Source organism: Mytilus trossulus, chromosome 6, assembly GCF_036588685.1.
Source record: "Mytilus trossulus isolate FHL-02 chromosome 6, PNRI_Mtr1.1.1.hap1, whole genome shotgun sequence".
NCBI classification, from domain to species: domain Eukaryota; kingdom Metazoa; phylum Mollusca; class Bivalvia; order Mytilida; family Mytilidae; genus Mytilus; species Mytilus trossulus.
In genome coordinates this window covers 8,951,732-9,023,820 of record NC_086378.1, presented here as the reverse complement: position 1 = coordinate 9,023,820, position 72,089 = coordinate 8,951,732, and the positions used below count along the sequence as shown (strand labels likewise).

Here is a 72,089-nt window from a genome sequence, read left to right as displayed (position 1 = left end):
CTTTTTGACACGTTTTGTGGAGCTTTTAGAAGGTCTATTCCATCTTGGTGAAACCTTGGAAGAGGTTGGCGAAGAGTTGTCAAAACACTCGAGAGGTTTTCGTGTTCTATATATGGCTACGAAATTAAAAATATCGATAAATAAAGATCAGAATATTTTGAAATACAAAAGATGCAATGTTAAAGCACATTAAACAAGCAAACTTTCAGACGAAGATTTGGAAATCTGCTCTTAAACACAACACTGGTCTGTTGCCAAACAACTATGGTTGGATTGTTTAGAGCGCTTTAATCAGTATCAATTTTCTAGACCAACCACCAGCGTTAGATGCTTTGGTAATTCTGATGTGCTGTTCATGTAAAGCTGGTTGAGCCAGAAAAGATGTTCATGTGTTCAACAATGTTTATCCTGAACAGATAGCTGTATGTTAATGTTCGAAAGCTTGTAGATATAAGCATTATCAAATCGTTGATATTGCTAATGATGACGACAAAGATAATGGAAAAGATGATAATGATATTTCGGTAGATGCAGGTGACTAAACTGATGATGATTCTATGGATTGACCTTATGTCTGACCTTAAAATGTGGTGATGCGGTTGTTAAATTAAAAAAAAAATTGAAATCTAGAAACCCTGACAGTTTTGTGTGTTTTAATATGTGAGTTATTTCATGAATGCGATGCATAAATTTGTGACAGAATCGTGCATTTCTGATTGCCTATGTTTGTGTTTGTCGTTGATTCTATGTTTTTGTTTCTTACCTTTAAATTGTTTTCAACAGGCTTTATATACTTTATGCTATATGTTTCAATGAGAACAAATATACAATTTAATCAAGAAAATTAGTACGTATGCTTCTTTTCATTCAAAATCATGACTTTTGGAAATTGACTCTCTCCCTTTTTTTCTTGGTCCTCTACGATTTAAAAATTAATCAAAAATTAGCCTGCGTTTTAATAAGATATGATGTGTTCCATTTAATAAAAAGTATAGTACTGAATACTTGGTAATTTTTACATTTTTCTGTAATAATGTGCAAAACAAAACTTTTGATAAACCCTGAAATAAGTCCCCTTTTAACCCCTTTTGGACACTTTTTCAAAAGTCTAACACCTCTTAAAATATTCTTCAGATATTACTCTTTAAATTTATACAAAAAAATTGCGGTACCCTGGGGTGTAACACAGAACTGAATTTTTGCCCTACCAGCTGATGGACTAATCCTGCATATAAAACTTTAACAACTCAGTCTACGAATGTTCTACTTCCTGTATTGCTAAATAGCGTTTTAACAAGTTAAATCATGTTGGATACCATAAACTGTATTTGGCAACACTTTTATGAATTTTGGTCCTCAAAGCTCTTCAACTTCGTACTTTATTTGTCCTTTTTAACTTTTTTGGATTCGAGCGTCACTGATGAGTCTTTTGTAGACGAAACGCGCGTCTGACGTATATACAAATTTAAGTCCTGGTATCTATGATGAGCATATTTATAATGCTTTTCAATAAAAATGGCCTAAATACTGTAAGACCCCCTTCCAATTAAATGAACATTATTATGTTGCATAAACAAAAATATCCTAGTGTTAATATGATATACATGCACAAATTTGAACTAACGCCCTCATAGATGTATCTTTAAAATAACCCAATGAGAAGTATTCGTGATAAATCTAATGAATTGCATAACTGTAAGAAATTATATCAGAATATTATCACCAATGTTTTGGTAGAGTCAAAAAATCAAATTTGATTAACATTTAAAATTTACAACAGTAAGCAAAAATTTAATACAATTCTAAAATTTCACGAACAATTTTGGCGCATTAGCCTCACACAATTTCGAAGGCTGAAAGTTTTTCCGTTGCGCTACACATTTTGATAATATTTCAGTAAAAGTGCGTTTTTGAGATAAATGCTGTTTCCTTTTCGAATGCTATTACTGAATTATGGAATATTTATTGCCAGCCAATATGCTGGTTTACTCCGTAATAACGACATACCAACTGTCGATCTGACGGGTAATACACAACATTTTCAATAAACAATTGCAAAGGTTTTTGTGAAGAATTATGAAAATTAAGCACTTCCGTGTTGACATGAATTATCACTGATATGGTCATAATTATAAATTAACTGTCAACAAAACTTTTTAAAATGCTAAGGATTTTATAACTCAGGAATAGATAATTTGAGCGTTGAGTCTTTTGTAGACGAGACGCACGTCTTGCGCAAAACCGAAATTCAATCCCGGTATTTATGATAAGTTTATTCACAAGCTAACTCTATTTTTCATATGAAACATCTTTGCAATATCAAAAATCAATTTCATGAAGTTTAAACTAAATATTTGTTAAAATGAAGGAAAATAAGGGTTTTTTTTTTCATATAATTTCATTAGTTATGCTGCGTATTTATGTTGTCCAGAAAAATCAACTATTGAATAAATTATTAAATCAGGACGACAGACATTCCGTTAGTAAACACAAACATTAACTTATATATTTCGTAAGACAGGAGTTCGAGATAGAACTAACTGAATTTAAAATTGCTTAACTTTTTATTTATTCTTTTTTTCTTGTGATATTTTTTAATTATTATAATGCATATTTAATTTCAGGTCCAGTTTGATATCTCCTGTACTAATAAAATAATAAAAATCCCTTAGAAAACCAATCAATAGATCCTGCATATAAAACTTTAACAACTCAATCTACGGATATTCTACTTCCTGTATTGCTAAATAGCGTTTTTATATCAAGTTAAATCCAGTTGGATACCATATAACCTGCATTTGGCAAAACTTTTAGGAATTCTGGTCCTCAAAGCTCTTCAACTTCGTACTTTATTTGTAACTTTTTTGGATTCGAGCGTCACTGATGAGTCTTTTGTAGACGAAACGCGTCTGGCGTATATACAAATTGTAGTCCTGGTATCTATGATGAGTTTATTTATAATGCTTCTCAATAACAATTGCCAAAAACGCTGTAAGACCCCCTTCCAATCAAATGAACATTATTATGTTGCATAAGCAAAACTATCACAGTGTAAACATGATATACGTGCACAAATTTGGACAAACAACCCCATAGATGTATCTTAAAATTACTCCCGATGAGAAGTTTTTGTGATATATCTAATGAATTGCATAACGGTAAAAGATGATTGGTTTTAGATGTTGTAAGTATAAGAAGATGTGATATGAATGCCAATGGATAAACTCTCCATCTAAGTTACAACTTGTAAAAGAAAATTTGTAAACATAGAATTTGATTAATTATGTTAATCGTAGTAATGATGATATGTTATCATGTCAACACGTTAATCTGTCGTAAGCAATATCTTCTTTCAAACATTGATATAAATATCAAGCTTACAAATATGTGATAATAAAAGAAGATGTGAAGCGTATAGTAAAAGCGTCAATATAAAGATAACACAAAGTGAAAATCCCCGATTTATTTTTAAACTTGCGGACAAACCGAAAGGAACAATTTTGGACGTCGTGTTTTAAATTTCATGGACAAAGGTAAGGATGCCTATATGTAATTTATCAAACGTATTTTCTGATATCACAAACATACAAAAGAAAGAAAGAAAGAAACGATGAACGAACGAACAAATAAATAAATAAATGATAAATTTACCCATTTGAACTTTTTATACTTATCCTTATATCATCCGATTATGTTTAATATCATGCATGTGTAAATACTATTTGCGTCGATTGGGATGTACATATTCATATATTAGAAATGTGTACAAATACTGACGTAATTTGAAGAAACGTTACAAAAGATATTTGTTCGAATTATTCTTGATTTTATTAACATAATATTGTATTGCTTCATAATATAAAAAAGTGAAAATATACACCAAAGCTAATTAAAGTCAAATCTACCGCTTCTCCTCCTATCTTCTCTCAAAAAAAGATTTTTTTTACGATTCACAATAATAATAATGATAATGACAATAATGATAATGATAATGATATTATGAAATAAAATTATGACAATGATAATATGTACATAGTTAGTGCAAGTAAATTATATGCTTCTTGTACCCGGAAGGTAAAATGATATGAACCTGTACAAATATTGATTGTAATCAAATGCAAACACACGAAATGAAATAAAATTAGCCTGGCAAAAACTGAAATAGAACAAACAGTTCGTATATCAATTAAGTAAAAAATGCACTTGAACCGTTACAAGTGAACTTATATAATACACCGTGTGCACCGTTAGGTTTTCCAGTTTTAGCATTTATAAAGTCTAGTGATTTGACAGCTTTAATTAACAAAACAAAAAGACATCTAGAACGCTTTAAAGACAACGCGTTATTTTGAAAACATCCTCTACTTTCAATATGTAAATAATAGTTAAATCAGGATTTGTCATTATATTGTGAATGGAAATAAAAAAAAAAAGAATGCGACAAATGTTTATACACATACATCAAAGATTTGATCATTAGTGTATTATCAATATTTTAAATACATCGAAAGCTAAACATAAGAAAACATAATAGACCATTTACTTCATTATGATTATAAAATAATATTGCAAAAACCGACATCAGTGACCAAATCTTGATAAAAATGACAAATGGGACAGGGTTAACCATTTAAATGTATGATATCATTTACATTTTCGTTACAGTATGACATTGCTGTTTCCATTTAAACGTTTTCATCATAAACATATAAAATATTCACTTGATTATTTAAATGGATGGTTTAATATCTAGGTAACTCCCCGAAAGTCTCCATTTCTGAATTGTGTTTATTGATTTTTTTATGGACAATTAAATAGATTAATATTTGAGAAGAAACGCGTTATCTACAAGTGTAACCTATGATCATGTCATCTGCATCATAATGATAAAACAAAAGAAGAAGCCAGAATTATTGATTCCATACAAAATTTATATGTATTGAGGTCATTTTTGCTATTTACAGTTTCTAACTATGTTTATTCTTTTTAATAAATATGAATGTATCACCTTGCAACAACAAAATTGCATTTTGATATACTCTAATTAAGGCAAAAGTTGTACACCGGTGTTTAAAAGTCATAAATCGATTAAGAAAACAAATCCGGGTTGCAAACCGAAACATTCCAACAATTTTAATTAAGAAATTACATCTACAACAGGCCGTTTAACGTGGAAATATGTCAAAAATGTCTAAAAAGGATTTTTCTTGAGCAATCACTTTTGTAAGGATTCACCGAGAGGTTTCAGGTATGTTGTCAGTCTTTTGAACATCGTTTAATGCTGATCATAGTCACTGTTATCTGTTACTACTTCTCGATAACAGTTATAGAGATATTACCACAAATACGATATTAAGTCTAAAATCACTAATGAACATTCATCTTACGATTTTAATCATGTCACAATTTTGTAGTTTTATATTGCTGGTGATATATGCTGATTGCAGATTTTACCGATCTATTAAAGATATATTGTGAACATGTTATAGGAAAATTTCATAAATTAGTCAAACGTTGTCTATTTAGAGTTTGTTTTTGACAGTGTATTCACATTACTATAAGACGTGTCACGGTAATTATCTATCCCAAATTCTTGTATTTGGTTTTGATGTTTTATTTCTTATTCTCAAAGGATTTTGTTTAATGCTTAGTCCGTTTCTGTGAGTGTTAAATTTTAATGTTATTTCGTTGTTCTCCTCTTATATTTAATGCGTTTCCATCAGTTTTAGTTTGTTACCCCGATTTTGTTTTTTGTCCATTGATTTATAAGTTTTGAACATCGGTATACTACTGCCTTTATTTATAGAGCAGTTAGTATATACTTTTAGGATACTACAGATACAGTTAAGTCTGCCTCATATCTCTTCTCGCCAAGATATTTTTGGGTGTATTTAGGAATTCTATCGTAACCTTCAACCAACTTTAACTTTCTAAGCTTTACTCAGTTTCATTTCGTTTTGATGAAGGCAAAGTCGTCACTTTCTTTAATTCACTTTTCATATTAAGTTGTCGTAGCCTTGTTGTATATTTGAATGACTTGACAAAGAAACTGAAAATAAATCGCATTAAGAATTTTATTTATCACAAACTAATCTGTTACCCATTACGAACCTCAACTCACCTTCCGACTTACAAATTTAAATGTACAAAATCATGTCAATTTGGTTGACGGTTCAGTGATCATTTTTTATTTTAATGTGTTGATTAGCAGATCAAATGGTTTGATTATACAGGATTAATAAGGTATAGTTACTACTAGCATCGGGAATTAAAACACAGTGTCATATAAGGAAGTGACAAATTTCGGAAAAGACAAGTTTCTTTTACTTAGATTGCGATATAAAACGTTGGTACCGGAATATTTTGTTATATGTCCCTTGTTACTCAATGCAAGTAAGTGCACCGTAATCTGTTTTCCAAATACTTGGTTTCAAATTTGTAGTTGAAATGTGGTATTTCTTTGCAGAATACATATATAAAATATCCACAGAAATTCAATATTTGATTTAATGTTTAATTTGACACAAATGCTGATGATATTTTCATTTTTAAACTTTAGATATTGACTATTGACTAAATCAATTAAAGATTTTTAATCTTAAAAACTTTATGGCGGAATACTTGGCATTGCCCTGTTACGACGGCACTATCGTGAAATGTTCAAACAACGAGTCGTGTCTTCATGCAGTGACTGTGAGAAAAGAGCTGGAAACGTTTGGTTTAACAACTACTAATTATGAAATTAACCCAAGACAACCTGGTTATTCTGTAGCCTTATTGAGTATTGTTAAAGATTCAAAGTTTGTTTTGGTGTTTTACTGTACTCATCTGAAATCATCTCTGGAGAGAATACTCAAGAAAGATCTTATATCATTCCATAGTAAAGTTATCATTATAGCAAAGTCAACAGATCGTCTCAGAAAATTGACAGATTTTACGCGTTTTACAGTGTTTGAAAGCAACAAAATAATACAACATATTCAACAAATAGTAGATATGACAGATCAAGATAGGTACCCTTCTATAGACCAGCTGGTAGACTATCCCTTACTTCCAAAAAGACAGAAAAAGCCGTATACTGAACAGACAAATGTCAAACAACTAGACACAGCACCTACTCAAGATAACTTCGAATTTACAACCAATATTGTACCTAGTGGCTTTATACATGCAGAAACATTTGATACTAGCGATACAGGAAACAGAGGAACACACGTGCTACGCTCATCATGTATACCTAAAGGTTTTTATTTATATACTCATATAGTTTTAGTAATGAATAACAACATCTTGCGGAAGACATCAATGAGACACATACCAAACAATTCACTTCCTAATCAAATAAATATAGGAACGTGTGGTCTGAGTGCCAATAAGACAACTTTTGTCACAATTTGTAAAAGTAAACTGTTATAGGTCACAATACGTTCTTTAAAACGAAGCATTGGCTAACACCGAACAGCAAGCTATAATGACAAGAATAAAACTATTCAAACTGGAAAATCAAAATTTCAATCATAATAAAAAAAAAATTACAAACGAAAAACAATAAAATACATACAAAAATACAAAGTTCACATCATCTCTTAATAAAAATTTAGTGTTCTAATAAAAAGTTTTGTCAATTTTGATTTAACAAGACATTATTGTGTAGTTTATGATATATACTGTATATTTTTCCATATATTTGTCTCCAGTCTCTGACCTCTAAAACAAGTATTTGAAGTAATTCAGTGATCCACTATTTTAAAGGACCATTACCTTTTCGTATTTAATTCGAAGCAGTCTTTCTAATTATTTATATCCCATTTAGAAATAGCCTTGGTTTTAGCTTTGACTTGTATTCATTTCATGCCGTAAGTGTTCGAAGTTAATCTGAAAGTTGTATAAATTTTTTAATAAAGTTAGTTTCTAATTTGCTTTGACATAAAAATCGTCTGAAAACATGACATGACTGTTAGCTCATTTGAGACATTTAAGATGACGCGTTTTCCTTCATCAATTAAAAAAATAAGTAATCCTTGACAAAAAGGAAAAAGAAAACAAACACCACAAAATAAAAAATAATGAACTGGTTCTTTGTGGTTTAGTTTCAGTTGTGTCATCAGTAAATGAAATTAAACGTCGCTTCAATGGTGCAACAGAAGACGGAAGAGAAGACCTTTCCAAACAAATTATGTCCAGCACTATCAAAGATTTAATTAAAAACGGCGATTTTCTTGGGATGATAAATCTTTTAGATATTGATGATCGAAGGATTCAGACGAGTGTTTTCAGTGCAATTGATACATACCAGTTACAAACTAGTTTATACAGTAGATGTATCAGAGGTACTGATATGTTGAAGGGAGCAAAACATTTATTTGAGTTATGTAGAAAATGGTCTGCAAATCAATTTGCTATGGTTAGTTTATTACCATTAACCTTAGATACAACTGCTGTTTTGTATCTGTCATCCTGTGTTAGTGGTTTAGCACAGTCAAACTTGGGCCCAGCAATACAGATATTTACAGAAAATTCATTACCTCTCGTGAATAAAATTATTTCAGACAGTACTCTCTCAGCAGGTTCAAGTCACTGTCAATATATGCTACTTTCTCTCCGAAAAATGATGGATAATCTGAAATGTATAGGCACGAATCCAAGCCCACTACAAATGGGGAACTTTAGAGATGCTCTAATGAATGAAAGCAACCGTGATGAACTGAAAACTAAATTCGCTAAATCAATGACATACTTGGAACAGTACTCCTTACTTATGGTTGTCATTAATCAGGTAATATTTGTATAGTTACTATCTGAAAATATTGTAGCAATCTTCAACTAATTTAGTTTCATTAGTTTCATAAATCAAGACTAAAAATTGTCGAATTATATTTTGAAACTTAACAAATGTAACATACTCTAAATGAAGACATTTTTAAGACAGGTGAGGGTGGACTACTTGTTAAATTTACGGGTTGAATTCGTAAAAGCTTTTTTGTTTAGAGATAATTTTTTAAAACTGTTAAAATTTACCAAAAATGAATTTTACACGAACAAATTCCAGTTTCAACATTGACATTTATGTTTTTTTCAAAACATTTTACCTCAAAATATCATGTCTTTTTCGGATCAAAAACAACATAACAGATTTAAATCGATTTACTAGTGACAAATATAGTGTTCATATATTTAAAAGTTAATTAGATTACAAACATACTTTGTTTTAGATTATGTTGAAGTCTGAGTTGCAGATTGTTGCTTTCTTGTCTGATTTGGCATTAATTTTGGTTGACAAAGTGTCTAAGAAATCTATGCAGACTATTTATCCTCAGTTGTTGCTGATGACCAAAGGTGTTGTACAACGCTTATGTAAAGGTAAACAAAATAATCCTTACACTATAGGTATTAGATATATACAGATACAGATATTTACAGACCACAAGTAAAACCAATAACATGACAATAGTCCAGAACACCTAGTTTCCAAAAAAAAAACCTACATAGTTTACTTATCTAATCTTAAATCCAATATTGAATGAGAGATTATAAATTTAAAAATTAACTGTTGTTTTTTTTTTGGAAGGGGGGATATTCTTAGATGTCTAGAAAGATGTTTGAAATTTTCAGACACATTTGATATTCATCTTTATATTGTCTTAAAGACAACATTGTCTCAATATAATGATGAAAAATGTTCTCTTAAAATTCATGCAATTTATATCCTTTGTGATTACAACAAAATTCAAGTATCATTGCACCAATCTCTCAAATTTTCAAAATGATTACGATTGAAGAAAATAGAGAAATACTGGTAGGCGTTTCACTTGTTATGTAAAATGAAAATAATGACATGTGATATGATTCCTAATTAGTCAACTATTTGAAAGATTCGGCTAGATGAATAACGATTTTTTTAAGGTTTATGATGCCTAACTCTGATTATTATCATATTGATAAAAAAACATGTATAATTTTAATGAAACGCTATAATTTATACTTTTATTCGAATAATATAAGAATTAAAACATTCGAGTATCATATTTTTACAATTTAAGTAGTGTTCTACTATTTTGTTTTTTAATTATTCATGGACGCAGTTCCCCAGTCAAGGTAAATATAATTTGTAAATCCATTTGTTATAGGCATGCATGCTTTTCGTGTTATCATAAAGGAGAAGTATATGATGCATGTATATTGTTATTATTTTTATGATCAGTTTGTTGAATTTATTGATACTATGTTGGTCTGAATATATTGCTATTCGTTTCATAAACAGTTTGAAGCCTTTGGATGGTAAGACGAAACCACGAGTGAAATAACTTAACTATATAAAACTTCTTAACAACTAAATAATGCACATCCATGTATATTTTGTTTTTATCCTATTTTATCTTATCACTTATCGTAGATATAACGAAAACAGGTATCAAATCATGTAGTATGTGCATGAAAAAAAGGAAATGGGAACTTTTGGTGTGCTTTATAGTTTTTAGCTGAACAACACTGAAAACAAGTAATGCTTTATTTATTTGTTGTTCGTGTTTCGCATGAACCTTTCAGTTAAAAGATAAAATGCTTATGTTGTTATCTTAACCTTAAAGTATAGTGTGTTCTATTAAAAAGATTTTGATACTGAAGTAACATTTTTTACATTTTTTGTCTTTTGTCTTTGGAATAAAATTACACACAAAATGCCTTAGTTGCAGGTAGCTTATTTAATCTAGATGATTACATTTCTGTTTGCCACTATTGTATTCCAATCAGTTAAATGGTAACCGTCGATTGGTCAATGACGCTATGTACACTGATTCACCTGGGGTCAACTTGCATAATTCACTCATTAAAAAAGAATTTGGAATTGTTGTATAGGCGTTGCCTTTAGTTAGATAAAAAAAGAGAGAGACTACATTTCTTCTGTTTGCCACTACTGCATTTACGAATTAGTGATGTTGAGTTTTGTTAAGTATCAGTAATCACTGTAGAGTTTTAATTCATAAAGTTTTAAATTGTTTGAACAAAACAGTTTTTGGCATATATGTATTTGATAAAAAAGTTTGGAAGAAGATGTGAAAATATGCTACAAATTAGGACTAAATAATATAATTTTATAAATCAATTTATTCATATATTAAGGTTCACATTTGCCAAGAACAACGGCCGAATATCAGATGAAGTTGTGTAGGATTTCAAATTTATTCATCGATAACACAAAGATCAGTCAAATGGACAGACTTCATATTCTTAATATCACTGAACCACTACTCTTCAAAGAATCAAAAGACATTGTGCAGAACATTGTATATCTATATTCAAAGAATAAGCACTTGTCCAAAGATATCAGAGAAAAGGTCAGCAAACATATTGTCCACCAGTTATCGGTAATAAACTTCAAAATAGACGGAGTTATCCATCAGTCAGCCAATGTGGGATTAGAACCGTCATGGGTAAAGTTTGCAGGGACAGTATCTGAAGAAAAAAATGTTGTTCTGCATGCTCTGATTCCTACACTTCATTGTATAAGTGAAGGTAGCATGAAAGACTACAAATATAAAGCAAACAAGGGTGAAACCAGAAAACATTTGAATACTCTTGATATTCTTAGACATCTACAAGATGAAAAGATTCATCATAATTTGATTCAACTAATTGCGTTTCAATGTAGACCTCTACCAATATTCTATATAACAGATCAGTCAATAGATTATGACTTAAACGCACATCTTTTAGATGCAAGAAAAGTATTCAGATGGATTTCCTACAGAGAATTAACAACTATGGTAGCAGATGCTGTAAATGCTGTAGGATATCTCCACAACAAGGATGTTATTCATCGGAATGTGACAACATTTGCCTTTAGCTTAAGGAAAAATAATGTTGTTTTGCATGATTTCAGCGTGTCAAAGGTTTTGGGAAATAATACTGGATTTATATCAGGTAATTTCTATATTATTTTTAATTTATTGATTTTCCCTAACAACAGTAGGCAAGTTTTTCAGTTATTGTTTTGCTTTACAAAAATGAAGAACAAAACTAATTGAACAAATTTTAAGGGATAATAGTATCTGTTATTTTATCTCAAATCTCCCAAAGTTTGACATTCACAGAATCAGAGATCTTATCGTTCCTAATTCTCCCAACAAAGGATTATTCCGGAACAGTGTGGCGTGAGATGTAATCACATCTGGTACTTCGATGCAAAGACATATTTATATATAGGAAGATGTTGTGTGAGTGCCAATGAGACAACTCTCCATCCAAATAACAATTTATAAAAGTTATCCGTTAAAGGTCAATGTACGGCCTTCAACACGGAGCCTTGGCTCACACCGAACAACAAGCTAGCTATAAAGGGCCCCACAATTAGTATAGTTTATGAAATTGCAGAGAAAAAAGTGAACGCATATATCAAAATATTTAAAATTTGTTCTTTACAAGAAACACTAGTTGATCTGTCATAATGATTTCAAATGCCATGCTACTTGGTCTAAATGCGGTAAGAACCCGGGGTCTATTGTTTTAAAAAGAATCCACGACAATTTTGACGTACATAAAAGTATAACTACATATACAAGAACTTTCCTTTGTGTATGCAGATTTAGAAAACACTGACATACCTGTTCTATGGTCAGCTCCCGAGAGTATTTTAGAGGACCACTATGATACTAAAACGGACACATGGATGATCGGACAGTTTATTTATGAAGTGTTCACCCATGGTTGCCATCCTTACACTGAAGTGTACGGAACTCCAACTGAACAGCTGTTAGAATATGTGAGTATCTTTAAAAACAATATTTCTTTAAGTTTCATTCTTTTTTTTTAATTTTAATTGATCAGTGTGATTAATATATTTCTCGTCACTAGAGAAAACTATGTTTTCGGCGAATAATTCAATTATGACGTCAACTTTTCTTAAATTCTTCTGCATTTCATTTTGTGACATAATTAAAATAGGGGGGCAATGTCTTAATACGTTCACACAGAGAACACAACTTTTTGAAAGTCTATTAACAATTTTAATAATTTTCATTCTTACATATTTATTTTAATTGATAAAAATATTTATTTAAATAATTGAGAGGAATCTCGAGAATTGTTCCCAACTAACTCAAAGCAGAATTTAACGAAGTAAATATAAGTAGCAAGACAAAAACTAATTTCTAATTTGAGGTCTTTCTCCTTCTCTCCCAGGTAGTACTTGCCTTAGTTTACATAGCAATAACTACTAGTAGTAAATTAAATGTTCTTCAACTTCGAATTAAATTTGTTCTTTTAACTCATTTGATTCCAGCATCTCTGTTGGGTCTTATGTGAAAAAAGTCAAGGCCTACTGTCTTTAATGGCTTTTTACTGTATTTATTCCAGATTGTTTTTCAAGATTTAAAGCCCCAGAAATGGCCATGCATCCCAAAAGATATACATGCTATCATAATAGGATGTTGTATGACGAACCCTGAGGACCGTATAGATATACATAGGATTGGAAAATTACTTAACAGTATACTAATTTCTCTAAACGGAGGTAATATACAACATTATTAAAATATTTGTTAACAATTATATTATTTGCCATTCAGTACCTTCAAAACAAACCAAAAAAGAAAATCGTCATCTTAATCTGCATTTTATGTGTATACGTCTAAAAATAGAGCAAAAGTACTTGATTCAGGAACATTTCTGGAGATGTTGTTTTTAGTCGTCCATCAACTCGAATGTGGCACAGCTTCAAGTTAAAAACGTTGTTGGTTATCAACGCTTTTCAACTTTGTGACATTTCATTTCATTTCATTTGTTAATGTATGATTAGAGCGCCACTGATAAGTCTTAAGTAGACTTTTATCAATCGTAAATCTGGTATCTTTGATTAGTTCTTACCCAATACGTTTAATCCGTGAACGCACGATTTATTTGAAAGTTTTAATTCAGAGTACACTTGGATAAGAATTTTCTGTCTTTTTTGTCTCATTGATTTGAAAAAGCTGTTTTATTTTGTTGTTGTGTTTCGATTTGATGAGCTTAGCCAGTTAATACTAACTTTCAAATTTGTTTTATGCTCGATTTACACTACTGTTGCATGTTAGACAGAGGATTGAGCTCTCGAAAACATGTAATATCGGGGCCCCTCATAGATTATTACACTGTATGGGGTTTGTTCGTTATTGAAGGCCAATTACTTGACCTATAGCTGCTTATATATATGTCAGTTGGTCTCTTACGAACAGTTTGTTTATTGGTTATCATACATCTTTTTGTTTGTAAATTAAGCATTTTGATAAAACGTTTATAATCGAATTAATTCTTTAAATTTGTTTTTGTATTTCTTTAGGACGACGTAATCTGGTATCGCATATATTTGAAGAAGACAAAAAATACCCTGAATTAGATCTTCAGCATGATGTACCTGAAAGGGTATGAATCCTAGTTAACTACACTTACCTTATCTCTCAAATGTCAATTAATTTGAGATTATTTCAATAAGTTTTAAATTAGTATCTGATTATCAATGAAGGAATGATTTTTTTCAGTAAACGTAGTTCCATATTACATTCATAATATATCGAGTATCATTTCTTTTTCAGATTTCAAAATAAAAGATTTATCTATTTTCTCTAAAAATACTTGTGAAATAAAAATAGTTCTGAAAATATTGATACATTGAACATTCATTGAATTTTATTTCAAAAGCTTTTTTTAAAGATAAGAATATGTTTTACCCAATATATGCTCTGTTTGTTTAAAGCCAGAGAAGTCTGAAAATATATTCTATATAAATTTAAAGATGAAAATTTTGCTCATAAAAATCTTTCAATTTTGTTTTTAGGGACTGCCTTCCTTATTCAAACAGCTTAAACAGAATAACACACAGGACAGACGTATGCATCTTCTTATATTTTAATTTGATGCAATAATGTACATAACACAGTGTGCGGTAAATAACAACGGTGACCTTATATATAGCTCCATTAATATAAGAAATTGTGGTTTGAATGTCAATAACACAGCTTTCCATCCAAATCACAACATGTAACAAGTAATCAATTATATATTAATGGACGACCTTCACCACGGAGCCCTTATTCACCCCGCACAACAAGCTATAAAAGGCACACACATCACTGGTGTAAAGCAATTTAAACAATAAAACTAACTGTTTAAAATAAAGAAAACACAAAACAAGCAAACAATTAGTTGTTTATGTTTGGGTCACTTTGGTCTTTTGTGGATAGTTGTCTCATTGGCAATCATACAATCACATATCCTTTTTTATATTGAATACCAAAATTGCATTTCATTAATTTAAAGTTTAAAACACATTCCATGTGTATTGAAGATTGAAGATCATGTAATGAACGACTTTTGTACTTTTTAATTTTTCTTTTAAAGGATTATATATGTTGATACAATGTACATGATAATAAGAACGTCGATGGCTTTTGCTCTTGATTTTTTTGTTGACTTTCAGATGTTATAAGGAAATCATATTACAACTTAAGAAAATCACAAAGACGCATGATCAACACTTTTCAAATTACACAAGCCGATATAAAGTCACCAGACCAACCTATCACGCAGGCAAAGGTAAAATTAATACAAAATGTAGAAATATGTATGCACACCTGGCCTTCTTCTGATGAAAACAATCGTTTTCTGTCTTTTAATTAACAAAATATAACAGGTAATACTCATTACATTATTTTTTGTCAAACTGCAACAACGTAAAGGAGTAAGTTCTGTAAGGGCATTATTTGGTCCCGCTGAGAAAATTGAATGGTACAAGATTGAATATATAAAGACATGTGAGAAAGTAAAATAGAATAATATGTGTCAAAGTTTCATTCTAAAGAGTTGTGTTTTACATTCAAATTGGGTCAAACTAAGAGATTTTGACGAAATTCTACAAGATTAGACGGATTTCGACCAAATTATTAAAGGACAGGAAACATAGAGCACAGGTGTTAAAAAACTTAACATTCAACTTAAAAATGTAAAATGTTATAACAAACACTGTGTTCAAAGATCTTTTTTCTCGACGTATGCGCTCTTTGTTTCCTGTCCAATTTGCAATGCAAAATTTGAATTTTTCATAAATTTTCCATGGTAATGAAAATGGGTAATGTTTGTGACGCCTTCAGTAAAAAACGCAGGACCGTTAATTTTCAACACAAAGGCTAATTTCCTATCCAGTCAATGTATGAGCTATGATTCATTGTGATATTGGTCAATAACTTCTAATTTGAAATTCAAAGTAAAAAAAGAGGGCCTTATCATACCTGTTCCTTTAAATATAACACAAAATTTCATTAGTTTTCAAGAACGATACAGATATTTTTTTCTTTAATCCTTGTCAGTTGGCGTCTACACTTTCTCTTGAAATGCAATTTACTTTATCAAATACAATTGTTTTATTTGAAGAAAAAGTATTTGTAGTTAATAAACGTTTACTTCATTACAATTAATGAAATAAAAAAAACACATTTACACATTTTTTTGCTTTATACCATTTTTTTGAAAATAGAAATAAAAGGAATTTATTCTTATGAGAGAAGATGGTGCTTTAAATTACAAATACTAGTTCAATTTTGATTTTATTATTCAATTTTTATCAACATTTTCCCCCCTTTATCAGCACAATTTTATTGCCGTTTGTGAACCGGTGACTGTCGATTTTATCCAGTCTTTACCTCATCTCGACAAACAGACGTGTACAGTGGTACTACAAATGTTAGATTCTCCAAGTAGAGAGGAAAGACGAAATATACATGGGAATTATCAATACTTACTGGTAAGTATCTTTCCACCAACTGAAACGAAACAATGTCTTGAAAGATTTGAGAAATCTAGAAAATAGGAATTGTTGTATTAAAGTTTTTGTGTCAGACATAAACAACGCACTATTCAAAGAAAAGCGAAAGATTAAAGCTCATCATTATTAAAATCCGAAAAAATCTATGGCATAAACACATGTGCTATTTTGTAATCGGAAATATAATGGAAAATCGCACGGTCTAAAAAGTAAAATCACAAAAATACTGAACTCAGAGGAAAATCAATTCGGAAAGTCCATAATCACATGGCAAAATCAAATAACAAAACGCATCAAAACCGAATAGAAAAGAACTGTCATATTCCTGACTTGGTACAGGCATTTTCAAATGTAGAAAATGGTGGATTAAACCACCGTAGCTGTGAATTTTAGCAATAAAGATCGTTTTTGTTTTTGAATGAATGGTTTATATTATTTACTAATGGAAATAATTTTACTATCATTATATGTCAAAGACTTTATGATGGTTTCTGATGTTCAAAGTCTACGAGTTTAGTAATGTATTGGCAATATTTCGATTATAGAAATACAAGCTTCATAAAAGTACAAATCTGTTAGAACTAGCGTTCAAACGTTTTTATGGTGCTCCTGAAGAACATGGATATGGATACCTGAAGATAGTACACAATCTAGTCAAGTTCATTGGTGAGATGCATAAGCGTAACTGGATACTCAGAGATCTGTGTGCTGATAATATCTTCGTATTGGATACAAATCAGGAGGTAATTTGGTTTAAAAAAACTAAAATGTAACAGTTGTTTTCTTTATTAAGGTAATGACCGTTTTTAATCAACAAGACCAAAAACTGACTATAGGTTGCACTTTGGAAATGTAGCTGGTTCATAAACTGTCCATCTTTTAGGGAGATATATAAGGTTCCTAGATATTTTGTTTCTTTACGCAGCGGTTACTATATATGATCTCTATGTTTCATAGATACATAAGGAATGTTACCAGTAAAAAATTCACATCGTAGCGGCGAAACTTTAATTCTGAGGAAAACCCAAAGTCAGGGAGAGGTAGATCAGAACTGATATAGATATAAGAAGATGTGGTGTGAGTGCCAATGAGACAACTCTCCATCCAAATAACAATTTAAAAAGTAAACCATTATAGGTTAAAGTACGGCCTTCAACACGGAGCATTGGCTCACATCGAACAACAAGCTATAAAGGGCCCAAACATTACTAGTGTAAAACCATTCAAACGGGAAAACCAACGGTCTAATCTATATAAACAAAACGAGAAACGAGAAACACGTATATATTACATAAACAAACGACAACTACTGTACATCAGATTCCTGACTTAGGACAGGTGCAAACATTTGCAGCGGGATTAAACGTTTTAATGGATCCAAACCTTCTCCCATTTCTGAAACAATAGCATAACATCACAACATAGAAAAACATACGATAAAATATCAATTGGCAGACTTAACTCAATCAAAAAACGTATGATTCCAAATATATGTTTAAATTTTTAGAAGTTCGAAGCTTATAAATTTTGAAAATATGCCACACAGTCCTATGTTTTGACCTCTAAATAAAGAAAGTTGTGCATATTAACTTTCCATTCTAGGATTAAAAAAATACAAAACTCCATAGTGTCTCAGTTTGAGCAATAACTGGAGAAATGGAAAATTGCATTGTATATATTTATAGAACTGAAACATTAAAATATAACCATGCTCTGCATTTTTCATCTTAATAGAATGTGATTCGATCTTTTTCAGTAAATGAAACAAACATGCAATCAATGGGAATTTCCTATGATAATGCATATATTTGTATGCAATTGTCATACGGGTAATAAGTTTAGCTAGCTATCAGGCCAGGTGTTATCCTCCACTTTCTACATAAGTGAATGCCTGTGCCAAATCAGAAACATTGCAGTTGTCTTCGTCCCTTCGTTTGAGATGTTTTCGCTTTTCATTTTGTCATTTCATCGGAGACTTTACGTTTTGAATTTTTAGTTATTTTGGGATTTTACTTTTTTCTTATATCAATTTAATTACAAATACAGATAACTATGCCACGACTTGGTCGAATGTTGTGGTTTGATTCAAATGGCGTCTTGGATGATTGTATCATTGATGAAGTCAAAGTGGACAGGAGACGCTGGTAAGAACGTTATATTGTATATTTTTAATTCATGTTTGCTCTGAAACCTAAACGCCCAGTTGCAGTCTTATTTTATGCCTTTTTTTTACAATTTCTAAGTAATGAAATTTACATTCTGATAGAGAAACACTTCTTTAAAATTATACATGAAAGATTTTAATTCTTAAATTTTGACAGATGCAAAATGATAACAAGTCTAAATTCATATATTTGTTTTGATTGGAAATAGTGAGTGAAACCATTATCTAAGATATCATAGAATCCTTTTAAAATTCGTTTTAAAATAGGTTACCAATTGAGGTTATTCAAAATGGTCAATACTCAAAGGAAGGTGATATCTATATGCTGGCAATGGTAATATATGAACTTTACATGGCGCTTGATGTTCATCACCACGACACAATGGATAGTGAGTTAGCATGTGCACCGTTTGCAAAAGTTTCCATTTCTGAGGTAGATACTATGTACATTTGTTGATGATGGGTTTTAAATCGGTGCATAAAAAATAATGTAAAATCTATGTATATAATGAATTGGAGGGGATATGCATGTCACAGACAAACGTAGTAGAATTTGACTATACTTTTAGGGAGTCCTTTTCTCATTAATTTTGACCTCTCAACCTGTTAAGGTATTTTTATACCCTTGGCTTGCACATATATGATTTCGAGCATAGACATTACATACATGATATATAGAGTAGATATATGAAGATGTGGTATGAGTGCTAATGACACAATTCACAATCCAAAGAACAATTTATAAAAGAAAACCATTATTGGTCAAGGTACGACCTTCAACACGGAGCCTTGGCTCACACCGAACAGCAATCTAGAATGGTCTCACAAAATAAGTAATATAAAACCATTTAAACGGGAAAACCAACGGTCAAATCTATATGAAAACCAGAAACGAGAATCACGTTTGAATTACATAAACAAACTACAACTACTGTTCACCAGATTCTTGACTTAGAACAGATGCAAATATTTGCATCGGGATTAAGCGTTTTAATTGTATCAAACCTTCTCCCTTTTCTGAAACAATAGTATAACATCACAACATAGAAAAACACACGATAAAATATCAATTGATAGCTTAACTCAATAAAAAAAACGCAAGTTAACACACAATGAACGATATCTGAAGCAAATTTATAGTTAATAAAAATTATATGTACTTCATGTACAAATACCGTACTGAAAGATCTTACAACATATGTCGGACATATACCATTTTGAAATTAAGTTATTGAAAGTAGGTTTACACTTTTTTTTCGAATCATTACCATATTTAGTTTCTTCAGTAAATTATGTTAAAAAAGGACGAACTATTTGTGCCAAAAATGGTGTTAGTGTGCTGATATATACAAGTAACCTTAGGACAAGAAATTGTACGAATAACAAACAAAAGTGAAACTTTGAGTTTCGATATAAATATCATTTCCTCGTCACATATGGTGATGAAGACTACAATACAATCGGTAATACAAAGTTTATTTCCTAAACTACCATCCCTTTTCTTCCCTCTGTATTTTGTAGTTACTGAAGACGCTTTACAGTGGAGAAGTCCCGATGCAGCCAGACGTTTGTCCTGATTGGTTGTATGACATTATGAAGCTTTGTTGGAATAGAGACAGAACACGCAGACCAACTACTGATCATATTCTAAAAGAAATTAGTAGAAACATGGAGATTAGGAGAAACATGGAGTAAGTCATGGTCGTTTATACAATTTGAAATATTATTGTTTGACAAATACAATTATGCATGGATACAAAAAATAAAAAAAAACAATTATGCACGAATACAAAAAATAAAAAAATAGATCATTAAAATTCTTGTTTTGAGCTGTTAAAAGTTATTGCTCTGTTGTCATTGAAAGCAATGGTAAGGCTAATTGATTTTGTTTCTTCTGCCATCTGAAATGTGTTTTTTTTTATTTTGAGTATTTTGAAAAAGAGTTTTGAAACAAGCATGTGATACCGTTCCGTGATTACGGTTTGACAATTGACCCTATGTATCAAAGCTATTGTTCTCCTCGTTTACTCCTTTCAAATTTAACATTTTTAAATTGTCTCTCGACAAGTGGATACATGTAAATGTAGTTAATACAGTTATGAGTTAAAATGAAAGTCCGGAATCCTAACCCATTCCAATCAAACATTATTTATGTAATACAAATTTTAAACATGAACTTAATCAACATATTACAAAATTTTATGATCTAAATTATGAAACCATTTCCAAGTGTTCATGGCAATATTCTATATCTGATATTAATAAAATAGTGCAGAAATGTAGTTTTACATTGTTTCTGTTCCACTCTTGTCACAACGTGATAAAAGCTTTTAGATAAACATTTCATATGAATATATTTTAAACATTAAACATACTTACTAGTATATTACATTAATATTTCATGTTCACAATTTCAGGTCGTCAAGACAAGAGGTGGAAAACCAATCCGACCAAGAAATGTACGCTGTGGTAGAGGATTATGAACCTTTAAATGTCACTTACAGTATCGATAGTGATAACTATGACAGCCTTGGCAATGGAAGGGTCGAAAATTGTAATCCTCCAATGAGATCAAAAAGTTCTTGTCCGTTAATTACAATTCCAAAATGTGGACAAAATAACCCTTTTGGTGTATGTAGACCACTACCCTATAGTCCCGAATCTAGTACAAGTTCTCTAACTCATCAATCAACCAAAGACAATTTACAGTTTTCATGTGTCAATAGCGACACAGAATCAGAATGGAGTGCGTTTAAACATCATAATTTGCAAAATCATCATCAAGCATCAGAATATTCTATAAGTTCATCCTCCAGCAATGGTTTTAGACGCGTAAATAGCATTTCATCAGAAAGTCAAAATGGCTACATGAACGAATATCAATTTACGGATGCAAAATCAAAAACTACAGATCAAACGACCAAAGGTGTTCTATTTCATGCGAATAACACCTCGAAAAATGAAGCTTCGGCCAGTAACATTAATGGGGATGATGTTGCTTTCAAAGAAGATGCCAAACCCATCAATGAAGGCTTGAATCAAGTATTTAAGGAAGATCGTTTAAACGGTAGCGATTCGTCTGAAGCAAGTAGTAGTTATTTCCGTACTGATGTACCTAGCCAGTCACCAATAAAAGCACCTCTAGTGAACTCACAAAAAACAGAAGCTTGTAAACTTATAAATTTCACTTCCAAACAATCTCCAACACCATGTGAAATAAGGCCAACAGACAAGCAAGGCATTGAACAGAGTTCGTCTTTTTCTTGCATAAGCAGTCATTTAATGACATTAGCAAAGTCCAATGAAGAAAATACTTATCATAAATCAAAATCCCAACGGGGCAAAGCAGGAGACGACGATACATTGAGCGATTTTTCAAGAGAAAGTAGCACGTACTTTTATGTACACACTCCAACAGTTAATGCTGTTGATGAAGGCACCGCAAGTGAGTCATATGAAGATTTCGAATATGCTACAAATGGAGAATTATTTAAACCACCTGCAGACGACGATTATTTGACTGTTGTGTATGCACAAATATAGGCTGTTTACAGACGCAAACTGTACTGTTTGTTAATGTGCTTTGCGTAAAAATAACATTTTTCAGTGATACAATGAGATATGGAAAGTAATTAACCATACATCGGTGTACTGGATATATATTCAACAATACAACTTATCGGCCGAGAACAAATTCAATGTTTTTCCAAATGTACTTTCATTTAAAAAATAGAGATATTGAAAAAGAAAATATCTTTGTAACATATGCATAATATGTAATTATTACAACTTTATGACTTTTTTGGTTGGAATTTATTCTTTTCCCACAATAGCCCTAATAGTAAAATGCTGAAGATAGAATGCAAATATATATAGTATCCATTATAATAGTGCATTTGAGACATATGAACACAGGGAAATACATTATTGTATATTCCAGTTATTATAAGCTCGATTAATATCTAAAGATGGTGTTCCTAATGCATTCACACGGTACCATACATGTAGCTTTTCTGCGATTGCTTGTTTTGGCTGCTTGCAGTGATATCGACTCGGACAATTCCGATGCGTCTACGGTGTTTTTAAGAAACTCTAGATCTCCAAAATTGTAAAATGAATATCACAGATCAAATTAAATAAAGGCAGTGGCTATTTCATGCCTCTTAAATGCCATTTTACCGGTCTTATAATTAAGATTAAAATAGAAGTATAGAAATATAGAAATATAGAAATAAAGAATAGAAATAAAAAAAAGAAACATACACTTTTAATATTTTACTTATCAAAACTGTCTTCAAAAATATAATGATCATTAAAAAAATATCATGATCTTTGCTGGTGATGTCACCTACTTTAAACAATAAAATTCCTTTTACAATATGTTCATTTGATTTTGACATCTTCTTATAATTCATTATTGTACTTACAAATAGTAAGTAATATTAACTGTGTGAAATTGTTTTTTTCTATTATATAATAAAATGACATTTAGTGACGTAACAACCAGAAGGGTCACACCTAATGAAGAGTTTAAAAGTATAAGTATACGTGTTGATTACCCCGACCATACGCGTACGATCCGACCATACGCGTATGGTCGGACCATATGAGCATATACCCATATGGTCATGACCATACGCGTATGGTCCAGATACTCATATGATCCGGAACACATATACATCACCTTCACAATGATTAATTGTACAATAAATCTGTACATATATATGAGAGTTATACATAAAATTGCACGATTTTATATCATCATGAACAGGTGGTTAAGTGGTTGGTTCTTAACTTAATGAAAGTAGCCACGGATTTTCTTCATTACGGTAACGTACTGATTATATTTGTATTTGTCTTTTTCTCTATCGTACCTTTATTGTTTGCCAAGAGATTTTCAAACAAAAAATAGATTTACATCTATGTTTTTGTAACGCCACTAATTCATGTATCTTTTTAAGGTCATGGTCAAAAGACAAAATCTCAAAACAAGCAATTTTGGCGGTCAACTCAGTTTTGAGACTGATTCAACCCTAATGCATCTATGCAAAAAAGAAATCAGGAATACAGATAATGATGTCTGACAGATATCTGTCTAATAAATATATGAAGAATGTTATTTGCGAGATATTTTGTTTTGATTTTCGAATTTAAGGGGGAAAAGTCCCCTCATCAAATATTATCTTGTCTTTTCTTTTTCTTGCCATTTATGAAATTGAAAGACAATTCTGATTATTTGTTGTTATTTGTCACTTGCAGTAAAAAAAAACCATAGGAAAATGAATTTAAAAACGAATGACGTTTTCTTTCTAAATATTTAAAACGTTTCCCTCTGTTCATTTCAAAACGTACTATTTGCATATAATTAGTCATCTAATCTTTATAAAATCGCAATACATGATATTAGAACAATGGTATTTTTTTTCCTTCTTACGATCTATATTTTTTTCTAGCAACAATTTATATCAAAAACTTTATAAATCGAATCGATTCGTTTTTGCGCTGCATTGATGTACACGCGAAAAAATAAACTTTCACTAATAGGAAGTTTACCATAAATCTATTACAAAAAGATTATCCAGATGATACATGTATGTTTTGACATTGTTTCCTAGACTTTGTTCAATTTAATCATTTAAAAGATTTAATCATTCAGCATTAAATCAATTTAATAAATTGAGAGTATCGTCTGCTAAACTTGAGTTGACTTTTTTTTTTAATTAAGCGTCTCTTGTTAACCTACATTTTTCATAAGCGGTTTTCCCGCTTTTTATTTGAAAAAAAACCTCCTTGTTTGCATAAAAATAGATTAATTTTATAATTCAAAGTTACATACACATTATATATTGAAGCCACAGTTACCCGAGTTAGTTATCATCACTAATTGTGTTCTTGCATGTAGTTTTAGGCTGACATTTGCGACCACATGGTATCATAGCTTTTCTGCATTTGCACGTCCTAGTAGTGCATGATCCTTTGCAATTACACCGTTTGCTAGAAAATGAAAGCTAACCTTCTTAGCAGCTACACGCAGAGATACCGAGGTCTTGGACCACTCTGATGTGTCTACGGTGTTATTCAGAAGTTGTAGATCACCATTATTATACTAAGATTGCAATATACAATATTCACAGGACAATTTAAATATACTTTGGTCTTTGCCGGTGACGTGATCTACTTTAAACAATAAGTAAGCCACCAGACGCCCTATCAACTACCAGTATACGCACAGTTATAAAACAGTCTTTAACGACCTGTCCATTTAATTTTGACATCTTCTTATTGTACTTGTGGTGTATTGAACAGAGACTTTATAATTTTTATCCTTTCAACCTTTTAATCAGTTAGTAAAACAGTTGACAGTAACAGTTCATTCAGAATTATTTGGAAGTTACCTTAACAAGTCGACACATTGTCATTCACTTGTAATAATAAATCGGTAATGACCACAGGACTAGTATAAAATGTGTTTACTATAGTATTGACCACTGAGTACAATACTATATGAAACTGGTTATTTTTATTAAGTTAATATTGTAATTGATTATTCAAATGACCTTAAATAGCGTCTTCTCAATGACATGACAACAGGAAGGATCAAACCTGATTGAAAGTAAAGTCTTCACAGTGAACGTGTTAATTACCCTGACCATATGCGTATCATCCAAATACTCATATGGTCCGGAACATAATCATAATCAAGGCTAGAAAATAGTCGTATGTCACCATAACTCTGATAACCTATATTAGTAATGACCTCAATCAAAACTTATTTTCAAAGGATGCAACGCAACTATTTAATAAATAATTCATGGAAGCCATAGATTGTTGGAAATTTACACATGGCATTGGCCGTGATATTCGAATTTTATCCTGAGCGTTAACGATGGATAAACTTAACGAATATCACGGCTCAATACTGAAGCGAGGGTGGGTACGCTGTGCGTGTGGCTGTTCTTTTTTAAATCCTGTAAGATAAGGCTCAAATATCTTTATAAATATGTAGCATGTGTAGGTTATTTCGTTGACTTGCTGAAATGAGCAAATATTCACATAATGCAATAGAATAATAAACAAAACAAAACCTACCTCAAAAATCATTTTTAATACAATATCATACGAATTCAGATGGTTCACGTAACAAAAATCTTTTAACTTTAGCGGTTTCAATTGTATAACGTCATGTTTTGTAATGACTTAAATGCGCCAAAAAGATTAATAGACTTTCGCGGAATTTTATTTTAATTTTATTTTGTTGATTTCCCCGAGCTCTTGTGCATTACTTCTTTTAATTATGCATACGAATAAGAATAAATCTTATTTTGTCTTTTTTTAAATAGCACTTTTTTAAACAATAAAATCGGCAAAGGGTCTGCAAATAGATTCTAATACATGTCGATTTATATGGGAAGTATATTGTAACAGCCATTATTATGTATATCTCTAAGTCTGAGTCTGCGTCAAGTATATTTTATCGAGAATTTTATCACAGTGTTGTTTACAAAGCTATAGAGGTACGTCATATTAGAATCTTCAACAAAATACTAAAGTGCAGTTAGTTGTCAACAAAAAAGAATCAAAACAACTTGAAGTAGTCCGATGTCAAATGCATAAGGTAAAATAGATTAAAAAATAATCCAAGAAAATTTACTTTAAAAAAAATCTGTCAGATGGTCTTCATATGCGCTTAGCTATAACTCTAATTATTTTTTTTGGGAATCGTGTTAAAAATTAATAAAAGAAAAAGATTTGATCAACGGGAAGGTTGATGTATTAGACAATTAATCCGTTCTCTTTGTGCTAAATGTTGATCTAGAAACTAGAATTATCTTTATTAAATAAATCAAAATAAGTTACATATTTATTGGCCGATCTAAACATTCATAACCTATAGTACAATATATATAAATATGAAAAAATTGACACGTTCTCGTATTAATCATTTGAATCATTAACACCAAACTTATCATCATGGAAAAAAGACGTAAAATATTTATTTATATATGTAGTATACTATTGCTAGTAAGTATGAGTATAAAGTTTAGATTAATTGTTGATTTATATTTATACTATAAGTGTGGAAATTTAATTACAACATAATTTTCATATCTGAATTAAGAAAATACAGGATCTATTAATTTCATTAGCGTTTTTGCACATGAAACTTCAAAAACTATTAATTTAAGAGTATGCCTCAAGAACCCACAACATACTTATTTTATTGAAAGGGTAGTAATAAGCCAAGTCTAGTTAAAATGGCAACAGTCAAATTTGTCTAATATTCATATATGCTCCTGAGCTGTTCTCACAACCAAATGCAAGCAACATAAGAAGTGATTATTGTTTCAATTACTGCTATGTTTTAATCATGAGTAAGTGATACAGTTAGGTTTGAGAATTAAAACATTATACGTTTTATAAAACCAACTAAGCATTTTCACAGTTCGACATTCGTTACAATACAAAGCTGCTTGATGGAAGTTTGATGAACTCAAGTGCTACTTTAAAACGTTTATGCTTCAAGTTTGGGTTATCAAAACATGCTATACGTTTATATGAACCAATAAAAGAGTAAAAACGACATAGGCATCCAATCGTTTTCATTAGAATGGTGGGGCCCCAAGTAAATCGATCAACACTGTGACGGAGCATCGATAAAAAATAATTAAGTTTCATGTGGACCCAGTGGCTAAAATGGCCGTTTTTTTTTACCTCAAAATTTTCTCTGAGTACAGACAAATCTTGGCATCTGTAAAAATTTTAAGGCATAGAATGCCCTAGATAAACAAATTTCAAATATGTCTTATGTTTTAGAAAAATATAAACTTACCAGGATTTTGCCATGCATTTTTTTTCATTCCTCCAGAAGGTGCCAAAATTAACTAAGTTGGGAAATAGGTTTGATAACTTCCACACAGGTAATAATTGAAATGATCAGTATCAATTGACATGGCCAATAGATGGACAATAGTTACCTGACAATAATCGGTGATTTAAATTGTGTACCTGAGTGGACCATATTTGTTAATGTTATCATCTTCTGCAGGGACGAAAATAAGTGCACGGCAAAATCTAGTTAAGTAATAAATTTAATAAATCATACAATGCATTTGAACTATATTTATCTAGGGCATGTTATGTCTTAAAACTTTTTCCAGATGCACAGGTTTGTCTGTACTCAGAGTAATTAAATTTTTAATGTAAAAAACGGCCATTATCGCCAATGGGTCCACATGAACCTAAATAAACATAAAAAACATCGTTACTATCAGAATTTGTATATGTACCTTTTCTGATATATAGTCTTACCTGTCTGAAAGTTTGAAAGTCATTGTATAATAAGAAACCCAAACATATATTCATTTTCATTTTAATTGACTGTACACTCGCTTTGCAGTACTGTTAAATCATTTGGAGCCCTCCTGTACAATCACTCGGAGCTTTCCTTAGCCAAATTCATTAAATACACTACATATGCGTTTCATTGGCTGTTTTTTGTCTGTCCTATTAAACATAATTTATGGTATTTGAAATAACATTGATAACATTTTTGAAGGTGTCTATATCAGAGAAAATCAACATTCGAAAAATAAGTATACAAGTCAAAATAAAATGACAGTACAAATGTAAAGAAATCGCTAAAAGAAAAATAGTGTTCGTTCAAAAATGAATAACATAAAAGATGACTAGGTGCTCCAGAAGGGTAATCATATTTTGAAGTTGACTTTATTTATCAATTCCAATAGTTTAGAAAAAAAATATACGTATTCTAACAATACAACACAGAATTATAATCTTGATAAAGGCATTCTAATGCGGAATGGAGGTAGCTATTAGCTGAACAAAGAAGCTACACGTATATTTCAATAAACATGATATCAAAATAAGATGTGGTATAATTTCCAATAAGAAAGCAAAACGAGTCAAAAGCTCAAACATGAAAAGACAACAACTATCATATTCCTGACTTGGTGCAGGCATTTTTTTTTTTTTAATAATTATTCAGTTTATTGCACTATTGGTTGTAAACAAATACCCTTAAAGGTACAAATATCCCAAATAGGTTTATCCCTGGGTGTGAATTATTAAATGAACCAGGGGATCCAAAAGATAAACTTATTACAAGTTTCAAATTTGGTTAATAAAATATTACAATCTATATAGTTTTCAAAATCTGCATAGTAACAAATCCGGAAAACAAACGTTCTCTCTGTTTACGTTTTTCTACTCATTCCAATTGTATACCACGTGGTATAGATGGTTATTGTGTATTTTTTCTTATGTAGAAAATAATGGATTAAACCTAGCTTTGCTACTGGTAATACACAGCTCTCTTTATAATAATAAAAAAAACAATGATAAGGGTTTAATACTAAATAGCTGTCATTTCGAAAATCGTTACAGAACATAGAGAAACAACTCATGCAAGTCATATGTCGCATTGGGTTGCAGTATAGTTTTATTGAACATTTTTAATTATGACATAAATTGCATTGAATGTGAAATCTGTTCATGAATGTTACAGAATTAAGAGAGCAGTAAGCATTTCCTACTTGATTGTCGTAATTATCCATATGACCAAAACGTAAACACTGAAAAAACCCTATTATGTTCAATTAAAAAATCAATTCGTTTTTTTGCCTATAATGAATTCCTCTTTATCTACGATTTGGAACCCATATTATTATGACATTTCTTAACAATTTAAAAAAAGACAGTCATTTCCTTTTTCTCGTTTAACAGGGAGATTGATATAAGAGAAACTTTATTCTGAATCCACACTTTTTTTTATTAACATTTATTGACATATACGTGTAATTTCTGTGATGAAAATTCTTTGTTGCATTATTAGTATACATATATATTTGTTTTAATCGGTTGGATTTAACAAATAAATTCAATTTCAAAATATAATTATGCTTTCGGAACACCTAGACTAAGTCATCTTTTCTGTTATTTATTTTTGTACGAGCACTATTTTGTTTTTAGCGATTTCTTCACATTCGTACTGTCCTATTATTTGGCCTTGTATACTTACTGCTCTAGTATTGATTTTCTCTCTGATATAGACATTTTCAAAACATTATAAAACCGAACAGTTCCGTTATCACACTGTGATTTTGTTGGAACTTTCACCGAGGATTAAAAACCGTATTAAGACCGTATTAAAACGGACAAATCTTTAATATAGGGTTATCTATTCAAATAAGTAATTGATGACTTCCTATTATGTTAACATGCATGCGCATGATGACTAAAATTAATAAAATAAAACTAATTCTAGTAATGTAATAAGGATTCAATGATGACAGAACCTATTTTGATTCGTTTTTAGTTGATAGGAGTTGTAACAGTAATCGGTGGGATTGTTCTTATTGCTGGATTCGACCAAATGAACGAGAAAATTAAACCATCATTCGATAAAGCTAAAGACAACATACGAAAAATGATTAAAGGTTTGTAGTAACAATTATTCACGATGTCAACAATATTTTTTTTCGAGTTTTACCTTTAACATAAATCCGAATCAAATAATATCACGAAAGAGAGGCGTCATTAATTTGGAAGTGAACTCATATGCTACAAATTGATAACTTATTGGTCAATTAGTGGCACCTTTCGTAAAAATTATAGCTTGATTGCTTACATAGTAGTTCTAATATCAGATAGCCTGATGTAAATATCAAAGCAGATTATATTCAAATGTGTATGCCCCACCTACGATAGTAGAGGGGCATTGTGTTTTCTGGTCTGTGCGTCCGTTCGTCAATTCGTCCTTTCGTCCGTTCGTTCGTTCGTCCGCCCGTTCGTCCGTGTGTCCCGCTTCAGGTTAAAGTTTTTGATCAAGGTAGTTTTTTATGAAGTTGAAGTCCAATCAACTCCAAATTTAGTACACATGTTCTCTATGATTTGATCTTTCTAAATGTAATGCCAAATTAGAGTTTTTATCCCGATGTCACGGTTCACTGAACATAGAAAATGATTGTGCGAGTGGGGCATTCGTGTACTGGGGACACATTTTTGTTTACTTTGTTTCAAAATGCTGATTAAAATAACACAACTAGTGTAGATTTCAATTATGTATGTATACAAGTATAGGTGAACTGCCAAATGAAAAAGGACCGGCAGCAGGGAAACTTTTGCATTCAATTCATGTGTAATTATTATTTTTTTCTCACTTTTTTAATAAGTGTCATCGATATAAAAAGAAGATTATATGAAGATTAAAATATGTGACAATATGATAAAGTTTGATTTTTGTATATTTACGAAATAAAATTGATTGAACAGGCAATGTCGCTGTTTTTCGTTTGATGCTAAATTAATTGAACTACTAAATATTTTCAAAAGCTCACGTTCAAGCTGTCAGATTTGAATACAACTTCAATTCTTTTTATTCATCCACAGGATAAAAAATATTGTCTTAAAGATACTTGTTTTTATTTCATATTGTCACGTATCTAGTATACACAATCAATAAAAGACATAGGAATGTATTACATCTATCTTAGATTTATTGATATGCATTTAATATTTATTTTTCATTGGGGGTTTTCATTTAAAAGCATTGTAAACGAGAGCGTAATTTCTGATAGATATGATTGAAGGTTTAAAGGTACACGATTTATTTGTTTAACAGTTTGATTTAGAAGAAATACCGGCATGAAGAGTTGTATCATTGGCACTAATACCACATCTTCCTATATCTATTGATAGAAGATGCAATTGATAATCTAATTACTAACATAATTATATAATAATAGTCTTCTACTTGTTATAAAATTCATCAAATACCAAAATAACAAACCTGATCTTGAACTATATCCAACTTTTAGAAATTTACCTGTGACGCCAATTTTGTGGCGTCGATCCAGTCTGGTAAAAGACAATGATTGTTTCTGTTGTTCTGTTCAATGTGCTGTCCTAGGTGGTTTAACGTAGCTATAGGAAGATGTGGTGTGAGTGCCAATGAGACAACTCTCCATCCAAATAACAATTTAAAAATTAAACCATTATAGGTTAAAGTACGGCCTTCAACACGGAGCCTTGGCTCACACCGAACAACAAGCTATAAAGGGCCCCAAAATTACTAGTGTAAAACCATTCAAACGGGAAAACCAACGGTCTAATCTGTGTTCATTTTTATTCTGTGGTTAGTCAGCACGTAGGTGTTGACATGAATATCAATTATATGGTCATTTGTATAAATTTACTGTTTGCAAAAGTATGAAATGTTCTAAGTACTAAGGTTTTTATTTATCCAAGGCAAAAAAACCCGTAGTCATATTTTTGGAATTGTGAATCATCTATGCTCTTCAAATTTGATCTTCTTTGGCTTTCGTGTATTTTAATATGAGAGTCACTGATGGGTCTTATGTAGACGAAACGTGCGTCTGGCGTATTAAATTACAAGATTGGTACCTCTGATAACTTTTTACATACCGAAATGTGCTATTGTGTTGTTTATTTGTGTATTTCTCTGTCCTGCATGTTCTTTCATTTAACTGTACTGTAGTTCTGTCATTTAATGTCGTCATTTTAGTGTTATAGTTAACATTGACATCAACGCACGAGGCTTGGCTAGCCACAAAAACCAGGTTCAACCCATCATGTTTTCTTAAAATGTCCTATACCAAGTCAGAAATTCTATATTTTAAATGGACATAAGCTATGATTAAGATAAAATGTTAAGTATTCTTTAGAACAAAAGCGGAATTTAAATAGTAACAAGCATACAGTTTGTTTGAATTGAATTAAAATCGATGATATATTATTTCCTTCTAAGACAATAATTCGACCCCTTTTGGTTAATTTTTAAGCAACCTTTAATCTAACCGCAAGTTTGATATAACATGAGAAACATATTCCACCATTGAAGGAAAGAAAAAAATGTTCAATATTAAAAAAGTTGGAATAAAATATACAAGAACAACAATTTGGTTGATAAACTTGCCAAACGCAAGATGTATTGTTACAGGTACAATAAAAACATTAATGTAAACTATAATATGCAATCAATATGTCCTTAGAAATTATTCGGACTAAAGTATATACTGAAAAAAAACCAAATTGAATTAAAAACCAATTGTTCAGGGAATTGCAGGTCTTTCCATCAAAACATGAAAGTTGTAAAATTAAGTTTAAAATGTCATTTCAATCGTCAAATCATAGCTTATTATAGCTGATTTCAAAAATATATGGTTTCTATACAATATTTTTTAAATAAGGGAAATAATTTGTTACTTCCGGTTTGAAAAATGTTACTTCCGATAATATTAAAATATTAATTTGACACTGATTCCAATAATATCTGGTTCTATATATTTTTAAACTAATAAGTACACAAATTGCTACTTCCGGTTAACTCAATGTCACTTCCGGTTTTTTTTTAAGGTTAAATGGTTTGATACCTATTGCCAAAAGTATAATGGCTTTTTCATGTATACATATGAGGTAAAAGCTAAGGTCAAAATCTAGAACGTCAAATTAAGTTATGACCTTGAGATCAATTTCAAGGTCACAAACCCAGGACCTCAAATCAAAAGACTATAGGTCTTAATTATATTTTGTTATATTTGGTTAATGAGTTATATCACCATACGTGTATTTTTAAATACAAAAGGGGAGAAAACTCCCTTTTCATTCAACGTACCCTTGCGATAAAAATGCACTTGTAACGACATGTCGCAACTAACAAGTAAGTAAAAATAATTTGTTGATATCTTATACAGTTTTTGGAAATAAGTGAAAATAAGCCAAATTCAAAATTCGAATATGACCTTGACCTTTGACCTGACCAAATTTTCATATTTTTGGACCAAGGACCTCAAATCAAAAGATCCTAGGTCTCTATCACTTATGGTTTATAAGATAGAAATGCATATCACTTATATCAAATGCATAAGGGGGAATAACTCTCATATGGAGCGTTTATATTGCTTCTGTCAAAATAAGACAAATCAATTGAAGGATATAACGAGAAATTTTATAAAATAAATTTGTCGTAATCTTTTACGATTGCGAAGGAGAAGTGGACACAAGGAAAACAGTGTTTGGGGAGATAACTCCTCCAAAGAAAAGTATTCGGTTACGCAGGGAAAATTTGAAAAGCGCATAATCATATACCAAATATCTAAGCGACATATTGCGAAACAAGTTTTTATCGCAAGATCAAAATTAGGTGGAAAAAAAAAAATTGTTCAGAGAACAATTGAAGGTCTTTCCACCAAAACAATGTATTTTAATATGAAAGGTGTAAAATTAAGTTTAAAATGGCATTTCAATCGTCAAATGATAGCTTATTGTACGTTGATTCAAAAAATGTATGGTTCTATACAATATTCTTTAAATAAGGGAGATAATTTATTACTTCCGGTTTGAAAAATGCTATTCCCGATAATATTTGACTATATACTTGACACTGATTCCAAAAATATCTTATTCTATATACTTTTATATGAATAAAGTACAATTAATAGCTACTTCCGGTTTACACAAGGTCACTTCCTGTTGTTTTTTTAAGGTTAAATGGTTTGATACCGTTTGCCAAAAGTCTCATGGCTTTATCATGTATATGTTACAGTAAATAGGTGAAATTCGGAATTACACGTAATAACTAAACATTTCAGTAAATACCTGTAATTACTAGCCAATTTAGTAATTACATGTATTTACTAGTTGTTTCAGTAATTACTGGTAATCACTGATTTTTTTTGTCATTTTTACAGCTATTTACTAACTTGATGTTTTTGTTTTAAAATTAAAAACATAATACAAGATACCAAATAAGAAAGTAAAGTGATAGTGATTTTAAGGGAGCTTACGTAAGGATGTAGGAATAAAGGCACATCAAAAGTGCATACTCTTTAATGTTTTTGAATTGAAACTGGAAAACGGGTGTTTTATAGGTTTTAAAACTCTGTAAATATATACATGCAAGACAATGATATCTATCCAAAATTGATTTTTTTTGTAAATAACTTATAAATGGACTAGTTTTTTCCCCAGATTACATACACTCTGCAGTTAAAGTTTTTAAAACATTAGGTTTTATAAACCATCCTGAATTTTTACCCAATTTTGACAGAAACTTCTTACAGTACTAGTCAAAAGATAATATCTCATGGACAATTTTAAGATTAATAGCAAAAGTAGCCTATTTGTTCTGCAAAAACCTTACAACTTGAATAGCTCAATACATCGACAACCCATCTCCAGCTAGAGGTTGAATTGAAGGTCACATGAATACATATTCAATGAGGTCCAAATATTCACTTGCAAGTGCACAACTCGTTACCCTTGTTTCTCAGCTAATTTAGCAAAATGGAATCAAATTGGCTGCTAACAGTGAATTATGATTTCACTATATCATTTTTATTAATGATTTAACAACAACAAAAATAAATCTTTTTTTATATCTCGAAGCTAATGCACATAACAGTTCATTCTAGTTCTTAACCTACATAACGTTATCTTTTCTTTATAAGGTACAAAAATGTAGTAAGTCTAAATATTCTTCAAATTCAAAGTTTTCTTTTTAGAAATTTAAAACATACTGCTTTGGGAGAATTTTTCATTTCTGATTTCCATGTCTGCTGAAATTGGTCAAAAATTGTTAATGCTCAACTTGAACCATTTTGGATTTAAACTAAACATGCTAAAGTTACTCTGATTTAACCAAATATTTTAAAGTCAATAATTATTTATTCAAGATATTTTTAATACAAATCAACCATTCAATACAAAGTTTAAGAGTACTAACTGATCTTCTAGTTAGTATTACATAACTTTTGGTGATCTGAACATAATACAACATTGTTTTAGCAGTCAGTAAATAGGTGTAAAAATAAATTTTAAAATAAGTAATTACTGGTAATAACTGGACTGTTTCAGGAATTACTTGTATTTACTAAGTGCATCGGGGATTACCTGTAATTCCTAAATTTTAGTAAATACATGTAATTCCTAATTTCACCTATTTACTGTAACATATAAGGTAAAAGCAAAGGTCAAAATCTAGAACGTCAAATTAAGCTATGACCTTGAGATCAATTTCAAGGTCATACACCAAAAACCTCAAATCAGAAGGCCAAAGGTCTTAATTATGTTTGGTTAATAAGTTATATTACCATACACGTATTTTTAAATACCAAAGTGGAGAAAACTGCCTTTGACGTTCAACGTACCCTTGGGATCAAAATTTATGGGTTACGACATCTAACAATTTAGTAAAAAATAATTTGTTGATATCTTATACGGTTTTTGGGAATAAGTGAAAATAAGCCAAATTCAAAAAGTAGAATATGACCTTGACGTTTGACCTTGAACTAATTTTTTTTTTTTTTAAACCAAGGACCTCAAATCAAAAGATCTTAGGTCTCTACCACTTATGGTTTACCAGTTTAAAATGTATATCACTTATATCATATGCATAAGAAGAAATAACTCTTATATGAAGCGTTTATATTGCGCTTGTCAAAATTGGACAAATCATGCGAAGGTTATAATGAGCAATTTTATAAAATAAATTTGTCGTAATCTTTTACGGTTGCGAAGGAGTAGTGCACACAAGGAAAACAGTGTGTCGGGAGATAACTCCTACAAAGAAAAGTACTCGGTTATGCAGGGTAAATTTCAAAACCGCATAAACTGTTCGAGATCACATGCCATATATCTAAGCGACATATTGCGAAACAAATGTTTATCGCAAGAACAAAATTAGGCGGAAGAAAATAAAAAATAATCAGGAGAAAAACAATAGGTCTTTCCACAGAAAAGTGGAAAGACCTAATAATAAAAAAAAAACAATAGGTCTTTCCACAGAAAAGTGGAAAGACCTAAAAACATGATGAACAGGTATCCATCTCATTACCCCTTTTGATAAGTTTATGCAATTACTCGGGCTATGACTAAGAACTTACACAATTACTTGTGATATTTCATATGTGGGCACTTTATCAACTTAATGATTGATTTTAAAAAATCCTGGCAAAGTAGAATCCATCAATACCTTAAAAGTTATATACCTTTCATTATAAAAAGATTAATTGTATTTCATTATTTATGTTAGTATCACTTTTGTCAGTGACGTCATATAACTTTTGTGAGTGATCTAAAAAAAAAAAGACAACACTGAAAGGAATATATTATGAATATTGTTAAAACAAAACTAACGCACTGACTAAGCCGATTGAATTTAGAATATATGAATTTAGGTTTTTTTTAGAAGTGCAAAAGCTGAAATTGTCTATCAAGAATTAGTTAGAAATCCTTAGAGAAACGAAAAAATAACGATTGCAAATGTTGTTTTTTTTCTACTTCAAAATAGTAACGCATTCTCACATTGTTGTATGTTTGTCACTCCTACTTTAAATTAAACCACAAAATTCCTTTCAAAATGGAAAACATAAATGCATTATTTTGAAATTCCGTATGTTGCCACTCACTTTATTTGTGTCATCTACAATAGACAATGAAAATCATCGAACATTTCAAATTAGTTTCAATAGACTCATCATCAGTATTCAAGTCAGAATTGAAAAAAACAAATTCTGATTTACTCTTGCATTATGTGTATGTCAAACAGAATAAGATATTATAGTAACTCAACTTATAATTTTCTGCGTCTTACTGGAAGCAATAACTAATGGATGGCTATCACTATATCAGATTCAAAATGTCGGAATGGGTCAATTATTGGTGATATACGGCATTTCATGTTTAACTGTCACGTTTATTTTGAAGGGAAAAAATGAGCTACCATGTAACAAAATATCGTTATCATCATCTTTGTTTGTGTCTGATTCATTTTGTTTTTACCAATTTAAATATGATTAAACTAAGATTTCATAGATATTCAAAAGAATCTGTGGCGCATAGGAGTCCATAAAATTCCCAAAAAACCCACAATAAAGCCCGGTTAAAAACAAATGTTAGGTGAGATTCTAGCCTACATTATGTCAGAAAGATTCTTCGTGATCTGCCTTAGGAATCCAGAGAAACGCAGGAGATAAAAAGGCCAAACATTAGGACGAGTACATGGTAGTCGGAGGGAAAAAATATTTGTTTTCAGGTTATCACATTTCATCTTAGAAATTATTAATTTTTATACCAGTAAAGCTGTTTAAATTCTTTTTACGAATAGAACTTCCAATTGCATTATCATGAACTATTAATATAATTTTTCTTACCAGTTATCAACGTTTTCCCAGGTGTAGAAATCATGCACCCGCCAAATGTAACACATGCAGACCCTCTTATGGATATTGATTTTAAAGAATTCGTTTACGCATGCGGAATTTTTCTTCTCACGGTTGGTGCTGTAATTCTCGCCATTTCAATACTTGGATTTGCAGCGACGTATCAGAAGTCGAGACGTTTAACAATGACGGTACGTATACTTGATGCAAAGAAGGAGATATGATCAGAGCATTGTTAATTGAGAAAGTAAACGGGGAATAAGTAAAAGAGATAACAACCCAACCAAAGAAGCAGAAAAAAGCCCAAGGGCACCGACATAACAATTTAAATCTGCATCCGTGGGCTTCACCTGATCCCTTAACAAAAATGTATATTTATTCATCGCAATAGATGCCTGTTTAAACAAAAGAATGAACCAAAATTGGTCAAAATCTGGTGGTTCCTAAATGCGGACGGGCGCAAATAAGATTACATGTGATGTCAAAATGATGCCAATAAACATGCCACGATTGACGCATTTGTATTTTGAACAATTATTTCATCCTTCCGATTTTTATAAAGCTGGTATATTTATAATACCTTTTATTACATTATTTTCAATGAGTTACATTGATTTTTCAAGGAAATCAAAAAAAAACTTGTAAAGTTAACGTGGTTGATATCGATATTTCACCCATTGACGGCATACTGCAATTTGCGTTGTCAAGACGTCGATTACGACGGCTCTAAACAAATTGTGAATGCGTAGACAAAGATATAGTTCTATACTTTAATTTCATAAAAAATGTCATTTATCAATGAAATAAAAAGAATAATTAATCAAAGAATTCAAAAATCGAAAAATACACAACTCGGAATCGATCAACACTACGCGCATTTGTTAATTGATGTGTTATTCGGTCACTCGTTGAATATTTTTCCCTTTCAATATTCTACGAGTTATTCTATTTATTCTATCTTTAAATTATATTACGGAGCATACACGGTGGTCGTACCTTCTTTCTGAAAATTATCTACTGATTTATCAAAATCCTGGAACTTGTCCTTGTGCTTGTGTTAATTGTGTGATATTTTTATATCTAATAATCAATGTACCAAAAGTAAAATCTTTTAACTTTTTTTTTATCAGTCTCGGTGTTCATAAAAATGTTTTATAATCCATCATTTGACCTATTCATACATGATAGTTATTGAGCTATACAACATATGTCTATTCCTGCTTCATAGTTGTTTACACATTAGTATTTATTCTCTTATACAACAAGATTCACCGTGATATCATAACAGTATTAACCGATATAGCGCTTGATGTGATGATATTATCCCATAAGTAAAATGGAGAATGAAAATGGGGAATATGTCAAAGAGTCAACAACCCGACCAAAGAGCAAATAACAGTCAAAGGCCACCATTGAGACTTAGACGCAGTGAGAAATTCCCGCACTCGGAGATGGGCCTCAGTTGGCAAAATAAAAATATTTACTAGTTCAGTGAAATTGGACGTCATACCAAAACCCAATACAAAGAAATAAACTAAAAAACATACAAAAAGCTGACTTGAAAAAAACGAGGCGTGTTTAAACATGTTTTGTGAGATCTCCCCCTTCCCCATACCTCTAGCCAATGTATAAAAAAAACACAACAATGTTTACTCTAATAAGAAAGATGTAGTACATTCGAGAAAAAAAGAGGAAAAACTATATAAAAAAAAGGAACTTCTGAATCCAGGAAAGATTTTTCTCAGGTCTTTTTAAATGCACCATACACCCAGTTGTTAACACGAACAGGAAAACATTATACGTGTAGTAAAAGTATGCAAATTCACCGTTAAAATGTATAGTTTAAAGTAAAGAAAACTGAAAATACAAAAATAAAATAAAAAACAAAACAAAAAAAAACAAAAAAACAAAACAAAAAACATCAGCTGTTGTAAATACGATATTATGTAAACAATAGTATTTACAACATTTCTTCTAGCTTACAGGTCATGTGTATGGTTTTGTTTTAAGTGCCTTTAATATTAAAGAAATGTAAAAAAAATCACTTTTTTATGATTAGAAAAAAATCCACAGCGGTCAATATTATAGATGGAAAAATCAGTTGCATTAGTTGCCTACAATATTCACCTCGACCGTGAGCATATTTGCATCATTCGTGTTAAAACTGAGAAACTGAAAATCGTGAAAACATTTTTGAGATGATGGTGTATAAACATTCCAGACTTGAAAGTATTTTACCGGCACCAAAATGTTCACTGTATGATATTATCATATTTTATTTACAGTATGTGGTTGCTCTATGTATACTCATTCTAATACAGATTACAGCAGTTGTTTTATACTCAGCTGATCGAACCATCGTATGTACCTTTGATAGGTTTTTTCATAGTAGCTATTGGTTTGTAATTTTTTTTTTTTTTTTTTTTATCATTATATGAAAAATACGCCGTACGGTAGCTGTTTTTTTGAACATTGATCACATAAATAACCACTAATACATTTATCTATTATGAACTTTCGAAAAGGCCAATACGTTATATATGGATCTATTTAGATTATACTGACCGTAGACGAGGACGAGGACGTATTGATTGATTTAAAGTCTTTAACTTACACCACTGGGTCGATGCCACTGCTGGTAGACGTTTTGTCCCGAGGGTATCACTAGCTCAGTAGTCAACACTTCGGTGTTGACATGAATATCAATAATGTGGTCAATAAATTTCCTGTTTACAAAACTTTTGAATTTTTTGAAAAAAAATAAGGATTTTCTTATCCCAGGAATAGAATACCTTAGCCATATTTGGAATTTTGGATCCTCAATGCTCTTCAACTTTGTACTTGTTTGGCTTTATAAATATTTTGACATGAGCGTCACTAATGAGTCTTATGTAGACGAAACGCGCGTCTGGCGTACTAAAATATAATGCTGGTACTTTTGATAACTATTTACGTTTGTAAAATATGTATTAGGAAAATGACGTTCAATGTTTTTCTGTGTATTTTTAAATTGTAATTTTCCAACTACTTTTAAATTGTATTTTGCAAGTAATTAAACATGCGACTGAACATATCCTTATTTAACAACTTCATAGCATGTTGCATTATCAGTCTTGTTTTATTATTGTCTGCATTTAACATAATAACTTGAAATATCCTGATAAACTTTTCTTTTCGGATTCGGCACTTCCTCCGTGGTTGTTATTTATGACGTCATGGCGTTATACATTTAAATTTAGCAAGATTTATTTTATATTTATATACATACCAATAGAAACATAACAATATAAGTAAAAATAAAAAGAAGGCGTCAGATACGTAAAGTAAAATCACAAAAATACTGAACTCCGAAGAAAATTCAAAACGGAAAGTCCCTAATCAAATGGCAAAATCAAATGATAAAACACATCAAACTAATATACAACAACTGTCATATTCCTAACTTGGTACAGGCATTTTGAAATGTAGAAAATGGTCGATTAAACCTTGTTTTATATCTCTAAACCTCTCACTTGTACGACATTAGCATCAATTTCCATCATATAAATAAAATAACCTTTGAAACAGGTGATCGCAATATCAAATGAAAACAGTAAAATTGAGAACGGAAATGGGGAATGTGTCAAAGCGACAACAACCCGACCATAGAGCAGACAACAGCCGAAGGCCACCAATGGGTCTTCAATATAGCGAGAAATTTCCGCACCCTGAGGCGTCCTTCAGCTGGCCACTTAAAAAATGTATATACTAGTACAGTGAAAATGGACGTCATACTAAACTCCAAATTATACAAAAGAAACTAAAATTTGAAATCATGCAAGACTTACAAAGGTCAGAGGCTCCTGACTTGGGACAGGCGCAACTTGCGGCGGAGTTAAACATGTTTATGAGGTATCACCCCCCCCCCTAATACCTCTAGCATATGTAGAAAAGTAAACGCATAACAATACGCACATTAAAATTCAGTTCAAGAGAAGTCCGAGTCCGATGTGAGAAGATGTAACAAAAGAAAATAAATAAAATGACAATAATACATAGATAACAACAAACTACTAGCAGTTAACTGACATGCCAGCTCCAGACCTCAAGTAAACTGATTGAAAGATTAGAAGGCTACACCATATGTAATATAATCATATAAAATTGCAAAATTAGATTGAAAATTACAGTGTCATCTAATCAAATAGTTCTGATTAAGTACAATTTATCATTTTTATTTTACGATAAACAATTAAAACGATTTGATACGCCCTTATAGTACTTCAATTTTTTGCCGTTTTCGGCAACATTTGAATGATAACCTAACAAATCATACAATTTATATTTTATCAATTATCTTTTCATTTCCTTTCATCTATATTCAATGGTCTAGAAACTTACTTTACTTTCAGGCAAACAAACTTATATATCTGCACTTCTTTAAAAGTTTAGATGAATCTTATCGAGGATTTCAGTACCAAGATTCCGTAGGATGGAACCTTGTCATGCAACAGGTAAAAATGAAACAAAACTGTACAGTTATGTCGGAAAGATCTCAATATTGATGTGATGTTAATTAATTAAATTATCACTATGTTAAACACCTGTATGTTTCATAATAGATCAACCTTTTATTGTAATAATATGATAAAATTAGTCAAATTAAGCATAATATACAATGACAAATTTTGCAGCTGTAGTTAAGACTTCTTTTGTTCCACCCTGTTATTCCTTGCTTTAATTATCTTTCATTCGTTTCAATTTGTAGAATCAATGTAAATCATTGTCATGCGATAAAAAAATTAAAATTACCTACCTTAAGTTTTTAATATCACTGCATGGAGAGATGTAAGGTTCATATCTTATCACGAGAGCATTTAAAACTAGTCATATGAAATGCAATGCAATTAAGTCTTTCTTAAAAAAAAGTAACAGTTTTATTCATTCACTAAACACCGAAAGTAATTTCATCGATACATTCAAATTGCAAATAATACATATCTATAATACTAAAATTACGAGGTCCAATTTGTCAGCCGTCATCACGTAAAAACGACGAATCACAGAATTCAACTTTATATATAACTAATATAGTACAAAGGTGTAAATTAAAAATTACACCACTCCAGGCCCTTTTGTTTTCCACGTAATTAATATTGCCAATAATTAAGAAATTCCGGGTCGAGTCCGATACCGATACCAATAGTATATTCACCTGTTACCTATTACCTTATCTGTACGTTCCGCATCTGCCAGGCGCACCACCAAACGGTGTATTCAGGATAAATATGCTATATACACTTCAGTTTGTTAGAGGGCATGACGTAAAACAGCGAATCAAAGAATTCAACTTTATAGGACAATGCTGTTGATTAAAAAATCCTCCATTCCAGGACTTTTTGTTTTCCAAATAATTAATATTACCAATAATTGATAAGTTCCAGTTCTACGGGTTCAAACAGAAAGATTTGAAAGCAGGGAAAAAACTGTGTATCTTATAATCGGCATGACTTTATCAGATGACAATACTAATACTAAAATAAGGCTTGCGCATAATTATATACTTTAATTCAGTCACGGACCCGTAATATCAAGGGTATGTTCTAGTAGAAATATAAATTTATAAAGTATAACAAAAGTATGGAGCTCAAAGGCAAATTCAAAAAGGAGAAGTCCATACAAACACTAACAATAAACGGAGCAATTGAAAGCATCTACCGTATTCCTGATTATTAAGGCATTGTACGACAGAAAATTGTTCGTTACATCCAGGTTAACATCCTTCTTGATTATAGGTAAACACTTTTGAAAGTTGTTTGTCATTCAGTCTTTCGTACGTGACTAAAAATTGTTTGAAATGATGAAATCAGTTTTTCAAATATAAACACAGCAGAAAAAATCAAATATTTGTGATGATTTAAATGAACATTGATATATAGTGATCAGAATTGCATAGTACGACTGAAAAATTACGATTTTTTGCCGTTCCAGTTCAACTGTTGTGGCTTATATGGATACACAGATTTTGAGTTGTCGCATTCTTTTGATGAGAGATGGGGTGAGCCACTCCACACTATGATGCAGCCGTCTCCGATAAATTTTTCTGTTGCCTGCTGCAATTCAATCGAAATTCACCCAAGAGGTTTTCAAGGACCTTGTAGAGCAAAGGATTATATTCATAAGAGGGTCAGTATGTTATGAGAATATTCATGCTGACATTAAAGTGTTAACTTACATTAAAGGTTACCATTCTTATTAAATTGAACTACATGTCATCGTGCTTTTTTTATTCATACAAGTTTGTGCTATAATTTCCTTATCGTTTACAGCGTTTTATATTATTTCTAATGATTCGTTATAACATGTAATAATACGTCAATGGAAAAGATCGCCAATTATGCAAAATGTTGGGTGTTTGTTTATTGATATTAGGGCGTACATTGCCGTTTGACCAAGCACGACTATTTAAAACTTGTCATAAACAAAAGTTCCTAAACAATTGTACAATATACATGGTAAAACAAATGTATATGCATATGACTCAAAAAAGAAATACTACAACCAATTTACATGAAAGGCATTTTTTCTTCAATGTTAAATCCTTTCAGTTGAATTACAATTTTGTTTGGCACAACTACATTGACAGTTTAAAGGGAAAATGTGTACGTCTTTCATATAAAAAGCACGAAGAATTTATAAACTCAATCTCTTTCTATAAACGTCCTATACCTGAAATGTGCAACAGTAGTTCTTTTTGAAGTATACAATGAAAGATATTTAACAAAATTCAAGTTAACAAGAAACATTTGCCAAATTTAAAATCTATTTCGAATAATTACATTTTAAACTACAAAGACATAGTTAAATTAATTGTAAAAAGAAACATCGTTAATGCGGAGAACTCAAAGAAAGGATTGAATAATTTCAATTTCTACTTAATCAAAGGCATATTTTATACAGGAAGATACTGTCATTTTGATAGGCAACAGGAACCTTCATAACTATGAAAACTATATATCATTATTTAAAAATGCATTCTTAAAAGAGGGCCGAAGATAGTAGAGGGAGAGTCAAACTCATGAGTTGAAAATAAACTGACAACGCCATTGCTAAACAATTAAAAAAAACAGACACAATAGTACACAAGCCACAACATAGAACACTAAAGACTAAGCATCACGAACCCCTCCAAAATCCGGGGGGACCTTGTGTGCTCTGGAAGGGTAAGCAGGCCCTTGTGCCTTGGACTAACCGTCTTAATCAGACCTGCAATTATATAGTATCAATACCAATCCCAACGTATCAGGCAACACAATTGTAATTTGTATTATCGATTATTATTTCATCAAAAATCAACTTGGAAGTATGAACAGTCTTTATGACATCTTATACGTTCAGGTATTTCGCATCCAATGTTTTATGGTAATATTTTTTACAAAGCACAAAGATGTCAGTATTTACCTCAAAATCTTACAAAACCATTAAACATACTTATTAAGAAGGGATATAGTTACGATACTGTTGTCAGGTCGTTAAAGATTGCATATTTTGGCTTTAAGATTGATTCAATTATAGGGTCTTTGCATCGGAACTAAACACATTTATTTTTTTATAAAACAGTTGTTGGCATGACACGGGTTATGTTCTTCTCATATATTTTATGATTGTCTGATACTAAACACCTTACGAGAGAAATTGTGCTTGATATTCAAATGATGAAGACATAATCTTTCAATTAGTTTAATTGAGATCTTGAGCTGGCATGTCAGTTAACTGCTAGTAGTCTGTTGTTATTTATGTATTATTGTCATTTTATTTATTTTCTTTTGTTACATCTTCTGACATCGGACTCGGACTTCTCTTGAACTGAAATTTCATATTGTTATTCGTTTACTTTTCTACATTGGCTAGAGGTATTAGGGGGAGGGTTGAGATCTAATAAACATGTTAAACCCCGTCCCAAGTCAGGAGCCTCTGACCTTTGTTAGTATTGCATGATTTTTAATTTTAGTTTCTTATGTATAATTCGGAGTTTAGTATGACGTCCATTATCACTGTACTAGTATACATATTTTAGGGCCCAACTGAAGGACACCTACGGGTGCGGGAATTTTCGCTTTATTGAAGACCCATTGATGGTCTTCGGCTGTTGTCCGCTCTATGGTTGAGTTTTGGTCGCTTTGACACATTCCCCATTTCATTTCTCAAATTTTTTTTCTATTTTTAAAGGCATATGCCGTTACATTCTTGTGTCATTTTGTGTTCGTGTCTCCCAAAGCAGAAGTTGACTGTGAAGTGTTTTGTTGATGACTTTTTGTTTTCGTTGTTTCTCTTTTGGCCTTTCTATATGGTAGAAATCAAAGTAGCCATTATTTATATCCTGTATCAATTTACCATAAATTTGAGACTTATTCGATAATTTCATGTCGAAAAATCTTGAGTAATTTGGTGCCAATTAGAATTTGGCAATAGGAATCTGGTGTCGAAACACTTGAATGATTCGTAAGTTGATGATATTTGCTTAATGACAAATGGATACGACTCTATATCCCAAAAGACCAATCAATGCTAGATACTATTTTCAGCACCAGTATTTCTACCAAATAGAATACGTCCGAGTGATCTCACTTTTTAAAGATATCTCTATCATCGGGGTATTTGATATCTGAAATGTTGTTTTTTTTTCCGCAAAAGGTAGATATAATTTGAATCAACCGTTTATTATGTATCCTTATCAACTAATAGACATACAAATTTAAAATCTGTGTTTGGTAATCATTTTCAAATATAGATTTAGTTCCTTGTGTATCGCTATAATATAAAATTTATAATTTCAAATTGGCATCAGTTCAAATTTACCTCCTGGTACCTTAATAACTATTTACACAACGGGGTCGATGACACTGCTGGTTGAAGTTTCGACCCGGAGGTTATCACCAGCCCAGTAGTCAACACTTCAGGGTTGACATGAATATCAATAATGTGGTCATTTTTATAAATTTCCTGTTTACAAAACTTTCGAAAAACTAAGGATTTTCTTATCCCAGGCATATATTACCTTAGCCTTATTTGGCACAACGTTTTTAAGACTTTGAATTTGAATACTGATTATTTGCTGTATATAACTATTTATATTATAGGGTTGCATAGAAGCATTTTGGGAAAAGGCAGACAAATACAAATCTCTTGTTTTAGCTCTTTTGACAATCTCCTGTCTGATCCAGGTAATTGTGTATATGTCAACGGTATCAAATTTTTTTTTCATATTTATATGAAATGTTTATATATTCCTGGTTTTTGTCAATCATATGTGTTTTTCGTTTAAATAGTTCGAACTATATGTCTGGCAAGGCAAAAGTTGTTAAGAAGAATTTCCGTCAAAAAAATAATTTTAAATATTCCTTTAACGGTTACAGTCACATTTATGTAAAATGTCCAAAAATGACTCGGATTTAACAAATGTAAAGATAATGGATACGATTGGCTAAGATGACCAAGAACAAAACCCAGAGATACAAGGGTAAGCAGACTCTGATCCACAATCGGCATCAGTCGTGTTGCTCCTGACAAGAACACATTCAGCGAAGGCTTTAGGGTGGTGTCACACTCAAGTATAGAAGTACAGAATTAAGGTTATGACAATTGGATCATATTCGTAGTCGTGTGTGACATAAATATTCTATAAAACAAAACCCAAATCATTATAATGTTCGTACAATTTTCTGAGACTTGACTTAAGCTTCCTTCCCTAGATACAAAGAAGATGTGGTATCAATACTGATATGAAAACACTCCACAAGAGACCAAATGGTTCAGAAAGTAACAAATATAAGTCACTGTTCGGTTTGTTTAATCAAAATACAAAAAAAAAAAGTGGCAAGAAACGTATACCTTCTAACAACAAAACAACCCTCTGCAAAGATATGTGAGATCGCAGTTACGGACAGCGAGGTCAAAGTCAATTTGCATTTTTGGAAAATTCAGCAGATTCAAAATTAAAGGGGAGTGTGTAATTTTAAAAAAAGTTAGTTAACATTCTGCAACATGTTTATATACATTTGTACCTGCTGTGAATCAGGCAATTGATCATCTGGTATCTGCCGTTACATAAAAAGAAATTTCGTCATTTAATGAATTTGATTTGATACCCTATGTGTGATTGTTGTCATTTAGAAGTAAGTGTTTTTGAAGACAAATTGATTGAAATATTGTAAAGATATATGTTTGTTGTTAAAGACTGCAAGATGCTTTTATTCTTTCAGCTTTTTCAGATTCTAGTAATTTGTTACAGCAGAAAAGTCGAATCAAACAAAGTAAACAAGATAAAGGCAGAAACAAGTGATTAAAATGGAAAAAAAAAATAACCATGTATACCTTGAAAAATAAATAAAATAAAAACAAGTTCAAATTGACATTGAAATTTAGAAAAAAAAGGCAATCTAGTGGTAAACGATAACTTATGGAACAAATAGTTATCAAAGGTACCAGGATTATAATTTATTACGCCAGACGCGCGTTTCGTCTACATAAGAATCATCAGTGACGCTCATATCAAAATATTTATAAAGCCAAACAAGTCCATAGTTGAAGAGCATTGAGGATCCAAATTTCCAAAATGTTATGCCAAATAAGGCTAAGGTAATATATGCCTGGGATAAGAAAATCCTAAGTTTTTTGAAAAATTCAAAATTTTGTAAACAGAAAAGGTACCAGGATTATAATTTAAACATTGAACTTTAATAAATATGAGAGTAAGGAATATGACAGTTGTTTTCCATTCATTTGAAGTGTTTTATCATATTATTTTGCCATTCGATAAGGGATTTTCCATGCGAATTTTCCTCGGAGTTCAGATTTTTTTGTGATTTTACTTTTTAATGGAATTTTAAGTGAATTATGTATTGTAAGCATGCATGATGATCGATCCCTATTATAAAATGATATCAGCTTTCAATGTGGCCATTTTATCAGACTAAAATGTACTCTGTTAAATAAGCTTTAGAGCAGACTAGTGCGCCTTTGAAATAAATTCAATGGTAACAAATATATAGAACTGTCTTCGAAAATATCATATATTTTAAATACTTTTGTAGAAATTTCAGCGTAAGTGTAAAATATCAGTCTACATCACAAATATATATAAGCCTTAAACGTGGCCTTTAAAAAGAGTTCAATAATTAAAAACTGTTTATTTTAAGTCCAATTTGTAGATGCGTTATGTTTCAAAACAGTAAAATCAGTCATTCAAATATAATGTAATTTTACGCAACTGTCATAAAAGTGAAAGTTTTAGTCGGCTACAAAACCAGATTTAATTCATCCTTTCCTGTTTTGTACCATTCATTCGACGTTTTTGAACTTTTGCTTGTTACATTTGTTAAGTGACTTTCCGTATGTTTGTTTGTTTAATTTTTTTTAAATATTTTTTTTTTATCTTAAAAGCTTTTTACCCAAAAGAAAGATTTAGATATGATTTTTTTTTTTTGCAAACCCATTACTTTACTTTAGGTTAACATTATGCTAACATTTGATCGAAGTTCAAGATTTTAAGATTATTCTTGATTTCGAATGGATCGTGATGCTATTTTTAATTGAACACATCTTTTGTCCAATATATTTGTTCCGAAATAAGGAGTCAGGTTAATTCCAAATTTGGGTGTGCATTTCTTAGTTAAAAAATCTGTTATGTATGTACGTTGCAATTATAGGTGTAAATTGGAAATCTATTGAACGGAATTAAAGTCATTAAGAGATCATGTGGGAATTCTGAACAAAGAAAGATAATCTAACGTTATTCGATCGCATTAATGAAATTTATATATTTTGTTTTCATTTTGTCAACACTGAGTCGATATCTCTGTTGTAGGACTATCAATCCCAGAGGGTATCATATGTCCAGAAGTCAGTACTTCGGTACTAACATGATTTTCAACAGACCTTTCTAAGAAATTGAAATTAAAAGAAACTGAGGTTTCAACTTTATCACGCAAATGAAAAAATAACATTGGGTCATTCAAACATCCTCAGTTCAATTAACAACAGAAAATACCAAAAATAAAGAACGTAATTAAGGTAAAAGGGTATGTGGTTTCTTTTCCGGCATCCATCGTGTTACATAAGCGAGAAGAAATCATGTTATGGGTCCCATTTTGAAATATGGCAATCGAAAACATGAGAATGGAGTTGTGGTTATGAATAGTTCTATTAAGAATCCATTAGTATTTATAAATGATTTCTTTACATTTAGAGTTTTACAATAAGGGTCGGTTGACAACTAAACGATATCAGTTTTGTCAATCAAAATTATATCATTTACCGTTAGGTAAAAAAACAATTATTCAAAGTCTCAAAAAAACGCAAATCAGGGCGGACTGCGCAAGACCTTTATGTGTAGCCAAGTTAGTTTAATTGTCGAGAACAAAGCTATAAATCAGAGTAAAGAGATAAATTCTCAGTTTTCTTATCTTAATATAAAAAAGAAGATGCGGTTTGATTGCAAATGAGACAACTAACCACAAAAGACCAAAATGACACAAACATTAACAATTACAAGTCACCGTACGGCCTTCAACAATGAGCAAAGCCCATACCGCATATAGTCAGCTATAAAAGGCCCCGATAAAACAATGTAAAACAATAGACAACTTTCGAGTTCGATGCATTTCCGTCAAAAACTCTGGTTTTAGTGAACGTCATTTGTGCGTTTAGGGGCGTCGTCACACTTCTTTTCACATGTTGAGCGAGTGGTTGGAAAACTATAATTCTATATTGTACGAATTTTTCGGCAAATTGAATTCTCAAAATTTACAATCAGCATTGCTGTCATTAGGGAATTGTCATTAAGTACCTACAGAACAACAATTATTTCTAGTTTATCCTGCACAATGACGATCACTAAGACGCTTGATGAACGTAAATAGTGCAGGGATACAGGCGACCCCTTCTATCTGGTAAATGACGTCATAAAGGCGCGTATAATTGACGAGATTTTTCCGATGACGCATGAACTCGAAAGTGGTCTATTCAAGCGAGAAAACTAACGGCCTCATTTATGTAAAAAAATGAACGAAAACAAATATGTAACACATAAACAAACGACAACCACTGAATAACAAGACTCCTGACTTGGGACAGGCACAAACATAAATAATGTAGCGCCTACTTACAGATAACAGAAGATGTGGTATGAGTGCCAATGAGACACCATTCATCCAAGCCATAACTCTTAAAAGTAAACAATTTCAAGTCGAAGTACGACTTTCAACGCGGAGCCTTTTCTCACACCAAACAGCAAGATAAACAGAGCCTCCGAAATGACTAGTATAGAACCATTCAAACAAATAAACCAACGGTCTAACCTTAAAATGTATATAACAAACATCTAACGAGAAACACTTATGAACCACAGCAACAAACGACAACTATTGGACAACAGTTTCCCGAGCATGTTACTTAGGACAGGTGCAACCAAATGCAGTGTTTTAACCTTTTAACAAGCGAAAACCTTCACCCTAACCCGAAATGATAAAATGTAAAATATCATTTGAATTGGCTTAAATCAATCAACAGACATATTAACAAAACTAGTAAACATACACTGAACTAATTAATGTATTTAATCTCTGACACAATGTTCATACAAATTTAAAAAAAAAATGTTGTACTCCCTTGTTTAAACAATATTCCCGGCCTTTTGTCCCCAATGTGATTACATTGGAAGAGGGTAATGGCTTAAATGGAATATATTGCATCAAAAGTTCCAAGGTAAAGTTATGAATATATTTATTTTACCCCTGCAGCAAGTGTGTGTTATGATATATATCTCTACGCGAGCCAATTAAATTTTTACATTTAAAGCGCGCGGCCAGCCGAGCTTTTTTTATATACAATTTTAAAAAATGTTTAAACTTTTGCGAGTTGAGAATTATCGTATTACACGAGTTGTAGCGATGAAATCTGTTTTCCTTATGATTATTTCTTCATTTTCAAAGGTGTGAAGAAAGTTGTTAATTTTCATGTTACGTCATCAGTCATTGTCGCTCTTTTCATGACGTCACAAAAGAAAAATTCAGAATAAACCAAGAAAATTTGACGTCACAATTAAATGTAGACTAATTATTTGAACGGGTTCAACCCACCATTTTTTTCTCAAAATATCCTGTACATAGTAAGGAATAAGGCAATTGTTATACTATAGTTCGTTTCTCTGTCTGTTACATTTTAATGTTGCGTTTCTGTTGTGTCGTTGTTCTCCTATTATATTTGATGCGTTCCCCTCAGTTTTAGTTTGTAACTCGGATTAGTTTTTTCCTCAATCGATTTATGAGTTTCGAAGAGCGGGATACTACTGTTGGTTTTATTTGTCGAGAATAGACAATTCACTAGTGCGGAGAAATCGTTTTCTTACATGGAAAAAGAGATGTATAAAGCAAAAAATTAGAGAATAAGTTCTCTTTTTGGTAAAGTAATGGAATATTAAATCTGTATCGACTGCGTCGAAAAAAGTCAAAGAAAACAGACAGTAGACAATGGAGAGACCAAATAAATCAACAAAACCATAGAAACAAAAGATTGGGTAAAAACAACCCAAACTACAATCTAAGTGAATTCACGTTATCCGCGGGGATGGTCATCAGTTCCTGCTTAATGACACATAACTTCTGACAACAACTGACGACGTCCGTGATCATGGCTTTGAACTAATGAGGACTTTCCCTTTTTAAAGTATATGGAGAATTTACTTAGTTTACGAAAACTCAAAAGTCTCTTTAAAATTCTGATTACTAAAAAACATGTATCTACAATAAAAGGCCTACCATAAAAATAAGACGACAATTATACTGTAAAAAAATAAAACCAATATTAGTATAGCTTTCCGTGAAATGTGTTTTTTCGTTGATTTGTTTTTATTTTACCAGCTCGCATGAAATATTAGAAATTTTTGTTTTTATCAAGATATTAATGTAATATGTAGAATTGTCTAAAATATAATTGTAAATTCATCTATATAAGGATGCCCAGTGGGAGAACACAAAAAAAAAGCTAAAATTAGAATACACTCTAAAACCGGGCCTCAAACGTCAAATTGTGTGATCATAATAGTATTTTGATGTTACTTTGGTTCGATTCTCTGTTGGAATCCTTAAGTATTCGATTAAAAACTTTGATCTAAAAATCAGTATTGTGTCCACTATATGTACATAGAATTTAAATAAAATCGGACGGATCCAAACATATATAGATTTCAGTTTCGTTATCTGTTTGTAATAAATCCGTAATCAAACACGGAAAGTCCCATCGAATCATGACCTATCTAATTAAGGTAATAAATCAATGCAGGGATGGGACGTTACCTGCCCCGTAGTCACATTAATCTTAGGAGAAATGTCTTACGGAATAAAATAAAATTCATACCGGACTTATAAACAATTTAACAGATCATGTTATTTATTTGTAGGTTAAGATTGGAATGACAACGGGGAAAGGTAGGATTTAAGTGACGAGAAAAAATGGGAAAATATTGCAACTTTACATACTAATTAATCAGACTAGACACGTACTATAAATTAAAGACTAGTTAACGCAGGATGTCAATATAAGAAAGCAACATTTCGAAAAATAAAGTGTAATTTGATGTCTATTTTGATGTGGTAATATTTAATAAAAGTTTGATATTTTAGATTGTAAAAACACATACATGTATTTAAGGAAATTGGAATAAGTGTCACTATGGAAACTTTATGTAAATATATATATTTCGAGAGACAGCAGCCAAAGCAATACCTTAAGTGTAATACCGACTTCAATATGGACAAAAAAATATGCTTCATAGAATAATAAAAAAATCCAGTAGACACATTAATTTTCTTTGTAAGAAATTTAAAATGACTATTCTTAATTACATTTCAGCTTCATAAAATTTTAACCAGAATCACGAAAGAGGATTGAAAGTAATTAAATTACCACCCAAAAAAATTGAAAAAAAATAAAAATGAAAGGGATGCGAGAAGTAGAGGGAGTAGAAGTAAAAAAGCTGGAGAATTTTCCGTTTTCTGCCATGAAAGTACTTGGTGGCATTCAGATAGGACTCGGTACAGCCTGTATGTTTCTTGGTTTCGTGGATCTTATAATGTTTGTTATTATTGGAGAATCTGAACTACTTACAGTCCAAGTAGCCCTAGAGGCTAACAAAACTGCCAAGCAATTAACTATATCGTCTACTGGATTATGGTGTGGACTCTGGGTATGTTTATTAACATTATTAGTGGAATTAATTTAAATATTATTAATTATTAATTAACAATTAAATAAACTGTGTGATATTATGCATATATGCCGTATCCAAGAAAAGATGAAAATTAATATTTGATTTATTTAAAAAAAAAGCCAGAAAAAACACAGAAATATTAAATATTAAACTCTGATAATTTCATGAAAATATATTTCTTTCATATTGTAAATCTTCAATACAAGGATTCGATATATATAGATTCTACCACTGCATCGAGTGTCATCCGATATTTATCCGCTCGAGACAGTTAAAATTTCAAATTCAAAATATTTAAAACTTAACTGTCAAGAGTGGATAAATATCGTATTACACGATATTTGGTGGTGGAATCTATTTCACTAAATGATGTTCAAACAATACGCAGGCAAATTTATTCCATCTTTTCGAATGTTCTGCAAAAAATGTGTTCTTTTTATATGACATCATCAGGCATGGTCGCCTTTTTTTCATACTGTCATTATAGGAAATTCAGAGGAAAGGAACAAAATTTGACGTCATTGTCGAATTTATACAAATGAAGAACTGAGATCAAACGAACCACACGTTGATGACATTTTTTTATGCAATTGTTTGCAGAAAGGGATAAATTGACGAAGCTTTAGAGATTATTTTATGCGTCTGTAAATTTTTTTTTTTACTAGTTTCCATATTACAAACAAGGTGAATGTCACTATAACTTGTATATTATTTTTAGTTCATCCTATGCGGTGTTATGGCTATAAATATCACAGAGAAAAAGAAAACAAACATTTTCTGTTACGTAAGTTTTATTTCTTTTGAACCTACTAATAAATGCTTTGTATCATATGTAAATCGAACAGAACTGATGTCGAGTTTAAATTCAAAGCACAAATTGAGACAAACATTCGCTCTATTAAACCACTGAGAAACATATGATGGCTACCTTGCTCAGAAATGCATTTAACAAAAGGTTAAGTGAGGTTCGGAAAGTTATTTTGAAAAGTTTGTTTTTGTTTTTATTACCATGTACAAGATGAGAATTATAGTTTTGTTGGCTTAATTTATCAATTTTAGTTTTCTACTTCTGCTTTTATGATTAAAAATGATTTTTTTCTCGAACTTTATTTTTTTTACAATCAGCTAACCAAAACTGAATATTTACTTTGAGGGGCGAAGTGACCTTTTTCGGGACGCCCTGTATTTTTTGCAGATATTCGTGATTTACGTTTATTTGGACTTCGGAATCATTGACTTATATTTTGAGATTGTGGGAAAAACGCTTTGTTTTTTCAGGGAATTCGGAATGACACCCCATCCTTACCGCTCTATTTTGTCCGACTCCTAGTAAGCCAAAAACGTTTGTATGGACACTCATGTACATCACGAAATACGGCCACAAAAGATTAACGTACCACGAAAAATATTTACTATTATGATAGACAAGTTAAACAAAGTAATTATATGACTTTGTCATGTACGTGTCCAAATAAAGTCAGTACGGAAAATTCCGATACTCCGTGGGAATTTTGAACGTATAAATCTGATCAAGCTTCTTAGGTCGGATTACGTTTCCAGGCTAGAGTCGCCCATGGTTGTTACATACATTCAGATAAAACGTTAATCACTTTTGTTAGAAGAGTGTCAAAGTTTTGGCGAGATTTTTTTTAATTGAGCATGATAAAATAAAAAGTTGCTATTTTGAATCGTTGATGGAATAACATTTCCTATCCTAACCAATTCGCCTTATATTGCAGTTTTATGGACTTCCCGGCCCTTTTCAAATTTCCTGTGAAATTCGGTATCATTGTTTGTTTCCCCTTTAATCCTTTTTATTTATATTTCGTTCTTGTTCAACGTTGAATCGTCCGTTTCGTGTTCTTTGCTTCAATGTCTTAATGACGATCAAAATGTCCATCAAGAAATTAAATAAGACAGTGTGGTAAAAAGTCAAATCACAAAAAAACTCCGAGGAAAATTCAAAAAGTAAATATCCTAATCAAATTGCAAGATCAAAAGCCCAAACACATCATATTAAAATATGATAAAGCTTGCCTAGACATTGTTTTCTAAGCGTTTGCATATTCAAAATTGTCTGTTCTATTTACAGAAAATTAGTTTCATGGTTCTGAGCATCGTTTGTGGATCTCTCTTTGGTCCAGTTTGTTTGTTTGTAAATGCATATGCAGCTATAATAGTAAGTAATTTTCTATGTTAATGCAGATGAATATTTTTTGAAAATATTTTACATTTAAACACTTTTACTTATACATAACAAACGGAACTGATAAAAACAAATTCCATTTAATTTCAATTATAATTCCTTTACACATTCACAGTAAAGCAACCTGATCTATTTGTATTTGCTTAGAATAGGAAATTAAAGCGCCAGTTAAAAAAAAATTGAACATCCTAGAAGGTATTCTTTTTTTCAAAATCTAAATAATTATGTGCCTAACATATATGTATTACATGTATTTAATTGTAATTAAGCAATATTTAAACAACCGGTTTATAATCAATCTTATTTATCAGGGGGAAAATGAAATACTTTTTTCCATCTATCTGCAGCGTGAAAAGTTGTTTACAACCAACCTCAATTGGATGGTTCCTCTTCTAGTAGCATTTTTTGCCTTAGTCGAGATTGCCATAGCAGTATTATCCTCAGCTGTCAGTTGTTGTTGCTCAGCTGTTTCTGAAGCAAAGGTGAGTAACGATAATATCATTGAGTAATTTCCAAAAGATGAATTAACGAAGTATTCATCTGTCACAGTATGAAAAAAAACAAGAAATTTATGATAGCTCTTCAAATAAAATAATCTTTTATCATTTCTTCAACGAAATATGATTTTTATATGTTCATGTATACATTTACATTCAAGCACTTAGAGCGCTTGAGTTGTGAACTACGATGGGTTTTTTTTAGTTTTTTTAGTTTCTAGTCAATTAATATCCTGTTAATATATAGCTAAAGTACCTTACACAGAGGGTAAAAATGGCATATCCGTTTTGCAAATACCCCGGCGGCGTTAAGAATTTAACGAGATTCATTTGATAACAGTAAATTGGTGAAAAATACTTTGGCTATCAACCAATCAAAACCCAGGATTCTTACATAAGGTGTAATTAAATTTGATATCGTAACATTAATTGACTCTTAGATAAAACTTATTGTCTGTCTTACTTAACTGTTCCCAAAATGTTACATGCAAACAGAAAAAAAACCAGTTGGAAAATGGGAGATTACAATCAAACTTCTCAGCCCAGTAGCCAGTACTTCGGTACTGACTGTCTTGGAAATTCGCATTTTTGTTTGTTATTAATTTTGCCACTGCATTATTAATTATTCTAAATTAAGACACGACATGATGTACATGTGTCTCCCTCATGCAAAGCTCGAATCCTTGGCCGGCTTTGGCTATACATTTGTACCTAAGTGATTATAGCATGAAGAGACATTTATTGTAAAAATGCGCATCTGATGCAGAAAAAAATCGGTACCGTTCATTATTACTATCGTTTATTTGTATGCCGCGCGACATACATGTATCATCACGAAACGAAACGGCTGAAATTCTTGATTTTAAACAGACTCGGGTTGTTGTCCCTTTGACACATTCCCCATTTCCATTCTCAATTTTATGTTAAAGTTCATTCCGTTCTTTCTCATGTTATAACATATAGATATATTGTAGGTTCGGGTGTTTATCCCAGGAGGATTTCCTTCACCACCCTTACGCCAAAAAAGTAACACGTCAATGGATTATTTCACCACTTCAAAGAACAGGAACCCAGTCAATATAGCTACAACAAAGAGATTGGAATGGCCAGAAACCGGAATGTTTAAAAACAACAATAAACAACCACTGGGAAAGATATAAATGGTACATCGACGAGATTTTAAAAATGTGATAAGATAAAAAAAAAAATCTATTGATAGAAGTATATTATACATGATAAGTATGTACAATTAATTGTAAAACATTTTTATAATGAATGTTTGTTTTCGTTTTGTTTTTGGATTTGTTTCGTTTATTATCTCTGAGAGAAATTTCTGGCTGATACTATGATGATCTCTCCATAGAATTTGATACATCATTGATATACCTTAAAGTATTCTAAATGCTACACCTCACTACAAATGAGTTCTATGATATTCTTTTTTTTTTTTTTTTTTTTTTTTTTTTTTTTTTAAATCAAATGATAATTAATTCCTTCTTCTTTATTTTTTTTAAACACAATAAGTGCCCTTAACTAATTTAGAATCAATAAAATTTCGTTGTGTTTAACTAGAGATTTATCAAATTACGGAATTTGTCCTGGTTATATCTTACAAGGAACAGGTTAAGTCCTTAGGTATGATACTGATACAGCTGATAGATAATACATAAAAGTCTCATTGACAATCATACCACTTCTTCTGACTTTTATAAGGCTTCAATGTTTTCTCCAGTTGTTAATTGTGTTTGGTCTAATATATAAGAAAACACTTATTGGTGCTTATTTGACACATTTGTCATGCAAAAGTGATTTTGTTTGCCTGTCTATTAGATAGTAAAGCTAGTAGACTTTATTTATAAGCTTAAATCCTAGTGCCATGAATCCTTATTTAACAAGTGATTTACCAAATTAGTAGAAATTGGAATTTTAGTTCTTTCATGTTCAAAACTAAATGAAATGAGGTTATTAACATCCGTAAACTCATAATTTGTAATATACCAATAACAACTTTTAATTCATTTGCATACAGTCGAATTCTTTAATCGTTTAAATTCAGATTAGTTTCCATGGACACAGTTTTTCCTAAACAGGATATGGGTCCATGCAAAAGGCCATATTTGAACTTTTATTCTTTACTTTCAAACAGTTACAATTTATGACAAAAATAAGCAAAGACCCATCAAAACAACATCTGATAAACAAATTTAATAATACTTTTAGATATTTGGATGATATTTTGGCTCTCAATAATGACGACTTCAGTATGTATATTAATGAAATTTATCCTGGTGAACTCACTTTAAATAAAGCTAATACTAACAATGACCACTGCCCTTTCCTCGATCTTGATATCTATATCACTAACGGAAAGCTGAATACTAAAATTTATGATAAAAGGGATGATTTTTCATTTCCTATCGTTAATTATCCGTTTTTAGATGGTGACGTTCCCTTGTCACCATCTTACGGTGTTTATATATCTCAACTTGTACGATTCGCTCGTGTATGTAACAATGTTTTAGATTTTAACGAGAGAAATTTATGTATTACTGAAAAATTATTACACCAGGGTTTTCGATATCACAAACTAGTCAAAACATTTACTAAATTTTATCATCGGTATAAAGACATCATTCGTAAATATAGCTCAACATGCAGACTTTTTATACGTTCAGGTATTTCACATCCAATTTTTTATGGAAATATTCTTTATAAAGCACAAAGGTGTCAGTATTCACCTCATAAACTTACAAAACCTTTGAATAGACTTATTAAGAAGGGATATAATTACGATACTGTTGTCAAGTCATTAAAGATTGCATATTTTGGCGTTAATATTGATTCACTGATAAGGTCTTTGCGTCGGAACTAAACACATTTATTCTAAAAACAGTTGTTGGCATGACACGGGTTATGTTCTTCTCATATATGTTATGATGGTATGATACTAAACCCCTTACGGGAAGAATTGTGCCTGATGTTCATATGATGAAATCATAATCTTTCAGTCAGTTTAATTGAAGTCTGGAGCTGGCATGTCAGTTAACTGCTAGTAGTCTGTTGTTATTTATGTATTATTGTCATTTTGTTTATTTTCTTTGGTTACATCTTCTGATATCAGACTCGGACTTCTCTTGAACTGAATTTTAATGTGCGTATTGTTATGCTTTTGCTTTTCTACACTGGTTAGAGGTATAGGGGGAGGGTTGAGATCTCACAAACATGTTTAACCCCGCCGCATTTTTGCGCCTGTCCCAAGTCAGGAGCCTCTGGCCTTTGTTAGTCTTGTATTATTTAACTTTTAGTTTCTTGTGTACAATTTGGAAATTAGTATGGCGTTCATTATCACTGAACTAGTATATATTTGTTTAGGGGCCAGCTGAAGGACGCCTCCGGGTGCGGGAATTTCTCGCTACATTGAAGACCTGTTGGTGACCTTCTGCTGTTGTGTGTTTTTCTATTTTGGTCGGGTTGTTGTCTCTTTGACACATTCCCCATTTCCATTCTCAATTTTATTGTGACTTTGATGGAGAGGTGTCTCATTGGCACTCATACCACATATTCTTTTATCACGTCATGACAAAAACAAATCACTACACACATGCACATAAAAAAGCAAAGACATAAGAACAACGTTTTTACTGATGATGGTCATCTAAAAATTCACAAAGAGACTCCTCCGGGTGCGGTAGCTTCTCGTTGCATTGAAGACCCATTGGTGGCCTTCTGCTGTTTGCTGCTCTATGGTTGTGTTGTTGTCTCTTTGACACATTCAACATTTTTAATTCTCAATTGTATTTCATCCTGGAGGAACAACTACTATATCATAACAAGTTCAAGACGGCCTCTTTCATCGATTAGAGCGTTATGTTTGATATGTGTATCTCAAGCTTCAAATGTGCACTGAAGAACACAGATGTGAAATAATATAGAAAAATGAACTATTTCATGCAAAGAAATCTTAAAAATGATGACATATATATATAGCCCGAGAATCGTACCGTAACATACAGGAACAATATAATCGCTGCACTTCAACTCTTAGTCAGAGAAAGGTCTACAAACTTGTTATTTACGTTAAAAGTTGTGTCTTGCCTGTAGTGGACTAAAATGTGTTTTATTTGAATGAAGAATGAATTTGTTGTTTAATTATAAGGCCAAATTCCTTCTACTAATGTTTAGTTGTACACGAATCAAATAGTACTTCATGAAACAAAACTAAAAAAAAAAAAATGAGTTAGTTTGTGGATTTTATTTGTATTTAGTAAATTCAGAGGCTTTCTTCACACACATACACTTAACTCAAGCTAGGAGTGAAAGGGTTGAGTATTCATAAAACCATAATTATAGCGTCACACCTTTTTTTCGGAGTCGCACTCATCTTCACGGGTGCTTGAGACATGGCAAATGCCGTTGATTGTATTTCACATTTAAAAGGAGATTCAATATACACTTTCTTTTTTAGTTCAAATGAAGTGGCTTAATTCGGGGTTCACACATTGTCGATTATTGCTCCCGTTTGAGATCAGAAAGCGATACGACGCAAAAAGTGAAAAATATTACTATCCTCAATTATCTGGATTGTCCTATCATTGTCTGAACGCAGTCGTTTAAGTTCGTAACAGATTCCTACGGGTCAAGAAGGGTTCGAATAGTTCGGCAAAACACTCCGACAGTTAGGTGCGTCCCGTAACATTCGGGGAAACTCAGCCGATTTTGTCTAGTCGGATTACAATCATGCCTATGTTCTGACTGTATCGGATCAAAATCTTAACAATGTTCTGTGTATTCTGAACGGTGTCCTGTGGAACGGGAATGATCTGGAGACATTTTTCATTGCCGTTTTTCTACCGATTGAGTCCCCAGATTGCATCCAGATCTTATCGATTGCGAACCGTTTTTGCCGAAACCGTTCCGGAACAGCTCCGCAATTAATACAAAATTCGTCAATGATGCACACGTGAGAGTCCCGACAATTACTAAATACAATACAACTGAGATCAGACAAAGCCGTTTGCATTTGCGACAAAGAAGACCGTGATAGGATTACGTTCCGATAGTACCTGATCATCCCGAGTACAGTTTTCGAACAGATTACTTCTGTCAGCGTCGGTTCACTGTCTGGTCACTGTCTTATCTCTGTCGGATTACATTCGATAGAATCGGAACGCAGTCGTGACAGAGTCGGTCGATTTTTACCAGGTGAAAGATACAAATTGGATAAGAAGCGGATTGAAATCGTGATTATCGCTACTTTGAAGACCCATTGGTGGCCTTCGGCTGTTGTCTGCTCTATGGTCGTTTTTTGTCGCTTTGACACTTTCCCCATTTCCTTTCTCAATTTTATGAACCATCGCAACTACTGAACTACAGGCTCCTGACTTGGGACAGGTACGTAAAAATGAGGCGGGATTAAACATGGTTGTGTTTGACAACCCTCCACCTTACACAGGACAGTGGTGTAACAGTACAACACAAGAATAAACAATAACAGTCAGTTTTATAAGGCTTACATGCTACTCATCAGATAGACACAAATAGAAATACATCTGACAGAAACATATAGGGAACGTGGGGATACTTATACATCTCAAAACAAAAGGACATATAGTACTGATCTGAGAATATTCGCAGTTTCTGACAGCTAGTTCAAAGCCAATAATAACTTATAAAAAATCAAGTTTCCAGTACCCCGTTCACACTACCGAGTTTTTGAATAGATCTTAATTCAAATAATTCTAAATACATGCAGTAAGCGTTCATATTATCTGTTATCCTAACGATCTCTATCTGTTTTATCTGAACCACAGCCTTTACAGCAAGTAAAAATGCCAGCGATCTGACAAAATTTTACCTGGGAAATTGTAATAACTGTGTTGTATAAATTAGCATATTAATCTATTGCAATAAAAAATCATAATATCTAATAAAATTTGTAGATTTAGCTAACAAAGTCCTTATATTTGTATAAAGTAACATTCATTTCTAGTGGAAAATTGTTTTGACGTTGAAAAAGCTACAATTATAAATTGCTCGCCGGTCCCTCTCTGTGATTCCCGTTAGATAAAGCTGGTTCATTTCTCAATCAATCTATAATCAAGAGAAGATAAGTTATATAAATTTCGTCCATTGTATTATTCAGAAATGATGAACGGTTCTTTATATTGGTATGTAATCATTTTAAACGTTTCAAATTTATGAAATTATATTCGTACATCAATGTTTTTGATATAACAAAAACTGAAATATATTGAATTGATACATTTTGTAATTATTCAAAATTGTATCAGAAACGTAAAACTTAAGGGGGCTCCTGGGTATAAATATTTTTTTTTCTTCTAATATAGGATTTCGCTATATTTTTTCATAAATGAACTTTATCATATACTTAAAAGAAAAATGAAATAAAAAAATGGGGTCGCCGTTCATTTAAGCTAAAATCTGCCTCTGGAAGAAGCATACATTTTTGTTAATGTCCTTTTTTTTCTGTTGAACTAATAGGAGAAAAAGAGGAAATATCGAAATAAAAAAATAACCTAATATAAGAAATCGCTTAAATTTTACAATTATTTAGTTGTACAGCTTATTTGAAAACAATAATAAAAAATATAGGTCACCGATGAGTTAAAAAAGATATTTCGAATTTAAGGCCAAAAAATGGCATTTTTGCACCAAAGGGAGATAATTTGGAGCTTTTTCAATTTTTAAAGTCATCTGGGGCCAAACCAAATCATTTTTTGGGGTTGTTTTTTTGTACCATATCATAAAGGAACAACTAATAGTGTAATAAATAAAATTTGTAATGAAAAAAATTAAGGTTTAATTTTTTGCTAATTTTTTGTACCCACGAGCCACCTTAATTATAAAATAATGAACCTGTTAAAAAAAGAGGGACGAAAGATACCAAAGGGACAGTCAAACTCGTAAATCTAAAACAAACTGACAACGCCATGGCTAAAAATGAAAAAGACAAACAGAAAAACAATGGTACACATGACACAACATAGAAAACTAAAGAATAAACAACACGAACCCCATGAGTTAAGGGGAGATAATACTCGCATTACTTTTTCGAATTGGCACATAATACAAAGGAATGTCACTCTTGCATACAAATGGCGCATCAATTTAATTAATTAACTGTGCAATCGTCCGCCACCTTCAATGATGATTCTAAATTATGAATATAACCAAAAGTTGTTAATCAATAGATAGTGAAGAATTATGAAAGCTAACCCACTGTAAAACTTTTTCTTTGCAATTTTTTAAAACTTCCTCAGAAAAATGCTCGAGCCACTTGACTTTCATAGCTCAAAATTAACGTTTTTACACAATATTTGAATAACTAAGTTAAAGATTGTTCTCTTCTCAAAGTTTAAGACGCGATAAAAATCGTATGCTTGCACCATCCTTCCGAAATACGGATTTAATTCAAGTCATGAACATTTCGACATTTCTTCGTATATTTATATCAAAACCGGTTTTAACCAAATCACAAGATCCGACTAAATACCTATTTCCCGATATGGTCAGGTAAAGTTGCTATATAAATAGAAATTCTTAATCAAATGAATGTGTTGGTACACGCTACTCTAATATACATGGCTAAACTATCTCATATACATTTTACATTTGCCGATCGCCAACAAGAATAGGAGGACACCGGATTATATCATAACCTATTATAATGACTAAACTAATATCTATATATTAAGAATAGACAAACTTCAGTTTACAATTTCTACTCTGTCATAAACGAACCCGCTGGCTATGAAACACAAACAACCAAGTGACCTCAGTTGATATGGAAACCTGTGTCCAAACCTTTTAAAAATACTTAAAAGATCGTCTCGCGTGCTGTACATTGGACAGTACTGAAAATTGCCTGATATTAACATAAAAAATACAATACTTCGCAAAACTAATTTATCAAAACGGTTATGGAACCAGGCAGACTTTCTCGAATGTTAGAAACGATTTTGTAATGGTAAATATCTTTTTAAATTAATCGAAACCCGACAACTTCAGATGAATATTCCAAACCTTGTTATCGCATTTAAGAATGGATGCTTCTTTTTTGCTTCTTTTATTTTTATTTTTGAAGGGGTGTTAAAGGGTTTACTGAAAAGAAGAATTCATTTCTTATAATTACATGTTGATGCTAATAAGATAATGAAATACAAGTTTTATCTTGTTTTTTATTTTATATACATGGAAGCTCGAGTCATCACGAATTTCATTTTTGACAAAAGAAATATAACACATAATTAGAATATTCTTTGTCAGTCACGTTATCAAAATTCACATAGATGAAACTATATACAGTACTAGTCATTTGACAAAAGTGAGTTCCCACTAAAAACAATCTTATTATTTCAACTAAATTCGATATTTTTCCACAAAATATTACCAAGTAACTTGATGGCCAATTTATTTAAAATAAATACCACAAGATAAAGAAATGATTGAAGTATTATTGTTTATATGGTTTAAAATTGAATGCTTCTTTTTGTAACTTTATTGGAGTGTAAAAGCGTTGACCGAAGTACATTTTCTATGAAGCGCAGAAGCGCGTTATTCAGTGTGCACCAAATTTTTTATGTTATTTCGAATCATTTCTTATAATTTAATTCTAAATTTCATATTAAACCGTAGAAAACCATGAAATAACGTTGATGCCTTCACGGTCACATGACTAAATTATGTCTATGGGCTGATAACAAAATAACGTCACCCAATCAGAAAACGCGTTACATCCAAGATTAAATTATTTAAGAATACACATAAAATAATGAGGTATGCATATAAAAATAGAATAAAATCTCTGTAGAGCATTTAACCACCATGTATATGATAAATACGAGATACAAAACGTGTATTAGCCGAAAGCACATCATATCTTCTTGGACACTATTAACACAGATTATTTTTTTTTATTCAAATGAACTCTAACGAAGCATTGGAGATTTGTTTCGTATTTTTAAAATGTACGGCTTAAATATCTTGACTTTTTCCCAGCATGTAATTTTTTTTATTTATGACGTCAATAATCACTTAACGGCTGTGTTGTCCCTACTGAAAATGTTATTTGTTTATAAATTTTTATTTTCAGATTTACACAACAAAGCAAATATTAAAAAAAAAATTGGAAGCTTATTATTTGCATTTTTTTTTTGTATTCAATACTTATCAAATTAAAAGGACAAAACTACTTTATATCAATTAAATAATCCATATATTCATCAATGATAATGGCAATGCAGGGGTGTTATAATTTTAAATTTTAAAAGCATATATTTAAATTATCTAAACATTTTCACTTTGAACCACTCTGACCATTAAGTCGTATTTAGCTAGAAGAAGATGAAAACTTTATTGGGATTTTCTATGTCTTTGTGTTATATAACTGGAAGTATTTTTCCAGAACAAAACAACCTGTTTGAAAATAAATTGATCAAAATAGATCTTACTTGCCATCCAGCGACATCCAGTGAATATTGGATAAGTAAACCGTCTAAAGTTCAATGTGCCAGGCTTTGCTTCATGACTAACCGAGAGCCGTGTTCTATAATAATATGGAATACTCTCGAAAGATCTTGCTTGATAATTGAATCTTCTGAGCCAATGACAATTATTGCTGCCAATGTGATGACCGATTTGAACGTTTATGTTATTCCGAAAGAAGGTTAGTTTGTACAGAAGTATTAGTGTTGTAGCTATGTTAAATAAAACCATGATTATCTTTAACAAATAAAATCTTGTATTATGATTGTCAAGATGAGATTTACAGTGTCGACAGTTTTGATGCCTTCACATGAACAACATGAGAAAAACTTTAAAAGTCGTCTGGAAAAGGCTGAACCATCAGATCGATACAAAACACACACAAACAAACAAAAATGAAAACCATTGACACCAAATAACACAAGATACCGACCAACAAGTAGACGCAGTTACTGTCAGCTAGTTAAAAGTCAATTTCAACCAATAAATAATATGTTTCCTTAAACTATAAATCTAACTGTTCCCAACAAAGAGCAAATCACTTACAGTATATATTCTTTTAAATGACATTGCATGACATCAATGGAAACAAGACGGTTTAAATTATATATTTCCGACGCGATTTTCTGTATATGACTTCAACAGAACGCTCAAAGCTGAAAAATTGATATTCATAACATTTATAAAACTTCATGAACAACTTGAAAAACAGTCGTATACAATAAACACATCTTAGATACCAGGACTAAATTTATACACCAGACGCGCGTTTTGTCTTCAAAAGACTCATTAGTGACTCTCGATTCCAAAAAGTTAAAAAAGCCAAATAATGCACGAAGTTGAAGAGCATTGAGGACCAAAATTCCTCAAAGTTTTGCCAAATACAACTAAGGTAATCTATGCCTGCAAATGTCAACTTTGGTAAGGCAAATGCAATCTTAGTTTCTTTAAAGGTTTCACTTTGTAAATACACCTGTTTCTCAAAACACGCATCTTTTGGAGGGATAAAGAATTTTCATAAAAAAGTTATTTTGTTTACATACTGGTTTCCAATTCTAATCTGAAGGTTTCATCTCACAGAGAGTTAACTTTGGAATGTTACCAGTAAATATACATGTGAATATTGTTTATATTGAAATCTGTGATAGCTGTTCAGCCGTGGTAGGGTGATTAATGTTTGTTTTAAAAAACTCTTCTGGCATATAAACGTTAAAAATATGCCACACAGCCCTATATTTTGACCTTTGAAAAAAATAGGAGTGCATATGAACTTTTCATTGTAGGATATAGAAAACTTCAACGTAAAAGTGGTACAGTTTTAGCTGTAAAGGTAGCTGTTTCTACGGGAAAAATATTGTCAATATTTACAGAAATGCAACCTATAAGTTTCAGATTTTTAAACGAACAATTTAAGAAAGGCTCACTACCGTATTACTGACCACTGAGCCAAATATACCCTCGGAGACAGTATCTACCAAGTGCTGTTAAAAAATTAAGAAAATAGCACCCTATAAGCTTCATACGTCCTACGATGAGCATTTTTGTATGTTTATCTCATCATGAAAGCTCAAAAATAAAGGCAACAGTAATATACCGCTGTTCAAAACTCGTAAACCGATGGACAAAAAACAAAATCGGGTTAACAAACTAAAACTGAGAGAACGCATTAGATATAATAAGAATCACTTAATAAAAACAACAAATCTTAGTATAAAGTTGAATCCAAAATGACAGCTAACACTTATATTATTCTAAACTATACTGTTAAAATGGGATTTTTTTTATTTTTTTTAATTTTTGATAGGTTGCACAAACATTGGATATTATTTCGATTTCCTTACAAACACTTGCTTGAAATTCTTTTCCACCAGTGGTAAAACATGGCACGACGCAAGAACGCATTGCCAACAAAATGGCGGAGATTTGATAACCATCACAACAGCCGAAAAGTGGAATTTTGTTAACTCTTTCCTTAGTTGTAAGTATTACATAAAATCTAAAATCCACTGTAAGTAAAATAATCAACATTTAATCCTAACGAAAACGATGGCCATGATCCCAAATACCTAAGGCTCATATTCGAATAAACCCCCGGTTGTTAGGGGAGTGTAGATGACCAATTTCTTGATTATAAAACATATAAGTTCAAATTGGTTTCAATTCAATACCGTCTACTCATGTAAGACATACGATGATCCCAATAGAACTTTCTGCTGTAATGCATGCATGTTAAAACCTAATTTGATCCGACGTACAATACAGGAAGGATCATAATTCCTATAACTTGCCAGACCCCGCCAAACATTTTTGACTGTGCCTTATCATTTTATAACAATATAATGAACAAAATGTTCTTCAAGATAAATGCTGATCACTAACAAAGAAAAAATAAAGTTTAATGCATTCTTGTAGAACAAACAAATAACGTACATGTAAATTGTACCATTTCCACTGCTTGTATCTGAATATCCTGGCCGTTCACTAAATTTAACAATAATATATAACTCTATAATGCACATTTATTTTTCATATTTTAGGCAAAAAAACTATGTGGATTGGTTTAAAGGCAGAACAATGGGTAAATGGCGACCCATTCATAAATGTATTTGGTTTACTAACACAGTTTGACCATGACGACAGGAAATACCGTGGTGATAATGAAAAAGATTGTACAGTGGTGTTCTTGCGAGGAACTTATGTATTTCAGGATTCAAGTTGCAACATTCGAGTTCGGGATAATTATCTCTGTGAAATAACGATGTCATAAATATGTTACGAATACCACATCACCATATTACATATTTTATCCTAATTTTTCAGATATTAGTTTTAACGTTAATTACAATAGTGAATGAATGAACTGTGTACCACGTTTCGAGCATGTGACCGATTGAAGTTTCATGATTGTGATGTGAAATGGTGTATAAGTTGCGTTAAGCTGTAGAAAATACCGTTTTGATTTGATATTAAAAAAAAACAATGAATTGTACTAACCAACCTTCTTATTAGTTATCAAAGGTACCAGGATTATAATTCAAAACTCCAGACACGCGTTTCGTCTCATCAGTGACAATCAGATCAAAAAAGTAATAAGTATACTGTACAAAGTTGAAGAGCATTGAGGACCCAAAATTCCAAAAAGTTGTGCCAAATACGACAAAGGTAATATATGCCTGGGATAAGAAAATTCTTAGGTTTTTGAAAAATTCAAAGTTTTGTAAACAGGAAGTTTCTAAAAATGTCCATATAATTGATATTCTTGTAGTGCGGAATACTGGGCAAGTGATACCCTCGGGGACTAAACGTCCACCACCAGTGATACATCTGATTTGAATGTAAACCTGGCAACCATACTCCATCTCCTTAATAAAACATTTTAAAAAACAGTATTATTTACTGATGTTTGTTTGTTTCTCAATATATGTAATTGTCCATATATAGCAGAGTGATTTTTATGGTCATTTTATATATTGTAAAAATCATCTGTTTAATTGCTTTATCTTTTATAAAAACTTAGTTATGTATTTTGAATATTGTATTTTAGTTTAAAATAATACTTACAAACCTTACTTTTATATATAGTATTATCTAACCTCCTATACATTTCTAGGAATATGATTGGTTAAAAGCGTAAACGTGGAGACCGTGTATATTTTATACTAGTTAAGTAAGGAGGCGGGGCTTATTTCATACACGATTAGTGCACTTGTAGTGGTGTTTTATTCTATATTAAGTAAGAAAGGAGGCACGGCTTATTTCAAACACGGTAAGCAGTGGTGTTATTTTCCTTTATAAAAACAAAACGGTACTGAGAAAATATCTTCACTATAAAACACAATTAAACCTTACAAGTTGTTATGGTTGGAATCTGTTTTTGTAGAATCAATGAAAGTAGCTAATTTCTTAATGCCCGCGTCACACTGTCCCGATTTTTACGCCGATGGTAACACGATTATGGAAATTGTCACAATCGGGACTGATCGTATCTAGATCGGGCTATTCGTTGTGCTATCTTTAACTATCGTAGAACCATCGGCCACTTTTTTCCTTCGGGGAAAACTTCGGGAAGGGTTCTAAATTTTTTAACATGTTAAAAAATCCCCGAAGGTGCGTCCGATGTTGAGGGTTCGTATTGAGTTCGTATCACCATCCTCTCCATCGTAATGTCACCGGGAATGCAATTTTGAACATCGTATTGCATTCGTGTTTCCATCGTTTCCATCGGGCAGTTTTTACATTACGATGTCTACATGAATGAATCACGAAGCTACCAGAAGGTCTCACGATGGCAACACGACTTCGTGAATACCTCGTAATCCCGTCGTGTTGTCATCGAATAAAAGTACGAAGGCGACAAGATGGAACTACGACGGCAATCCAGCTAAATGTAAGTTAATTTTCGCGCTAAAATACATTTAAAGTGCCATGCGCGATATGCACTGGTCAGTTAAAAAAGACGTTCAAAGAACATGGAGCTCATATCATATAATTCTATAAGAACAAGAAAGGCGACAGCGTTGTTTCTATTTATTCAAATGGTACAAGAAGAGCAGCTATTATAGGCTCAGGATTTACTTTTACAAGTGAAATAAAAAAAAATGTATAAATTTTTCATATCAAGTAACATAATGAAAATCATAAACGCGCCTCGTATACCAACACTGCAGGTACACGTATATAGGGAAACCAACTTTTTCTTCATTATTCTGATTTTTTATGTATCGTCTGAGTTGTTGTCACACGAATGTTTACTCCATAACCATTTTGTTTTCTATATGTCATATTTTGCCGCATTTGTTGCTTTCCTCACATCCTTCCTTTTGTCTAAATTATTATGACATTCTCCTTGAAAGAGCTCTTTTTGAATAAAAGGGATCAACGAACCCATTACCTTAAGATAGATCTGTAAACATGGGCATACTTATTGGTGATTATTCAGACCAGTGCACACATTTTACAATTCATACAAGGCAATGCCGAGCGTGGCATCCCCTCGTATGTAACATATTGGGGACAAATATGGACACTATATTACTATATAACACATGGGAAATGGTAAATTGAATATGCATATTTGATACATAAACTATTTTTTTTAGGAAATCAACCATAACATTCAGTAATTGGAAATACCTTTGATATTGTCTTTAGTGGACGACCATTTGATATTCTGGGGGGGGGGGGGGGGGGGGGGGGTTTGTTTTTGATTGGTTATTTATTTTTGTAAACTGAGAGGACAGATTATTCGTTTTCTGCACTATTGAAGCACGATTTTTCATTTTCATTAAAACAAGGGACTGATTATTCATTTTCAGAACTATATTTATGATATTCGAAAAACATACAATTTTTAAAATATTTGTTAATTATGAATAATACATGTTGTATAGTCAAGTTCATATTGTGTACCATTTAATCAAAATTAATCATTATCCCCTGCAGAAATTTTAAGATTTAAGATTTTATTCATAACCTCAGACACAT

The 72,089-nt window shown here is 31.5% G+C and overlaps 3 protein-coding genes across 4 annotated transcripts; all 3 read left to right on the top strand.

The window, feature by feature from the left end:
* The first annotated feature begins 6,567 nt into the window (after positions 1 to 6,567).
* On the top strand, positions 6,568 to 22,496 carry LOC134722309 (uncharacterized). The gene is made up of 15 exons (XM_063585917.1): positions 6,568 to 7,243; positions 8,091 to 8,776; positions 9,213 to 9,360; positions 11,119 to 11,919; positions 12,579 to 12,757; positions 13,351 to 13,507; positions 14,312 to 14,394; positions 14,807 to 14,858; positions 15,449 to 15,564; positions 16,613 to 16,768; positions 17,335 to 17,532; positions 18,836 to 18,933; positions 19,221 to 19,386; positions 20,475 to 20,644; positions 21,371 to 22,496. Exons 1-15 carry the CDS (start codon positions 6,610 to 6,612, stop codon positions 22,494 to 22,496), a joined length of 4,770 nt encoding a protein of 1,589 aa, XP_063441987.1. The 5' UTR covers positions 6,568 to 6,609.
* Positions 22,497 to 28,773: 6,277 nt separating this feature from the next.
* LOC134722308 (uncharacterized) lies at positions 28,774 to 42,696 on the top strand. The gene is made up of 5 exons (XM_063585916.1): positions 28,774 to 28,779; positions 30,289 to 30,409; positions 38,147 to 38,343; positions 40,438 to 40,512; positions 42,544 to 42,696. The coding sequence occupies exons 1-5, from the start codon at positions 28,774 to 28,776 to the stop codon at positions 42,694 to 42,696; spliced, it is 552 nt and encodes a 183-aa protein (XP_063441986.1).
* A 10,783-nt stretch (positions 42,697 to 53,479) lies between these two features.
* LOC134723176 (uncharacterized) lies at positions 53,480 to 58,296 on the top strand. Of its 2 annotated transcripts, none has more exons than XM_063586809.1 (6): positions 53,480 to 53,616; positions 54,041 to 54,374; positions 55,117 to 55,182; positions 56,491 to 56,577; positions 56,952 to 57,086; positions 58,076 to 58,296. In XM_063586809.1, exons 2-6 carry the CDS (start codon positions 54,123 to 54,125, stop codon positions 58,259 to 58,261), a joined length of 726 nt encoding a protein of 241 aa, XP_063442879.1. In that variant the 5' UTR covers positions 53,480 to 53,616; positions 54,041 to 54,122; the 3' UTR covers positions 58,262 to 58,296. The 2 variants fall into 2 exon arrangements, with proteins under 2 accessions (XP_063442879.1, XP_063442880.1); XM_063586810.1 differs by lacking the exon at positions 53,480 to 53,616 and adding an exon at positions 53,705 to 53,781.
* Positions 58,297 to 72,089: the final 13,793 nt, after the last annotated feature.

Coding starts and splice junctions, on each gene's coding strand:
- LOC134722308 (XM_063585916.1), top strand. Junction 30,410..38,146: donor CATACGAAAAATGATTAAAG/GTTTGTAGTAAC, acceptor TTTTCTTACCAG/TTATCAACGTTTTCCCAGGT. Junction 40,513..42,543: donor ACTCAGCTGATCGAACCATC/GTATGTACCTTT, acceptor CTTTACTTTCAG/GCAAACAAACTTATATATCT.
- LOC134723176 (XM_063586809.1), top strand. CDS start 54,123: ATGAAAGGGATGCGAGAAGTAGAGGGAGTAGAAGTAAAAAAGCTGGAG. Junction 54,375..55,116: donor GATTATGGTGTGGACTCTGG/GTATGTTTATTA, acceptor TATTATTTTTAG/TTCATCCTATGCGGTGTTAT. Junction 56,578..56,951: donor ATGCATATGCAGCTATAATA/GTAAGTAATTTT, acceptor ATCTATCTGCAG/CGTGAAAAGTTGTTTACAAC.
- LOC134722309 (XM_063585917.1), top strand. CDS start 6,610: ATGGCGGAATACTTGGCATTGCCCTGTTACGACGGCACTATCGTGAAA. Junction 14,395..14,806: donor AGCATGATGTACCTGAAAGG/GTATGAATCCTA, acceptor TTTTGTTTTTAG/GGACTGCCTTCCTTATTCAA. Junction 16,769..17,334: donor GGAATTATCAATACTTACTG/GTAAGTATCTTT, acceptor TTTCGATTATAG/AAATACAAGCTTCATAAAAG.